The following is a 64,584-nucleotide window of genomic DNA, read 5'->3' as shown; positions in this document are numbered from 1 at the left end:
TTATAGTATTTATTGTCTGTTGTGAGCGATCTGTGGCGCTGAATTTTCTCCAGGGATCAATAAAGTACTTTCTATTCTATTCTATGTTAGTGTCGAGATTTTGTTCCCTGATTTATTGAGGATCCCTAATGTGCAGATACGTTTCCTATCTGCTTTGTAAAAAAAAAAATAAAAAAAAAATCTCGACACTAACATGCTATAACATAAAACTTGTGGTCATTTAGAAATTGTTTTTCTAAATGACCACAATTTTTATTTATATCAGGGAACAAAATCTCGACACTAACATGCTATAAAACAAAATGTGTGGTCATTTAGAAATTGTTTTTCTAAATGACCACAATTTTTTATTTTATAGCATTTTAGTGTCAAGATTTTGTTCCCCGATTTATGAATGTGCAGATACGTTTCCTGCCTGCTTAGTAAAACAAAAAAAACCTCGACACTAACATGCTATAAAACAAAATTTGTGGTCATTTAGAAATTGTTTTTCTAAATGACCACGATTTGTATTTATATCAGGGAACAAAATCTTGACACTAACATGCTTTAAAATAAAATTAGTGGTAATTTACCTACTCAGTGGTCTAGTGCAGTGGTTCTCAAATGGGGGTACGCGTACCCCTGGGGGTACTTGAAGGTATGCCAAGGGGTACGTGAGATTTTTTTTAAATGTCTGTCAAAAAGAACTGTGAAAAGAAATGCAACAATGCAATATTCAGTGTTGACAGCTAGATTTTTTGTGTACATGTTCCATAAATATTGATGTTAAAGATTTTTTTTTTGTGAAGAAATGTTTAGAATTAATTTCATGAATCCAGATGGATCTCTACTACAATCCCCAAAGAGGGCACTTTAAGTTGATGATTACTTCTATGTGTAGAAATCTTTATTAATAATTGAATCACTTGTTTATTTTTCAACAAGTTTTTAGTTATTTTTATATCTTTTTTTCCAAATAGTTCAAGAAAGACCACAACAAATGAGCAATATTTTGCACTGTTATACAATTTAATAAATCAGAAACTGATGACATAGTGCTGTATTTTACTTCTTTATCTATTTTTTTCAACCAAAAATGCTTTGCTCTGATTAGGGGGTACTTGAATTAAAAAAATGTTCACAGGGGGTACATCACTGAAAAAAGGTTGAGAACCACTTGTCTAGTGGTTAGAGTGTCCGCCCTGAGATCGGTAGGTTGTGAGTTCAAACCCCGACCGAGTCATACCAAAGACTATAAAAATGGGACCCATTACCTCCCTGCTTGGCACTCAGCATCGAGGGTTGGAATTGGGGGTTAGATCACCAAACATGATTCCCAGGCGTGGCACCGTTGCTGCCCACTGCTCACCACACTTCCCAGGGGGTGAACAAGGGGATGGGTCAAATGCAGAGGACAAATTTCACCACATCGAGTGTGTGTGTGTGACAATCATCGGTACTTTAACTTTAATTTAGAAATTGTTTTTCTAAATGACCACAACTTTTATTTATATCAGGGAACAAAATCTTGACACTAACATGCTATTAAATAAAATGTGTGGTCATTTAGAAATAGTTTTTCTAAATGACCACGATTTTTATTTTATAGCATGTTAGTGCCGAGATTTTGTTCCCTTATTTATTGAGGATTCCTAATGTGCAGATAGGTTTCCTGTCTGCTTTGTTTAAAAAATAATAATAAAACAACTTAATTGCTGTTTTCAGCCAGATAATAAAATCAATATGCATGTAACTGCCGTCCGTACGTCGTTATCGGATATCCTCCCAAGCAAGGACCGTGCAAATTGCTGTAGCTGCTGGCGAGCGGGAAATAAGAAAACGAAGGTCTGAAATGGAGCTGGCTAACACAAACAGAGATATTTAGGGGCCCCTCCAACATAACACTAGTCGATGTATATCTCGCGTTTAAACCGATTACAACCAACCACCGAAACCCCAATGTTGCCAAGGTTGAAGGGTCTGGAAATGAGCAGCGAATCACGGCTACCTGACAAAACTACAGCGAGCAACACGTTAAACTAGCGGAAGGTGCAGAAACATTATATTACAGTAATCGCAATGTTTTAAGAATATGAATCAAGCTAACATATACCCAATACTGCTGTGAGCAAGCCAATGCGGCATCAGCAGTTCGATGAAATAACGCTGCTTTAGGAGCATTCAGTCCTATCTTTCACTTACAGCCCGTTTATTGACTCCTTTCACTCGTCTGTCATCTCGTCTTATTTATAATTTGACTGATGTGCGGTATAAATCTACAGATACGATAAAGTGTGCCTGTGTTTTTTTTTTTACACACAGTGCTGGTGATTGATGTACTTACAGAACACAACTGAAACTATGAATGGTAAATATGCCTGTTAGCTGGCTAACGTCAATCAGCAAAGTTCAGTCGTGGAATGCATCGAGTCCTTCCCCACACATGAACCAAAAAATATGTAACTGCTTTTTTTTTTTTTTTTTTTTTTAACGGCAACACCCGGACTTATAAATGTTTAAAAATGCGCTGTCATTGTTCGAGAAAGACGTGCGCCGTTGCGAGCCAAAACTGTGTTAATAGCGGTATCCTATGAAGGCCGCAGTTAGCTTAGCATAATTAGCCCAGCTAGCTTACTTGAAAACAACTACTCAGAGCTAACAGATGTGCACAGGCGGGGAGGGAAACATGTAGCTTGTTGTTAGCTAACATTACGTGAAACCAGATTGACCGTTGCGACTTACTTCACCGCGGTCCTCGGAGGGGTGGAAATGTTGACTCAAGACCCGAGCGCCATCACGGAAGAAGCAGTGATTGTTTTTCGTCTTCTGCGGCTACTTTTTCCCCCCTTATCTACTCAATGGCCGTCTCCGTAATGACACACCGTTGTTACCAGGCGCCATTTCCCGCCTCTGCTCGGGCTCTGCAAGGTAAATACCCGTATGGGCACGGACACGCCCCCTTACCGCTCTTTCATCTTCAAAATCCAATTTAACGGTTTTACTTTTTAAACAAACGCACACGTTTAATTTTTTTAATTATAGAAGTGTTAAATAACGAATTATCTTTTTTTACTGTTACCTCACACATTTTCACATTCAGGCTTTAAGTATCATACCAGTTAACAGCATGAAGCAATGTATTTTAATAAAAATCAAATTACAAAGTGGCATGGCTTAATATTCTTATAAACCACAGGGTGTCCAAAGTGCGGCCCGGGGGCCATTTGTGGCTCACATGTCAGGGCTAAAAAAAAAACACAAAAAAACATAAATGTCATCCAAAAAAAGCTGATAACTTGATACACATTTTTGAAAATTCTTATTTTTATTGGCATGACTAAGGTTCTTATAACCCAGGGTGTCCAAAGTGCGGCCATTTGTGGCCCACATGTCAGGGCAAAAATAAAAAATAACGCACACAAAAAAAAACAGCTGATAATTTCAGTTAAAGTACCAATGATTGTCACACACACACTAGGGGTGTTGAAATGTGTCCTCTACATTTGACCTATCCCCTTGTTCCACCCCCTGGGAAGTGAGGGGAGCAGTGGGCAGCAACGGTAGCCACGCCCGGGATGCACAAGTCTACGTATGCAGATTTTTTATTTATTTTTAAATGCTACATATATCAAACGTTAGTGCGGTTTTGTTTTAAGTGACTGATTGTATCATTTTTTACTGTAACATTGCTTTTCTTACATTTGTACTGTTTTTTTTTTTTTTGACAATGTTGAGGGTCAACAAAACTCGAGTTGCAAATGGCCCAGAGGCTACACTTTGGACATCCAAGAAATAACTAATAAGAGTACAATTTTGCATCACTAAGTTTTGTCTTTAAACGTGTTTCCAGCACCTTTTTTTACAAAATAAAAAAATATCAAAATGGCCACCGCATACTTTGAATTTATGTTATGCAGCCCTTGGCGAAAAAAGTGTGGACACCCGTGATATAAAGTAAACAATTTAATGTGTTTAATACAGTACTGCTAGGAGGTCAACTAGATGTACCTCACTAATGGAGAGGTGCCCTTTGTATTTGGTAAGTTTTCTCTTTGATCAAAAACAAACAGCATGACTCCCAAGTATTGATCAGTAATGATTTGTTTAATTAGCAGGAGTCACGTGCATGATCAGTATCATTTAGAAAAGACATAAGGGGCACCTTCTAGTGTTCACAAAAAAAATCATTTAATTGGCTATAAGCAAAGTCCTTGGCATTCCAAATGCTTTTCCAACCCCTGTAAACACAACACTATTATGTCCCCAAAAAATGTGGTAAAAAAAAAAAGTCAAAGTGCCTCCTTAATAAACAAAAGAGTTGTTTCATTTCCAAATGAAGAAAAAAAAACCATGTCAACTACTGTAGACTCTTTTAGACTACTCAGCTATGAAGAGGCACTCACTCGCAAAGCAGAATAGTCAATGCACAGAACTCATATTGTCCTAGCCTAACTTCAATACCGAATCAAACATCAGTCTAGTATGTTATGAGTTCTTTTCTTGTATAATTATGTATCAATATTCAATTACATCCATAATGGTCCATGATATTAAGGATGCAAGCAGTAAACTTCGATTCACACTGAAGTCCGTGGAAGGCGTTTGAATGAGATTGAGCTGTACAAAATTCCCATTTAGAGAACGTCGATGGCTTGATGTCGCTTTCCGTAATCCACAGCCCGATCTCCCTGCATGTCTCGATCTTCATCATCTGGGATGGGGAAAAAAGGGCACAGGAAATTAATAATTACATGCAAAACCAAAATAGCAATTCAAAAGCAATTATGTTGCACACAACAACAAAAAATAAACAGAAATAGAACCAAATACGGATTAAACAAATAAAAATGATAACGGGTGTGAATTTCAATGTTTCAAGGAGAACACAGACATTTTTTATCTACATGTGGGTTAGCTGTTTGGTGGGTACAGACAGGTGCTACAGCTAAAAAGCAGCACAAGCAGGAGATGGCATGTGACTCTCATCCACAGTACCGTGAGTTCCTTGGTCTGGAATAGTCCGTGGGAGGCAAAATAAGTGTCCTTTTTTTAGGGAAAACAGTGCCGCATTCGGGACTGCATGCATTGCAGTTCTGCTTTGAGCCCAAAACTATGACATCATGCATATTGTATGTCTGTTTATGTTTGATGATGGATTCAAGGACCAAACTCATGGCAATGTGAGCTACTCTAACCGCACAAACTGCTGGGGAAAATGCTGGAGGGTGGGGTGGCAGCAGGACAGGGGTGGAGGAATGGTGAATACACATTTGGACAGGTGGTCCAGTCCCTCGGCCTGGCTCACCTTGAACGTCTTCCTCCCCACCATCACCATCCTCTTCCTCATTGTAGGCCAGCTCGGCCTGCTTGTCGGCTTCATACTCACCCACATTGCCATCGTCCCCATTGTAGTCCGCTAGCTTAGAGCCATGTTGCGGATCTACGGGGGACTCGATCTCATCAAAGAACCGGCCTGCAGGAGGCAGAGAAGGGCCTCATCAGGAAGGGAGAGAAGGGAAGGCAATTGAAGGGACAGTAGGAATGGCTGAAATACTGCATAGGTAATGCATGAAGGAATTGAAGAGGACAGGGGAGGTGAATGATACTATTGTCTGATGGAAGAAGTGTTACTGAGGAGCAAATTTGTATTGTATGCAACAAAATACTGTATTGCCTAGAAAATGTGCAAATCTTCATGGGCCTGAATGCAGACTGTTCTATAAGAGGTTCAGTTCTTTTATGTACTGTGTACACACACACACACACACATATATAAATATATATATATGTATATATATATATCCATCCATCCATCCATTTTCTACCGCTTATTCCCTTTGGGGTCGCGGGGGGCGCTGGAGCCTATCTCAGCTACAATCAGGCGGAAGGCGGGGTACACCCTGGACAAGTCGCCACCTCATCGCAGGGCCAACACAGATAGACAGACAACATTCACACTCACATCCACACACTATATACATGCATATATATATTTGTGTATATATATATATATATAATATATACATGCATATATATATTTGTATATATATATATATATATATATATATAATATATACATGCATATATATATTTGTATATATACATATATATATATATATATATATATATATTATACATACATATATTATATATACACATATATAAACACAAATACATATTTATTATACATACATATATAACATACACATTATATATACATACATATAGATATATACATATATCCACATATGTATACATACATATGTATGCATGCATACATATACAGTATGTATGCATGTATACATATACAGTGTATGTATATATGTATGCATACATACGTATATATATATGTATGTATACATACGTATGTATATATGTATATATGCATACATACATATGTACAGTCATGGTCAAAAGTTTACATACACTTGTAAAGAACATAATGTCATGGCTGTCTTGAGTTTCCAATAATTTCTACAACTCTTATGTTTTTGTGATAGTGATTGAAGCACATACTTGTTGGTCACAAAAAAACATTCATGAAGTTTGGTTCTTTTATGAATTTATTATGAGTCTACTGAAAATGTGACCAAATCTGCTGGGTCAAAAGTATACATACAGCAATGTTAATGTTTGGTTGCATGTCCCTTGGCAAGTTTCACTGCAATAAGGCGCTTTTGGTAGCCATCCACAAGCTTCTGGCTGAATTTTTGACCACTCAAGACAAAATTGTTGCAGTTCAGCTGAATTTGTTGGTTTTCTGACATGGACTTGTTTCTTCAGCATTGTCCACATGTTCTCAATAGGGTTTAAGTCAGGACTTTGGGGAGGCCATTCTAAAACCTTAATTCTAGCGTGATTTAGCCATTCTTTTACCACTTTTGACGTGTGTTTGGGGTCACTGTCCTGTTGAAACACCCAACTGAAAGACCCAACCTCCGGGCTGATGATTTTAGGTTGTCTTGAAGAATTTGGAGGTACCGTAATCCTTCTTTTTCATTGTCCCATTTACTCTCTGTAAAACACCAGATCCATTGGCAGCAAAACAGGCCCAGAGCATAAAACTACCACCACCATGCTTGACAGTAGGCACCAGTGGTGTTCCTGGGAATAAAGGCCTCACGTTTTCTCCGCCAAACATATTGCTGGGTATTGTGGCCAAACAGCTCAATTTTTGTTTCATCTGACCGCAGAACTTTCCTCCAGAAGGTCTTATCTTTATTCGTGTGATCAGCAGCAAACTTTAGACAAGCTTTAAGGTGTCGCTTCTGGAGCAAGGGCTTCCTTCTTGAAGCCTCTCAGTCCATGGCGATGCAAAGCACGCTTGACTGTGGACACGGACACCTGTGTTCCAGCAGCTTCCAATTTATTGCAGACCTGCTTTTTGGTGGTTCTCGGTTGACTCTTGATCATCCTGACCATTTTTCTCTCTGCAGCAGGTGATAGCTTGCGTTTTCTTCCTGATTGTGGCAGTGACAAAACTGTGCCATGCACTGTATACTTACGAACAATTGCAGTTGCTCTTGGGACTTTAAGCTGCTTTGAAATGGCTACAAGTGACTTTGCTGACTTGTTCAAGTCAATGATTCGTTTTTTCAGATCTGTGCTGAGTTCCTTTGACATTCCCATTGTCGCGTTTGTAACCTAGTCTAACTACTGCATCACATGAGCCCTATTTAAACGGGCTCAGAGAAGTCAACAGGTGTCGTCAATCATTATCACTCACATGAAGTTATGAGGCCATGCCATGAAGCTAGTTTGATTTGATTGTAACTGTTCTACATCACCAAAATTGATAGTGTATGTTGCTGTATGTATACTTTTGACCCAGCAGATTTGGTCACATTTTCAGTACACCCATAATAAATTCATAAAAGAACCAAACTTCATGAATGTTTTTTGTGACAAACAACTGTGCTCCAATCACTATCACACTTTGTTTATTGTCAGCCTATAGTGGAAGCTCATGGCACTTCCTGTTATTTCTCTTTATATTAGCTATTTGTACATGCCAGGGGCGGGTGAGACTGAAGAAGTAGCGAGACAGGTATACCTTTGAGCTGCTGGTGCCTAGAAGACTCTAAAAAATAGACATCTTGTGGATGTTGGGTATTTATTTATCCTAATTGGATGCAAATATAAAAAGATCAGACATAGAAGAATGTAGGGGAAAATGAAGATAAATAAATACAAATATGAAGTCAACACATTCAAGGTTTTAAGCAAAGTTGGAAAAGAAGAAAACAGGAACAGGAAAGAAGTGAGCATAAGCTGAAGAGCACAAGCCAAGCAGCAGGAAATATCTTGTGCAAAGGGTCTTCTCAGATCTTTTACTAACTCAAAGTACTGACTCTTGCAGCAGGTCACCTTATGTCATGACTAAATTAATGACCCTAATAGTTACAGCCTGTGGCAATTTTGTTGACTAAAAGTTTTGTCTTCGTTTTCGTCAACGACTTATTTTCCCATGACTAAATTAGGACAATAACGAATAAAAACAAAAGTACGTTGACTAAAACAATAAAGAGATTGACAATTTAGTCAACAAACTAAAAAGAGACGAAAATGTTCACAGAGATCCATCCATCCATCAATTTTCTACCACTTTCGGGGTTGCTGGAGTCTATTCCAGCTGCACTTAGGCAGAACCCTGGACAAGTCGCCACCTCATCGCAGGGCCAACACAGATAGATAGACAACATTCACACTCACATTCACACACTAGGAGGGCCAATTTAGTGTTGCCAATCAACCAAGACTATAAAAATGGGATCCATTACCTCCCTGCTTGGCACTCAGCATCAAGGGTTGAAATTGGGGGTTAAATCACCAAAATGATTCCCGAGCGAGGCCTACGCTGCTGTTGCTCACTGCTCCCCTCACCTCCCAGGGGATGGTACAAAGGGATGGGTCGAATGCAGAGAGTAATTTCACCACACCTAGTGTGTGTGTGACTATCTGTGGTACTTTAACTTTAACCAATCCCCAGGTGCATGTCTTTGGAGGCGGAAGGAAGCCGGAGTACCTGGAGGGAACCCACGCAGTCACAGGGAGAACATGCGAACGCCACCCAAAAAGACCCCGGGCCTAGGGATCGAACCCAGGACCTTCTTATTGTGATGCACACGCACCAACCCCTGTTCCACCGTGCTGCCCAGACGAAATCCTATTGTATTAAATTGTGTCTTTACGCTTGTGGGACAAAATATCAAATCACAGTTGCATGTGGGAGAGGGGCTATTGGAAAAGCACAAAGGATATCCAATCAGAACTAGCGTCTTTGTAAGGCACAGTGTTTTGATGTTTCACCTAGAAAAGCAGGAATCATTGCAAGACATCAATACAATAGGTTTTCTACACAGGGAAGAAAGAGTACAAAAGACATGGTTGTAATTCACTTTTGCCACGGTAGACAACAAAACTTGTAATTGTCTAAATAAATAGTACACCTACATGACAAAATATACACATTACATTAATGATGAAACAGAAATTAGTTACATTTTTATTTTAACAGTTAAAATCTGATTTCTCCAAATTATGCACAACAAATTGCCAACATGTATACAACTTTGTGTATGTATATAAGGCAACACTTTATTAGAGAAGATCTCAATACATTCTCACTGTTAAGATTTAAGCGTCAAACACATGTTTATGTTCCATTATTTCCTGTTAAATAAATTATTTTAATACAAGTGTACGCACTGCGCATAATTTCATTTTAAACTCTGCTCAAAGCAAGTGATCGTTGCACCCCGCCATGCATCTAGCTCTACCCACCCAGCTCGTTTGCCTAATAAAATGGCGGACAGTCTGCTCTGTAGAATGCTACACTTTATATAATGCATCTTCGGAAATTAACAAAAAAAAATTCTGAGGCTTTAATTAGTCTCTTATTCTGAATTGATTCTGAAATGAAATAATGTGAAGCACCATATCAGATTTATTGAAATGCATCTGTATATGCCAAGTTATGCAGTGTTAATGTATTACATTGTACAGTAATTGTAATAACCTTAATAAAAGTGGTATCAAGACAACTTCAAAGATGTGTTATCCTTTATACTTTATATTTTAGTGGACAAAACTTACTGTAATTTTTGTCAACTTAAATGTTGAGTATTTTGGTCGACTAAAAGTAAATCAATTTAGATTAGCAAAATATGACTAAAACTAAAATACATTTTTGTCAAAAGCCTATGACTACAACTAATTTAAAATCTGCTGTCAAAATTAACACAGAGCTATCAGATTATATTAGCGTAAGAACGATATATTGGATTATATTGTTTTACTCTGTCGATGTCATTTGATAAGGTATTGCCTTGATTTCAGCGCACGGGTGATGACATCATCAAACTGCACTGTGCTCTACAGAGCCACAAGCTTGCTAGTTTACATCTGGAATTAATTTTCCAAATTTGTCCTTGGAATTGTAAACATGCAATCTACAATGACTGTAAAGCTCTGATTATGCAAGGGGGGAGTAATGAGTTTTCCTTCAATACAATATATAATATAATATCGTACATTATGGAGTAATGACTCTTGAGTCACACACAACGTTTATGCAACAAAATATGATTAGAAGCGGCCAGCTGTACTAATAATTTCACTAAACGTACACTATTAGTCCAGAGTTTCATACTTTGTTTTAGTTGACTAGTGTTCATGAATCTTTTAAATGACTATTTTCACACACAATGTTAAAAATAAATTTCACCTTTTCTATACAGTCATTTACTTCATTGTAAATGAGTGTCTTATTTTGCAGTTTTTTTTAAATGCATGATTTGTTTATTCTTAATGAGACAAAATATCAGTTTGAGGGGAGACCTACTGCATTCATCGTATCGGTTAATATTGGTGTCGTGAATCAAGTGCTGGACATTGGTAAAAAGTCCAATATTGAGCATCTCCAGTTACAACAGAAATGTAATAATGTTGCAGGAATGTATTCACATCCTGATTTTCAGATTGCCACATCCACTCATCCATTTTCTACCGCTTGTCCCTTTCCGGGTCGCGGGGGGTGCTGGAGCCTATCTCAGCTGCATTCGGGCGGAAGGCGGGGTACACCCTGGACAAGTCGCCACCTTATCGAAGGGCCAACACAGATAGACAGACAACATTCACACTCATATTCACACACGAGGGCCAATTTAGTGTTGCCAATCAACCTATCCCCAGGTGCATGTTTTTGGAGGTGGGAGGAAGCCGGAGTACCCGGGGGGAACCCACACAGTCATGGGGAGAACATACAAACTCCACACAGAAAGATCCAGAGCCCGGGATTGAACTCAGGACCTTCGTATTGTGAGGCACATATATATATGCTGCCACATATCACCAGAAAACCATTCAATCCCAGGATTGAGGATCAAAAACATTACGAGACAATTTTGTTGAAAAAAGTCATAAACAATACCAACAGAAGTAGGGTATTGTAATTTAGATAAGTGATAGCGATGGGTACTTCATGATATACTGACACACGGGTCATAGACAGAGCACAGGGGGAAAGGCGAACAATAAAAGCTCTGATTCCATCAAATAAGTATGTTGTATCTGCAGGGTCATCAAAAATTCAACCCTTCAAAACAAAAGCATTTATTTAAAAAACATGGCTCCAGGCCTCCAGCCATACATACTACCCGTAACAATGTCATGTATGGTTGAAGCAAACTCACTTTGGTGATGACGTGCCCCTGCTGGGACTTGGTCTTTGGCACGGTGCGGCTGGATGGGGTTAGGTAACTGGGCAGGATTGCCTGGCAATGGAATACTTTTCAGACGCTCCACCTCACCTTTGACATCTGGGGCTGCCATGAGCAAAAACATGACGGGTTGTTTAAACTAAATATTGTGGTATAAGTACCAAACTACACCTGCAAATGTGTTGAATGCAGGTTAAGCAAAAGGCAAATAAACTTTGCAGTAGCATAGATGAGATGGCATATTTTTTATGATTGTTAGGGAACAGGCCTCGAGAAATAAAGTAAATACAATTTTAATAGAAAAATGTGCACAGCAAACAAATACTCAAGAAGCGCTATATAAATCTAATCTATTATTATTATTATTATTATTCAAGAATAATTTAATTGGAAAGAAAGGTTGTACTCAACTGTTATTTTATTGTCTGCATACATTTGTGTCATGGTCAATGTTATGGATTAAAAAAATACCAATGACTTCTGTATCTGTAATAGTTGGGGTATGTTTGTCCGTAAGTTAGCAACATACAGTAACTCAAAAAGTTATGGGCAGATTTTCATTAAACATTAAGGAAATTAGATAAAGAACTGATTAGATTTTGATAGAATGATCCATATCATTCCTACCGCATTACCTTACGATTACTGTGTGAGGCAGACGTGTGTGTGATTTTTTTCATCATACTTTTTAGGCAATTTCTGAAATGTGATAAGGAACGAGTCATTACAATTGGGGGCTGATCCGGATTATATCTACGACGTTACCTTACGTTTACTTTACGAGACTCAACTTCTGTGTGTTCATGCTAGCGACCCTGTCTCTACCCACAGAGTCAAAGAGAGTGGATGACTGACAAGGGTTCTCTCTGCTTCTTTCTTTCCGCTATAAAAAGCTAAAAAAGTTCCAGTCCAAATTACCATCTGGATTCAGGACTTTTTTACTATTGGGGTGTACAGTCGGGCCGAGTGGAGGTCTGTCCTCTGCAAGGGGTTTGCTAGCTTTAAGCTGTGAGCGCCATGTGAGGCACTGACTGTGCACCCTACCATTTTTACGATAACACTGAGATGCATCGTGCTAGCATGCAACCATTGTGGCAAGATGACACACAGAAATCCATATTCAATTTGCATGTAATCTCTGAGACTTTACCTCGAATTTGTCTTTGCTGTTCACCCAATTCATCTGCTTTGATATCTGCTTTGTTGTCTTCTTCAAATACTATTGTTTTGTCAGCCATTTTGATGACACCTGGAGGGGCAATCACAGCTGCCTGGACTTCTACTCTGTCGTGCTGCAGTTGGGGCTGGTCAAGAGATAAGCCCTGTCCCCCGGGACCATCAGCTGCCCCCATACCAGGTCCAGCACCAGCACCCACAAGCACATCCGGGGCTTCATCGCGCTGCTGAGTGATAGCTGGCTTCTTCAATTCTGTGTAAAAAAAAACAGTGACAAATTAAGCAGTGTACGCTAGTACTGCACGATTTTGTGAAAAAAACCTAATCGCGATTCAACTTGCGATTTTTATTTTTCATAAATAAAAGTGCATAAAACTTGACAATTAAGGAGTGAAGGATGACATGTTACCTTTAGGCTGTCAATCAACATATTCTTGTCTCAAGGTGCCACACACAAGAAAAATATGCAATAATTTATTTAAAAAATATTTGCCTTTATGCAGACAGACTAATAAATAAGAGCTTTTATCTAAATTGTTCTTCTAAACTCAAGAAATAACCAATAACAACTATACAGTGTTTATAAAATAGTTCCATCATAATATGTTATTAATGCAAGTATTCATTTAAAATGATATCAACTTTTATATCTCATCACTGTAAAATTGTTTACCATTGTACTGTAATTGGAAGGTAAATAACTTTGTTATCCTACATAAATAAACAAACAAAAATAAAATGTAATAATTTCTGTTGACAGAAATTTTACCTAAATAGATATTGAACATCTTAGTGTGTTTTTTTCCCAGTTGGAAAAATTAGGTCAGACACTGTCTTTTTGTTATTGCTATCACGTGATCGTGGCATTTTCGCTTGTTCCTCCGTGTTGGTGGGCTCATATTGCCCATCCGATTTGAGCTGAGTTAAGTTTGTGTTTATTTCGAACATGCATGCATACAACATGATACATCACCATTTCCAGTTTCTCTATTCAACATGTTCGAAAAGGAGGAAGAAGCAGAGCTTATTTAATCCTACCCCTTTTCCTTTACATAGCAGTTGCTAAAACTTTTGTTCACTTCTTGTTCTCAATTAAAACTGAAATATTTCCACAACGGGATATATGGCTATGTAATTACATTGATTTCCTCCTAATTTGTGTTACTTTGCGGCACTTATCAATGGCAAGTCGTAAAGCTCTCTGTACTGCGAGTGTGAGGCGCTCTGCTCTAGTCTCCGCGAAGAGACACAAAAACTGTGAATGACTGAAAAGAGGCTTTCCATTGTTAAACGCGCTGAGGTGCTGAGAGCGATGCACAAAGTGAGATGTCTTTTTCCCTGTTTGAAGCGAGAAACAAATATACGCGAGGCTCAACAATTTTGATTGGCCAACATCTGCCACTCAGATTCCGGTGACGGCGGGAAAAAAAACAAACCTCTGCCTCTTGCGGTTATTTACCGCACTAATTAAAACCTTGATGTCGATTTGATTAATCGTGCAGCCCTGGTGCACGACGTTGACCACATCAATGTACATAGGTAAGATTATCTTCTAAGCGAATGTTGTGTTAGAGCATACTCATCCTGTCATTACTTACCAAATTGCACTTCATCAAGTTTTCCCACCTCACTGTCTTCAATACCGGGCATGCCGGCATCACTGCCAGGCTTTCCCATTATGTCTGCCACAGTACATGGAAAATGCAGCAAATAGCTGTTGTCAATATGTTGCTTTCTTTTTAAAGCTAAAGTAACATTCATCATGCAGTTCAAATAAGTAGCATAACATTTTTCCCTCTTTGATTGGCATTGTACACATGATTGATGGTTTGGAAGCTTCATTATCAGTGGCTTGTGGTAAGTGCATAATGTCTGAGTATGTACTTTAAGCACAATGCTTCTAACTTAATGGGGAACTGCACTTTTGGAATTGTGCCTATTGTTCATAATCATGACGACGGATGGATTTTTTTAAAATGCATTCTAAATATTAAATAAATTCAATCAGAAGTACGCTTACAATGGAGCCTATGGGAATTGTTCAATTCTGTCTATAGAGCCCCTAAAAACATCAAAATACCTCCATTAGGGTTTTATATACATTATAAAAGTATATATGTAATGTAGAAATGGGCATATTTAAAATAACATCTAATATTTACGTATTTTGATAATTGTAAGCATTAATTTAAAAAACGCATCACGTTTGCTTTTTTTCCTTCATCACTAATTTCTGATCACTGCAGACTTTGAGAGCCAACAAACATAATAAGACATCACTCACTATACAATGTCTGCTGTCATTAGGATGCCGACTGCTAGGATGTTCATATATTTTCATTTAGATGAAAAACGTCTCATAATCCTCGCGAAGAAACGGGATGAGGGCGAACAAGTGCTTTTCGTGTCGTTCTCGCCAGAATCAGATCCTAAATGGCTGTCAAAGTGTCTCAATTTGTCAGATATTATACTGTATCTTCAACCATCTACTTTTCAGGTGAGAGGCATGATTTATGATCTACAATAAACTTACAGGGAGCGGGGAAGCGAGAAAGCAGTCGATGATGTAAACATCGGCACACAGGAAGTGATCACAGCGCCGCTATAAATAGTTTGTCTGCGTTAGCGCTTATAATATTAATATCACTAGTACCGGTACTTGGTTAATATTGAAGTCACAAAATGTAAATGGGAGTATTGTTGGCTCTTTTTGCATGGTTATTCATTGGCTTTTATGGGCGGAACAGTGGAGCTCTCAATGGCTCCGCTGAAAGTGGACTTTTATTTACGTTTATTTAATATTTAGAATGCCTTTAAAAAAATCCATCCGTCGTCATGTCTTTCATAATGATTGTGAACGATAGGCAAAATTCCAAAAAAGTGCAGTTCTCATTTTAGGCGGTTAAATTTCCAATACAGGTATTTTAAATCGCAGGTCTATTTAAGTAGAATTTTCAGGCGACCATTTTTTCAGAAAGCAAAGGGCTGGACTTCTCCATTTATTAGTATTGTAATTGTTTAAATACAATTTTCTTGTACAAATAAAAACTTACTTCACCAAATGCTTGACATAGCCATACATACATTATGTTACAGTTAAACAGCTTATGCAGTTATCCTTATTAAGAACATCACTGCTGGTAATTCAGTGCTTCTCTTTAAGAAAATAAACCTAAACCTTAGCGGACTAACAAAGGAAAATGTAGGCATTTTTTCAAACAACTTTTGTCTGCTTTATCGTCATTGCTTTATTTAATATTTTAAGTGAACAAATATTTTTGTCTTGCACCACACGCACTTATTTTATTTTTTAACTTCACAACTGAGGATTCCTCGTTGACACACTAACACATTAGTAATTGTGCAACATCCATTTGAAAAAAAAACTGCTGCAGAGAAGGGTAATTCATAATAGCAATGGCAATTAACACATGGAAATACTAGATTATTCATATTTTTGTTACAGCTTAAAATAAGCAGCTATTAACAGGAGGTTATCAAGTAGACAAAATAAGTGTCTCAAGAGAGCATGATATATATATATGCTGTTGGTGTGTAGCGTCCTAGGCGTACACGTAAGGGGAGAGGGGATTGATCCTTAAATCAATAGTATCGATACCAAGAGTAGTATCAGACAGTGAATGATCGATACCAGAGTGATTAGATTGTGAGATATTTTTCTCACAAAATAATTCTTTGGTCGTTTCTGTTAATGTGTACAAACACAGGAGGACTTTGAAGGTCAAAATTCAAAGGATTTACATGAGAAGTAAATGGTAGTTTTTGCTTTTGTTTAGTTGGTGTACTATTGACTTTGTTTTGTTCAAACACATGTATGTAATGCAAAGTGAATATGTGTTGATATTTTTACACTGTTGGTAGCACTTGCCATAAATTAATTATTTTTTTTACAGTTAATACATGGAATAGCTACAAATCAGTATGGACTAATGTTACCCATGGTCGGTAATGGAATTGGCCACAAAGAACCCTGATTGAAGCAGCCCTACTAAAACATTTCACAATGTCAGCTGGTCAGCATATCTCCATCACACTTAAAAGTGCAGAATTCTTATTAATAGCCATTGACAAAAAATGTCATGTGTATCCTGTTAATGGGTAATGGATATGATAGAGAAATACAGTAGTTTGTTGAATGTCCTTACCAAATGTATGCTTTTATGGATGTGCGTCACGTCATGTACACTACCTTTTAAATCTAGACTGTCACGGCTGTGAGTGGCCACTGTGCGGCGCTCTTCAGCTAACTGCCCACCCAGGACTCCATCAGTATGTCTTCCAGCCACTATGCCCTTTTGGCTATCAATTGCATTCTAAAAAGTCAAACAGAAAAGAGAAATGAATAACTTTAGTTCAACAAAAAAGAAACCAAAAAAAAAAAAAACATGTTGTAGTAAAACTATGCTGAAGCTAGAATTATATCTTAAATTAGTATAGCATATGAACATACTAACCCATCTTAGCTTGACAACTTCTTCTTCCAGAGTCTTCTTTGATTCGTCATACTCGGTTTTCAACTGTGCAATCTGACGTCCACACTGTAAGCTAGAACATAAATATTACACGTAAATGACAATGGAAAAACTAGATATGGTCATGAATATCAAAAATAAACTGGACTTAAACATATTTAAGTGAAATTTAAATTTTACAATTTTACTTTTTAAGCTCAGGAATTGCAAGATTGAATCACTTAAACAGCAAAGAGACATACCAACTAGGGCTGCAACGATTAATAAAATGTATTAATTCTATTGGAAAGCTGTTCTTTTGCTTTGATACTCGTTTGAGTGTAACTAATTAAAAAAAAAAAATCTGAACTGCATGAAAGAATTTAAAATAAGTTAAATAAACAAGGTAAAAAAGAATGTGGAAATAAGAAAAATAGAAGGCCAAAAAAGGCAACTGTAGGTTAAAAGAACGTTAAAAAAAAAGTAAAGGAAAGTAAAAGAAGGTACCGTAAATTCCAGACTATAAACCGCTACCTTTTCCCTAAACTTTGAACCCTGCGTGGATTTTTCTTTTACAGTAATTGCCATGTTTTGTGTTCAATAATTTTCATTAAACCCAAGCAGATCACTAAAATGGTGTTATTGTTTGTACTACGGCCCCATCTTTTGGACGAGTGCGGTCACTGCAGGTGTTGCGAGTTAAAATGTACTTTCTGTTTTAATGCTTTGAACCAAAGTATGTCTTTTGCCTTTCTGCTCAAAAGGATCCTTCATTACTCCAAGCAAAATTTGTAATTTTTACAATTTAACTAACATCATTTCAACTTACTAAACCTTCCAATGTGTGATGTCTGAATGAGTGTTTTCACACATTTTTATTTGTGCTATCATAATGAGACTAGCTTAGTTAGCATTAGCTAATATACTTAACAAGTCTATGACTGTTTGTTAGTATTATGGATTTTACAATGGCGTTCTTTTTGTATTGTTTCAGTTTCACAAATTCCTCAGTAAATTAACCAAAATGTCACCGTGGAGTTTTAGCTTCTGCAGCTAGTGGGTCCATGAAAATGACTTCTGTTGTGTTTGATCAGCCGTTTTACTGCCGTGTTACAAACACCGTCTGGAAGCAAAGTACGTAAATAAACATTTACAAAATATTTCTGTGTATATATAATTAATTTCACAACGTATATATCATGGCTTATTGTCCAGTGTGGCTGATATATAGAAAAATGTTGTTTTCTCCGAAAATTTAGTGGCAGCGGCCTATATCCCGGTGCGCTTTATAGTTCGGAAAAACTGTAAAGAGAAGGTAAAGGTAAAATAAGATAAAATAAAAAAAAAAAGAAGGTAAATAGAGGGTAAAAGGGGTAAAATAAGAAGGTAAATGGAAGGTAGTTTGCGTCGCCATAGCTTGAGGTTAGGTAATGCTACGCCACATGAAATTGGCGAAATGTGACAAAATGCCCGAAGCGAGGCGTACAAGACGGCGTGGCGAAGTTGGGAGAGTGGCCGTGCCAGCAATCTGAGGGTTACTGGTTCAATCCACACTTTCTACCATCCTAGTCACGTCTGTTGTGTCCTTGAGCAAGACACTTCACCCTTGCTCCTGATGGGCCTGTTTAGCGCCATGCATGGCAGCTCCCGCCGTGAATGTGTGAATGGGTGAATGTGGAAAATAGTGTAAAAGCGCTTTGAGTTCCTTAAAAAGGTAGAAAAGCGCTATACAAGTACGACCCATTTACCATTTTACAAGCATATTCAAGGGTCAAAATGCATACATATTGGTAGGTCTGTGCATATCATGGAAACAATGGTATGTCTTTTGGGACATCGGAGTAATATGATTGCACTTAGTAAAATGCTTTAGGATCTTGTCAACACAGCTCTAATGTCCACAAGCTAACCCTTCCATTTCAATTTAATTATTTTTTTCCATTTCAATTTAATTCTTTCTATATGGCTCTACGAAGGCGGGTGCTTCCCTTTCTCTTATCTTTCTTGCTTTTGCGTCTTTGTCTTGTCTCAACTTTCTTGGAGCCTCTTTTTGCACTGCTCTCCAAAATCTTAACAATTAATCAACCGGTTCTCTCTACAAAATTGACAAGATTTTGTGGACGACAATATAAGGTTCAGGGGAACCTGCTCGTTGCTGCTGGAATCACGATGGACGTGTGGGAGAAGTGGAGAGTGGTGTGCCTGGCGATTGTTGAGGACATTGAAGCTTATCTATCCGGAACTGTGATAACAGAGCATCTGCTGGTTGGTTTGAGCATCGCCTTGGTGTGTCGACAAACTCAGAAGACTATGGGCAGCCATTCAAGATGCCCAGAAGCTCCCAGTCATGATTGATGGGATGGGTATGGGTGTAGGCACTCAGACTGTGGCAATTTCTAAACTGGCTAACATCTCAGAGAAGCTTGCTGTTCTTCAAAGCGAAATTATGATCAATTTGGGGACCAGAAGAGTACAATTAGAGTAGACAAATCTATTGGAATTAATCTACTCACCCTAACCTAATCTACACTTTGGCCCTCCATCCACTTTGCGCTGCAGTGAGACGCTCTGAAATCCCTTTTCTCCCTTCCCTTACAAACACCTGCTGATTGTTTGATTTCATTGGGATTCTATCACGGACGTCTCCACAGAAACCAGCTTTGTTATTAGTATGTTACGCTATGGAATAAGACCGTGGTGCCAGACGACGCAACGTCCCAAGTTTATGGACACACACACATCCATGCATCCCATGCCCCTTCACCCCCAATTGAGATACGCTGACCACAGAGCTGCGCCACTTTCTGGCTGCCTGCAGGTTGTATGTCATAAAATGTGCTTATGTTTGCTGAGGTTTTTTTCCTAGTCTCACACTGCGTCTCCTACAGGAGCATAGTTTGGGAGTGGCTTTTTTTCTCCCTACTTTTGTTTGTCCCTTTTCCCATCTTTAACGGGGCGTCGCTTATGAGGCGACCCATCAGCCCTGCTCTCCTGTCTACCCTCTGTCCTACTGAATATCTGTTTCTTTGACGGATTGACTGTAAACAAATTTTGTGGTACGTTTTAAGTGCAATGACAAATAAAGCATCTTGTATCTTTATTAATTAATTCGTTTTCCTGCTTATCCTGTTCAGGAGTGTGGGTGATCTGGAGTCTATCACAGCTGACAAGAGCCGGTACACCCAGGACTGGTCACTAGTCAAGTACAGGGCACATGTAGACATTAAACCATTCACCCCAATGGGCTGTTTAGAGTCCAATGAACTATTGATGCTTTTGGACTCGTAAGGAACCGACACAAAAACTGGGAAAACATGCAAAGTTCTGAAGGGGGATTTGAATCCAGGACCACATGGACATGATTTTCTGAAATGTGTTTAATGTAAAAGCACAGAAAGTTGCAAGACGGTTCATAAATTGTCACTGAGCATACCTTTCATATTCCAGCTTTCTCTCCAAGGTGGTTCTATTCCTTTTCACCTCTTTTAGCTGCTCTTCTTGTTTCATAAACTCCTGCTTCAAGTCAGTCAGCTGCTCTATTGGCCCACACACAAACAAGCACCATTAGAAAAAAAAATGATGATCATAAGTAGTGAGTTTGGGTATTGTTCTGGTCAGGCATATCTTACCTTTAAGCCTTTGGATTTCTGTCATTTGGGCTGTGACGTCATCCTGCACCTTAGTCTAAACACACAGAGAAAAAAGTTCAAGAATTCTAAAAGATCCAGAGAGTATTGGTTAGTTAAGGAACAAACTTTCTTATACTAGCTAGAGATGGGCTTTTGACCACATTTCCTTGACTGTAATAACTATTTAATCATTTATTTAAAAAAATAATTCCTTATATTTCAGATTTAGAATGTTGGAGATCAGTGAAAGAAGCGTCTGCATGAATATAGATTAACTTTGCGAATCTGACGTCATTATTAAGAAACAAATTCCCCATATATTAGCTTTAAAATATTGGAGATCAGTAAAAAAAAAGTGTCTTCATTCATGTAGATTAAAAGGTGCTGTTTGCAACTTCCTCACAGTAACATTTTTCAAAGCAAAATATATAACAAAAACACCTCTGGCTAGCTTGCTTATGTTACCATTAGTTTAACAGAACACAGTTGTTTGACAATTGATTATATTTTTTACAATTGCAAATCCATCTATTTCGCGGTAGAAAATGGATGGCAGGACAATTGCAAATTTCATGTGATACATTTTTTTACCGGCCCGAATAAAATGATTGGCGTTTACGGCTGTCACTCTCATGGTCTTGTCAACTTGTACGCGCATTCACACAGACAAAAGCAGTCCAACAGAAGCAACGAACAATTTGCAGTCATGTTGTTGTTATGATAAAACATACATTCAATGACAGATAACGCTAGCTATCAATTGATATTGATAGCCAAACACCTAAAGCTAATAAGCTAATATGCGTGCATGTGCTACATATGTACATAATTACGTCATTACGTCCAAGAAGCCACAATAGGGCGGGATATACTGTGGATAAAATACATTGAAAAGTTGGCGCCCTCTAGTCATCTGTGTAAATGTTGCAAACATCCCCTTTAACTTTGCATATCTGATGTCATGTTCTTTTGTGGCACAAACTACTGTATTTTCTGAACTATAAGCCGCTAATTTTTTCCCCATGTGAACTAAGTATTGTTACGAAATGGAAGCTAATGCAATATTGTAGGTGTCAACAATTATACAACTATAAGAGCAACACATGGATAAGGGGTAAGATCAAACTCTTCTTCTTCCTACTACCTTCAAGAAAATTGAACAAATGTAACCCTAAGATGATATAAATGGGTTATACTTGTATAAGTATAACTTATATATATACTTACACAAGTATACAAAATTTACAAGTATAGCGCTTTTCTACCTTCAAGGTACTATTACCACATTCACACACTGATGGTGGGAGCTGCCATGCAAGGTGCTAACCACGACCCATCAGGAGCAAGGGTGAAGTGTCTTGCTCAAGGACACCATGGACGTGACTAGGTTGGTAGAAGCTGGGGTTTGAACCAGGAACCCTCAGGTTGCTGGCACGGCCACTCCCCCAACCGCTACACGTCGTCTACTCTAATTGATCATTATTGTTACTTATTACAAGCATGTCTGAAACAAATAAGCGGCCAAAGTCATTACCAACCATTTTGAATCTGTGGACACATGCACTTTCCTGATTTACTTTAAAAAAGTAGAACACAAAAAAAAAAAAGAGTGTCGATGATAGTTTAATGATAGTTATACTAATACATAGATAATATTTAAATAAAACGTATATCTTACTGGATGCAGAAACCACTGCGGGACTGCAATTTTAAATAGACACGTTTTTGGATTACTTGTATTAAATTATTTACATGTAGTTACGCAAATACAACAGTATGTAGGATGAAAGATGGATCAATCAATGTTGTCCATATGTTATATTATTTTATGTTATTATAAGTATTATTTTATGCCAAATAACAATGTGATATAGGTAAGAGATGATATAGATTTGCCCATCCCTATTACACAGGTTTGAAAATTGTATCAAATATTGAATCGAATTAAGTCCTGGCAGCGTTAGTTTAGTGTGTGTACAGCATATGGACGTGAAACAACTGAGCTCATGACTCAGCGAAAGGTACCCAGCCTTTCCCAAACACACTTATCTTTAGTACCTCCACAAGGAAGTTATCTTTGTTTGTCCATCCGTCTGTACGCAGTGTTTAAGCAGGTAAACAATGGAAGAATGAATTAAGTATATGCTGGCCTGAATTTTTTTTTATTTACCTGCAGTTCCGGACAGTTTACTACATACAATGAACATGGGAAGGAATGCCATGTCAACTTCGGGCTATTTATGATTTATCTGAAACATTATTTTTCTCAGCTTTATAAAGCGCTTTTCATACATTAAAGAATGCAACGAAAAGTGCTTTACAGAGTTGAAAACAACGCCCTAATGACCTATCTCCACGCACACGCACACGCACGCACACGCACGCACACACACACACACACACACACACACACACACACACACACACACACACACACACACACACACACACACACACAAGGAAGTGAACAGGAGTCAAGTGAGATCACAGGATTAACATAAGCCATCTAAACAAGGAGCTCAGTTCTACAGTGGAATAATTACACCAATTATATCAAATGATTTCTAAAACAAAAACTGGGTGAACCAGTTTGAATTCATAAAAAAAAGCCTAACTCACACACAGTCACACGGATTAAAATATATACAGCATAGCAGTTTTTTTTAACCATGGTGATTGTATGGATGGGCGATATGGCCTTATATTTATATTGCGATATACAGTATATTGCAGCTTCTTCCTATGCCAATATATATATCAAAATATATTATTTGGAATATAAATTATTATAGAACCATTTCAAAACAGACTCCTTATTTAGCTGCTGACATTTGAGTGTTATAATGTGTCATTTTTAGTTGTATTATCATGTTAAAACTACTATTATTCTACTTGTTAATTTACTGTTAATAGGTGGTTACTTTCTGTTGTAACATGGTTCTATCTACACTTTGGTCAAAAGGTAATAAGCACTTATTCATCTGTTGCCTACTTCACATTAGTTTTGAAGAGATTACAACTTTGGGTATTAATCCGATACCAAGTAGTGCAGTGGCAGTATTGGCCATAAAAAAAGCTGAAACTGACATTTAAAATGTTCAACAACATTGAATGATTCAACTTTTACTAATTATAATCAGACTAGGGTTGTACGCTACAACAGTAGGGGACGGCGTGGCGCAGTTGGGAGAGTGGCTGTGCCAGCAACAGGGTTCCTTGTTTGTTCCCCACCTACTACCAACCTCGTTACGTCCGTTGTGTCCTTGAGCAAGACACTTCACCCTTGCTCCTGATGGGTCGTGGTTAGGGCCTTGTATGGCAGCTCTCGCATCAGTGTGTGAATGTGTGTGTGAATGGGTGAATGTGGAAAATGTCAAAGCACTTTGACACTTTGAGTAGTAGTATAACCCATTTACCATTTATCAGTACTTATAAAGTAAAGCGGCACTAATAAATAAAAAAATATACTATACTGCCTTTTAAAAATACTGGTACTTTTTTTCACAACCGCATGCTGCCGTACGGCAGTGACGAACAGAGCCGAGGCGCATGTGAGAGTCTCAAAATGCACACACAAAGTGCATACAAGCAGAAACAGAGTGGAGATTGAGGAAGAATGGCAAAAAAAGCCAATTCTACTGGTTAATAAAGAGGGTGCAGTGCATGAAGCACAATATGGAGTTAATTTTGCTTTAAAACTCAGAATAAAGGTGACGCTTTAAACACAGGTGCGCCGCGCTGCAAACGCTCCTTTAAGAGTGGCAACCATAAGATATGAAGCATTTATTACAATGTCAATAAAGCTTTCTATTCTAATTAGGGCTGCAACAACTAATCGATTAAATTGATTAAAATCGATTATAAAAATAGTTGGCGATTAATTTAGTCATTGATTCGTTGGATCTATGCTATACGCATGCGCTGAGGCTACTTTAAAAAAAAAAAAGTAAACCTTTATTTATAAACTGCAACATTTACAAACAGCTGAGAAACAATAATCAAAATAATAGGAGTGTAACGGTACGTGTATTTGTATCGAACCGTTTCGGTACGGGGGTTTCGTTTCGGTGCGGAAGTGTACCGAACGAGTTTCCACACGGACATATTAAGTAGCGTACTGCATGTTGTGTAAACAATACTCAATATGCCGGACATTTGAGGCATTTAAGAAACTCCACCCTGACAGCTCCGCAAAAGAGGACATGTCCGGTGAAAAGAGGACGTATTGTCAGTCTATCGTAGCCCGTTAGCTGCTAGCAAAAGAGGACTAGCAGCGATCGGTTTCACCGGACGTGAAACCGATCGCTGCTAGCATGCGAGCAGCGACCGGGCTAGGTCCTGACCATACGTCCTCTTTTCACCGGACATGTCCTCTTTTGCGGGGCTGTCGGGCGGTGTTTCTTAAATGCCTCAAATGTCTGGCATTTTGAGTTAGGGTTTCGTGTATCTTCAATGTGCGCTCAAAGTTAAGAAGGTTAAAACCACAACAAATTGTGCGTGCAGCAGCATTCGTGAGGGAGGGGCAGAGACAGAGAGAGCGAGAGAGTTGTGATTAACGCGCATGCGTCGTCAGGCTCTGCTTTTTATCCATAGATTTATCAGATTTAATTTTTTATTATCTATAGCAGGGGTGTCAAAAGTGTGCATGTTTGTAACATTTTCCTTGTTTTATTTGGCAAGGTGAAAGAACATGGCGCCAGTATGCTGTTTTTTTCCAATAAAACACTGGAAAGGATAGAAATGTATTTTGTCTCTTTTATCCGATTAGTAATCGATTAATCGTAGTAATAATCGACAGATTAATCGATCATCAAATTAATCGTTAGTTGCAGCACTAATTCTAATGTAACCTAATTCTGGATTATGGCAGGCTATATGTAGTATGTAAAATTAAGTATATTTAAGTTAACTTTGAGTTATTTTAAAGCGGAACTGCACTTTTTTTTGTTCAGTTATTATGAAAGACATGACGGATGGATTTTTTTAATGCAGTCTAAATATTAAATAAACGTAAATAAAAGTCAATTTACAACGGAGCCAATGGGAGGTCCTCTATTTCGCCCATAATATCCAATACAAACAAATTCAAAAAGCGCAATCAATACTTTATTTACATTTTGTGACTTGAATATTAACCAAGTATTTGTGATATTGTTATTAGGGCTGCACGATTATGGCCAAAATAATAATCACGATTATTAATTACGATTATTTACTGGTAATTTAAACATACTTTTTGCACTATTTTAAACAAACTGTATGTAAACTTGGCTTTCATTTAAAAATTAAACTATAAAAATAACGAATTACTGATCAAATAAAATGTTCAAAAGACAAAGGGCTAACTAAAATAAATATGCCATTGCAGAGTGTGATCATGCAGTGTAAACTAGTGAAAAAATAAGATTATGCAAAGGAATACATGCATTGTACTGCTCACAGTATACAGTATATAGGACATATGCCAATTAAAACGTTATTACATCTGTTATTTTGGCGAGTCTTTGAGAGGTGGATGGATACGGGGTACCTCGGTGCACAGTTGATGTTACGGTCGTCTGTATTTTGGGCACCCCCGCTTTTGTGGCTGTTCAGTGGGGTTTTCCCCCGGTGGTGGGCCACGTGCTCTGTTAGCATTCACTTTTACAGTGCGGGCATACGATGGCAGTTCAGAAAAGAAGGGAAGTGTTTTTAATGCTTACCGTGTCTTCGCAACTGGCTAATTTGTTTGGATGTGCACACCAACGTAGCTTTGCCGTGCAATTCGTTGTGGCCTTTGTTGGTTCATCCGCGCGGGAGCATTTCTGGGTTTCGGTAAACAAGCAGGAGTGCCTGGAGAACGGCGAGGCGTGTGGTCGTGTTCTGGGTTAAAATGCCTACCTCTTGGTACCCCTGTGGGTACCTCTGCAGGAGGGGAGGGCACTGATGTAATGTATTAATTTTTCCTAATATTTTCAGGAGCTACTGACTATCTATCTTCAACCTCAATTGTCACTCACTCATATATGCTCTCACGTGAGTCCACAGTCTATCGGTCACTCCCTAGTGGTTGGTTGACTGTTGGTTGTGAACGTGCTTGGTTTGAAAAGCAGGGTAGCCTGTATTTTTTAAATGTTAATAATGCGACGATCACCCTCATTTAATCATAGCTGCCAAAATCGTGATCACGATTAAAATGTGCAGCCCTAAATGTTATTATAAGCGCTAACGCAGGTTAATTGTACAGCCCTAATTGTTATTATAAGCGCTAATGTAGGTTAATTATTTAAAGCAGCGACGCGATCACTACCGTGAGTCCCTATGTTTACATCATCCAGTGGTCTGCTGCTTCCTTGCTTCCCTGCTTCTTGGAAGTTTATTGTAGATCATAAATCATGCCTCTCACCTTGAATGTAGACGGCTGAGGATGTAATCTGACAAGTTGGTACACTTTGACAGCCATTTAGGAGCCGGAACTGGCAAGAACGACACGAAGAAAGGCTCGGTCCCGTCTGCCCCTCCACCCCGTTTCTTTGCGAGGATTATGAGACATTGATGTTTTACTATGTTTGTTGGCTCTCATGAAGTCTGCAGTAAGGAATCAGTGACGAAAAAAAGCAAACGTGATACGTTTTTACCTTAATGTGCTGCGTATGCTTAAAATGATAAAAAATAAGTAAATATTAAATGTTATTACTTTACTTTAACACCGATAATTTTTTGGACGTGTGATTAATCCGCATGGGTCATGACTACTCCTTTTTGACCCTCGGCCCGTTCCGTGGCGAAACGTAATACATTGGAGCGAACGCCTGCTGGCGCCTTTCCCGCTAATCGAGAGGGGGAGCTTCATTAATACCATTAAATGTAGATTATTACTCAAACTGATTTGGTCAAATCGAATAAAAGCTCAGCGGTGACAAATATAATTGTTGTGATGTGTCTTTAAATTAATGTGCCGCGTATGCTTAGAATGATAAAAAAGAGTCAATCATACATGTTATTACTTTACTTTAACACCGATCATTTTTTTGACGTGTGATTAATCCGCATGCGTCCTGACTACTTCTTTTTGACCCTCGGTCCGTTCCGTGACGAAACGTAATGCATTGGAGCGAACGCCTGCTGGCTAATCGAGAAGAGGCGCTTCACGTCCGTGTTTACATTACAGTTGAGTCCATTAATACCATTACAATGTACCGTATTTTCCGCACTATTAGCCGCACCTAAAAACCACAAATTTTCTCAAAAGCTGACAGTGCGCCTTTTAACCCGGTGCGCTTTATATATGGATAAATATTAAGATTCATTTTCATAAAGTTTCGATCTCGCAACTTCGGTAAACAGCCGCCATCTTTTTTCCCGGTAGAACAGGAAGCGCTTCTTCTTCTACGCAAGCAACCGCCAAGGTAAGCACCCGCCCCCATATAACAGGAAGCGCTTCTTCTTCTACTGTAAGCAACCACCCGCTCGCGTAGAAGAAGAAAAAGCGCGCGGATATCACCGTACGTTTCATTTCCTTTGTGTGTTTACATCTGTAAAGACCACAAAATGGCTCCTACTAAGCGTCAGGGATCCGGTTCATGAAAAGACGCAATCTCTCCATCCACACACGGATTACTATTTCACAGCAACTGATATTCCTGTGAAACGCACCGTGGATACAATGGGAGCACGTACGGTGAATATTCGCACCACAGGGAATGAGAAGTCATCCTTCACTGTGGTTCTAGCTTGCCATGCTAATGAAACTTCCACCCATGGTGATATTCAAAAGGAAGACCTTGCCAAAAGAGACCTTTCCAGCCGGCGTCATCATAAAAAGCTAACTCGAAGGGATGGATGAAGAAAAGATGAGCGAGTGGTTAAGGTAAGTTTAAGTTTACGCGAAGAGGCCGGGTGGCTTTTTTCACGCAGCTCTGTCCATGTTGATATACGTATGTTTGTGATTGCACATTTGCGTACATTTTGGGAGTGAACAGAGTTGTTAGAACGCTGGTTTTTAATATATTATTAAAGTTTGACTGACCTATCTGACTGTTTTTTTGACATTCCTTTAGCGCAGTTAGATGCGGCTTACAACACCGGGCGGCTTATAGGTGGACAAAGTTTTGAAATATGCCGTTCATTGAAGGCGCGGCTTTTAACCCAGGGCGCCTTATGGTGCGGAAAATACGGTAGATTGCTGTATCGATCAGTTGTGGTGAAGAAGGAGCTGAGCCGGAAGGCAAAGCTCTCAATTTACCGGTCGATCTACGTTCCCACCCTCACCTATGGTCATGAGCTTTGGGTTATGACCGAAAGGAAAAGATCACGGGTACAAGTGGCCGAAATGAGTTTCCTCCGCCGGGTGGCGGGGCTCTCCCTTAGAGATAGGATGAGAAGCTCTGCCATCCGGGGGGAGATCAAAGTAAAGCCGCTGCTCCTCCACATCGAGAGGAGCCAGATGAGGTGGTTCGGGCATCTGGTTAGGATGCCACCCGAACGCCTCCCTAGGAAGGTGTTTAGGGCACGTCCGTCCGACCGATAGGAGGCCACGGGGAAGACCCAGGACACGTTGGGAAGACTATGTCTCCCGGCTGGCCTGGGAACGCCTCGGGATCCCCCGGGAAGAGCTGGACGAAGTGGCTGGGGAGAGGAAAGTCTGGGCTTTCCTGCTTAGGCTGCTGCCCCCGCGACCTGACCTCGGATAAGCGGAAGAAGATGGATGGATGGATGTAGATTGTTACTCGAACTGATTTGGTCAAATCGAATAAAAACTCAGCAGTGACAAATATGGTAGAGAGGAAGTCCAGAGTAACTTTCAACACATGTCAATACACGAAAGTGCTACATTGTGATTAATGCATCAAATAAGTGTTGTTCAAAGAGTACCTTTTCGTCAGTGCACTTTTTGAAGACCGCGTCTCGGGCCTGCAGCCTGCCCTTCAAGGCGACGTACTCTCCATCCTTCTGCTCCAGCTGCTTCCTGTGCGCGTCCACCTGCACCATCAGCTCCGAGTTGCGCTTCTCCAGCCGGCTCCTCGCCGCGTCCGTGCGCTTCACCCGCGACTGCACTTCCAGCAGCTCGTCCAGCGAGCGGCCGTGCTTGCTGGACACGGTCCAGTAGTTGAACGCCAGGATGGCGACGATCGCCATGAGGAATACGAGGACGAAGGACGGGAGGCGGCCTCCGCGTCGGTTCGCGCCGAAGCCGATCATTTCCGAAACAGGACTCGTTGGAAAAGTGTCACTACGGCTTGGTCACCTTGTGGCTCAGTGAGAGGATTTCCACGGCGTCAGACGCATGCGTGTGCATGTCGTGTGTATGCGGCAACCGCGCATCAAAACGTCATAAATGTGATGATCAATTGTCGCGAAGTCGTCTCGCATCTCTCTCTCGGTCTTCACACCCAGTTGTCGACTTCCTTCCGCATACTGGGCATGTGCCCCGCGGTCCGCCCAATGAACGCCGGGCCCAAGTCGGACGTGGCCCGAGACCAGCTGGCAGCGTGCACGAGACGTGGAAGTTAGCAGCGCGGCAAGCGAGTACGCGCACAACACCGAGCTAACTCCAGCTAGCTGGCTAGCATTAGCTCATAGCGACTTCCTTTCCGCACTCAAACGCGTGTCCGCCACGCATTTGGTATAAAGGTTCAACGTCGCCATTTTTAACGTATTTAAAAAAAATAGCAAGGTTAACGTTCGCTGACGTTTAACATTTGACGAGAGAACTCTCCTACCCCCATCAATAGCTCGCAACAATACGAGACTGCAGTCGGCGGCTATGACGCCGCCTCTTCATGCGAAAAGGGAATCTTTTTCAACCTGGGCTAATAAAAAAATAACAAACGTCAGGCGAACCTCCGAAAAACGTGCTTTGTTTCACACTGCCCTCTTCTCTAGGGTCTGGTTTCTAGCAGGGGGGGGCTAGGCGGGTTGACTCAATTATCGACCGTGTCGATACCAAGAGTGATATCAGTGTTTGGTCGCTGCTTTTATTTCTATTTAGGTCAGTGGTTCTTAACCTTGTTGGAGGTAAAGAAAGGGCATCTCTATCCTCCTTCAAAACCGCACTAAAAGCAACTTCAACCCTAAACTAACACCCTCCCTTCCTCATCATACCTCATCGGATTGTAAATAATCAAATGTAAACAATCAAATGTAGTCACTTTTTCTTATAATTTCTGATCTCTCTCTCGGTGTCCAATACTTGCTGTACATATGTACCAAGTCAGACCTACACTGTTCCAATGTCAATTTCTCTGATGATGCAATTGTTGATGACTGAAGTATACTTAACCCCCCCCCATATCCCAATAATGTAAATAATTCAATTTATATACTGTGATGATTATCTTGTGTGATGACTATTATGAAAATAGTATATATCTGTATCATGAATCAATTTAAGTGGACCCCGACTTAAACAAGTTGAAAAACTTATTCGGGTGTTACCATTTAGTGGTCAATTGTACGGAACATGTACTTCACTGTGCAATCTACTAATAAAAGTTTCAATCAATCAAAAAAAAAACAGTTTCATATGCGCATTCACCGAACCCTTCTTTAGTGAAAAATAAAATGTTTTTTTTTTTTCTTTCAAATTCAAGACAAAGTTATATGTTTTTGGTAACACTTTAGTATGAGGAACATATTCTAAGTAACAAAGACTTAATTTAGAGTTTTTTGGACACTAAGGGAACATTCTAAGTAACAAAGAGTTATTTGGTTAGGGTTACAGGGTTAGGGTTATAATAAGGCCATGCCGAATAAGGCATTAATAAGTACTTAATAATGACTAGTTAAGAGCCAACATGTTACTAATTTGCATGTTAATAAGCAACTAATTAATGGTGAATATGTTCCCCATACTAAAGTGTTACCATGTTTTATTACTGGTGCACAAAATGAACAGTGCATGAACATCACCTTGTTCAAAGAACAAAACCAACACAGTGCATAAACTCACAACAAATTACACACCAGCAAATCAGTCTGACTTCTGCTGTTGCCGTATCCGTAATACGCCGATAGGGAGAAGTTTGTATTTACACGATGAGTCGGGTGTGTCTTGACCTCCGCCGAACCCCTGAGCCCGACTCACCGAACCCCTAGGGTTTGATCGAACCCAGGTTAAGAACCACTGATTTAGGTTCATGTTTACAAATCACTGTTTTTGTTGTATTGTTGCACTGTTAAAAATGGTACATTTATACTTTATTTCAAAACAAAAATTAATAGAAAAGCTAAAAGTAAAATGATTCGAGCATTTAAGTCCCATCTTAAAACTCATTTGTATACTCTAGCCTTTAAATAGCCCCCCTGTTAGACCAGTTGATCTGCCGTTTCTTTTCTTTTCTCCTCTGCTCCCCTTTTCCTTGAGGGGGGGGGCACAGGTCCGGTGGCCACGGATGAAGTGCTGGCTGTCCAGAGTCGGGACCCGGGGTGGACCGCTCGCCTGTGCATCGGCTGGGAACATCTCTACGCTGCTGACCCGTCTCCGCTCGGGATGGTGTCCTGCTGGCCCCACTATGGACTGGACTCTTACTATTATGTTGGATCCACTATGGACTGGACTCTCACAATATTATGTCAGACCCACTCGACATCCATTGCTTTCGGTCTCCCCTAGAGGGGGGGGGGGGGTTACCCACATATGCGGTCCTCTCCAAGGTTTCTCATAGTCATTCACATCGACGTCCCACTGGGGTGAGTTTTTCCTTGCCCGTATGTGGGCTTTGTACCGAGGATGTCGTTGTGGCTTGTGCAGCCCTTTGAGACACTTGTGATTTAGGGCTATATAAATAAAGATTGATTGATTGATAAAGATTGAGTAAAGGCAACAATAAGACTAGTTCTTGCTTTTGTTTTGTTTAAAAAATATATATATGTTATAAAATAATGCAATTATTTTGTTAATATTTTTACATTGTTGTATTAATGCAGCTGAGATAGGCTCTTTCAAATTTGAACCTTACACTAAAGACAAGAACGAAATATTGTTGCATTCCAGGAATTGATTAACGTGGACCCCGACTTAAACAAGTTGAAAAACTTATTTGGGTGTTACCATTTAGTGGTCAGTTGTACGGAATATGTACTGTACTGTGCAATCTACTAATAAAAGTTTCAATCAATCATTCAATCCAGCACCCCCGCGACCCCAAACGGGAAAAGCGGTAGACAATGGATGGATGGATGTATTCATTTAATATAAAAAAAAAAAAATACTTTCATCATTTTTATTTTGAATACAAAATCATTTATATGATTTCCAATACAGTGTTTTTCAACTTTTTTTGAGCCAAGGCGCATTTTTTTAATTGAAAAAATCCGGAGGCACACCACCAGGCCCGGCCCTAACCAATCTGGCGCCCTAGGCAAGATTTTAGGTGGCGCCCCCCCACATCGGCAGTAAAGTGTATATACTCACAAGAAACCGAATAGCTTTGTCTTTGACCTTTTGTTTACTTAAAGAAAGCAAATTAACAATCAGAATAGTTAACAAGATTAAAAAAAATATGAATAAATAAATGAATGCAAAAAATAAAAAATGAATATATGAAATACAATATTTTTTACATACATATTGCTTAATTTACATTAATGATGTGCACTTTAACAACTAGGCTTACAACTATACCTAATATATAAAGGGATGGAAAAGTGGCTATTACCTGCAGGGCAAACATTAGCTAACCAGAAGGCAATAACAATGTAAACAAAAAACACCTGCTTAAAAGATCTAATACAAATGTCCCTGAGGAATGTAAGGTGGGAGTACTGTAATTACCTAACGTTACATTATTATTTTCCATAACAATTTAGCCCCCTCCACAATATTAACCCGACGTTAAAACAGATCTATTGATTAGCAATTGCCGAATCATGTAACATTAGCTTAATGCTAAAAAGCCAGGTTACTATCACATTCTGTAACAGACAAATAATTTCATGTAGGCTAACGTTACCTACCTGCTACCTCTTGTCTTTTTCTCGTTTCTCCTCTTCTTTTCTCTTATTTCTTCCCTGGGCACCTGACAGTTTTGGCCGTTTTGACATCTTGTGTTGATTTTTTGATGTGGTGACGTCCAAAAAGAGTCATGATACGGGAAGGGAGGGGGCGCACCGTAACAAATAATATTTCTATTATATAGGCTTTACTTTGCATTTTAATTAACGTGGGATTATTTTTTGTATTTAGAAATAATAGTACCAACTTTTTTTTTTTTTTTCTCCAACATTTGTGGCACTGGCGTGGCGCCCCCTGATGGACGGCGCCCTTAGCATTTGCCTATACGGCCTATGCCACAGGCCGGCCCTGCACACCACCAGCAGAAATCATTAAGAAATGAAACTCAGTAGACAATAAAAAGTCGTTGTCGCAATTGTTGGATATGAATTTAAACCATAACCAACTATGCATCATTGTAGCTCTTGTCTCAAAGACCTGACACATCACGCCGTGACTTATTTTGAGTTTTTTGGTTAAAGTTAAAAGTTAAAGTACCAATGATTGTCACACACACACTAGGTGTGGCGAAATTATTCTCTGCATTTGACCCATCACCCTTGATCACCCCTTGGGAGGTGAGGGGAGCAGTGGGCAGCAGCGGTGGCCGAGCCCGGGAATCATTTTTGGGGATTTAACTCCCAATTCCAACCCTTAATGCTGAGTGCCAAGTAGGGAGGTAATGGGTCCCATTTTTATAGTCTTTGGTATGACTCGGCCGGGGTTTGAACTCACAACCTACCGATCTCAGGGCGGACACTCTAACCACTATACTACCGTGCATAGTGTTTTAGTTCTTGTCTTGCACTCCTATTTTGGTGGCTTTTCCAGTTATTTGCAGTTTCATGTCTTCCTTTGAGCGCTATTCCCCGCACCTGCTTTGTTTTAGCAATCAAGAATATTTAAGTTGTCGCTATCTTTTTTTTTGTGTGGACATTGTTGATTGTCATGTCATGTACGGGATATACTTCGTGGACGCCGTCTCTGCTCCACATGCTGTAAGTCTTTGCTGTCGTCCAGCATTCTGTTTTTGTTTACTTTGTCGCCAGTTCAGTTTTAGTTTCGCTCTGCATAGCCATCCCTAAGCTTTAATGCCTTTTCTTAGGGGCACTCGCCTTTTGTTTATTTTTGGTTTAAGCATTAGATACCTTTTTACCTGCACACTGCCTCCCACTGTCGTCTGCGTATTGTGATCACGACAAACCATCGTCATCTCACACGACGTGTTCCCGACATCTATGAAGCAATTAGCTACCAGCTGCCACCTACTGATATTGAGGAGAATAACAAGGTTACTCTGCCAAACTCTAGACAGCACCAACACTCAACAACAGCACATTATTTGCATATTATAATTACTGGTTTGCAAAATATATTTTTAACCCAAACAGGTGAAACTAGATAATCACCCACGGCACACACCAGACTGTATCTCACGGCACACTAGTTGAAAAACACTGTTCCAATACAATATCGTCATCTGAAAAAAACAATATAAAGAACAAAAAAGAAATATGGTGTGTGTCCGAAAAGGAGCTGCCCCATCACTCAGATATAATATTATTATAAATATTTATAATAATTTGGTTCTTTATCAAGAATACAACACATAATGACCTTATATTATTTGGTATATAATTACGGGACACATTTCATATATAATTACATCCATGTATACTCACAATAATAAACCCACTTATCATTTCTTCAAATGTAGTTTATAAATAAATACATTACACCCTTAAAATATTTTATGTTTCCTCCCCTTTTCCTATTAAACATGTTTATACATTTATTTTTTAAATTTAATTAGGATTTTGTTTTGTTTGAGTTTCTCCTCCAATTGATTCTAGAGTCACCCCACAAACTGATGCCCATACTTTTAAGGATATTTATAGAATTGTTCACAAATACATTTTACATAAAAATACATATGTTTTTTTCCCTAAAATATTTGTCCTATATCTTATTTAGTTTATAATCATGATCAACAAAAAAGAAGACACAGCAATATTCAAAGAAACATTTCAGGTAAAAAGGACTCGGTATCAGCATTGATATCGGCAATACTGGCCTTTTATTTACTTAGTGTCGTATCGGTTGCCCATCCTGAGTTCTGCACTGCATCAAGTTACCCATAGTGACAATGTACGTCACCAAAGGTGTAGAGTTTTCAAAATAAAAGTCAACATTTCGGTTGTGTTTCCTGGTACAAGAAAATCATTTGTTTGATCTGAATACTTGATCAACCAAAACACTTTAAAGCATTTCTACAAGGAGTGATTATAGGACGCAGGCATTTTGAGGCGTATTCACACTAGGTTTTTTTTTGTTTTGTTTTGTTTTGACTTTTTATTGGTCCAGGGCACATTCTAAAAATGCAATTAAACAACAGCAAAAATCAGAAAACTCAAAAGAGAATAATGTGGAAAAAAATGTTTTGATGTTGAAACTTTTAACTCTAATACAAATGTGCTAATTGTCACCTATATGTTTGGACACACCTGCAGGGTAATTTGACTTTGCTTGGGCGACTTCACAATTAAAAGAAACATGCAAAACTTGTGTGACCGCACTGATCCACACCTAATCACACCAAACGTGCCCTCCTTTGGCACAACTCAGGAATGCCAGGGTGTGCCCTAAATCTATGTGCAGGCAGTTGTGTTTTCAATGACTGCAATGCAATGGTTCCTCGTAAGGTCCGAATAATAAACGATACATTAAAAAAAAAATAATAACGACAATTAATCCAAAAGTCAAACCCACATGTTCACTCACTAAAATAAAGATGTGTTTTTTATTCATTGCCATCGTGCCGCTCACAATGAAATTATGACAGCCGCCACATTGCAGATAGACATAATCAGAACAACATAGATGCGACTGGAAAGAATCCACAAAGTCAGGGTAATTGCAGTGATAGAGCATATTATAAATACTGTAATGAGATAAGGCGAATGAGCCATATAGCAACATCCAATATATATAATAGAGAGAGAAAGAATACACTAATATCGTTGATGGCTGTTAATCAGTTCTGGGCCTGACTGTGGTAAATGAAATTCCACGAAGAAGAGATGTTTAATACTCAAAGAAATACTCAAGTATTTTCATATCTAGAGCATGAAAATCTTTTTGAACCTTCTAAAAACGTTTTTTTTAACATCATTATGCATTGTCACATTAACATTATTATTTAACATGCAATAACACCCATATAGTCACCTTTACAGTCTTTTAATCCAATATAGTGGTTCTCAACTGTTTTTCACCAATTACCACCTCAGAAAGCACTTAGCTTCCCAATTACCACCAGAATGAAATGCTACAGGTTGGACCATATGATGCTATGAATGTAGGCATAAGTCGGGGGTCGGCAACCCGTGGCTCTAGAGCCGCACGTGGCTCTTTCGAACCGCCCCAGTGGCTCCCTAGAGCTTTTTCAATAATGTATGAAAATGTAAAAAGATGATGGAAAAAATATATTTTGATTTGGTTTCTGTAGGAGGACAAACATGACACAAACCTTCCTGATTGTTAGAAATTCCACTGTTTATATTAAACATGCTTCATTGATGAGAGTATTTGGCAAGTGCCGTTTTGTCCTACTAATTTTGGCGGTCCTTGAACTCACCGTAGTTTGTTTACATGTACAACTTTCTCCGACGCTGCCACAGAAAGACGTGTTTTATGCCACCAAACCTGTTGCGGCCGTGCACAAATGTGAGCTTTGTTGATTTTATTGACTTGTTGGAGAGCTAATCAGGCATATTTGGTCAGTGCATGACCGCAAGCTATTCAATGCTAACATGCTATTTAGGCTAGCTGTATGTACATATTGCATCATTATGCATCGTTTGTATATATATATATATATATATATATATGAATGGCCGTGCGCGACCCGAGGGTCCCTGGTTCAATCCCCACCTAGTACCAACCTCGTCATGTCCGTTGTGTCCTGAGCAAGACACTTCACCCTTGCTCCTGATGGGTGCTGGTTAGCGCCTTGCATGGCAGCTCCCTCCATCAGTGTGTGAATGTGTGTGTGAATGGGTAAATGTGGAAGTAGTGTCAAAGCGCTTTGAGTACCTTGAAGGTAGAAAAGCGCTATACAAGTACAACCCATTTATCATTTATCATTATATAATATATATATATATATATATATATATATATATATATATATATATATATATATATATATATTTTTTTTTTTTATTATGATTTTTTTGGGGGTGGAATATTTTTGTTATTTAAGATTTATTTTGGATTTTCAATTTTTACAACACTCGCAGTAGTATACATTGAAATGTTGGCGATGCAAATGCTCACAAAACACCACAATCAACAGGGGAAGGAGACAACAAGAAGACACATTTCAATAAGACTAAATTTAACAGTCAGTGGAGGAAAAAAAGGTGTATATATGCATACATACATACACACACACCCACATACACAAACACAGTAAAGTGTTATGAAACCGAAAATATGCATATATGTATACAAACATACACACTGACACATAAATGACTCCCCCCCCCCCCCACCCCCCCCCCCCCCCAAAAAACCCTTACTAAGGTAATAATACAATTAAATTAAATTAGTGTGTGCCGCTAATATACCTTGGAACGTATATTGTTTATCAAGTAAACTGAGAATTTGAAGTTGATCAATGGGGTGCCTAAACAATAGCAGCAGCACCCAGGCTCAAGGAATCAACATGTTCCTGAAATGAATGCTGTATTTTGGGGAACTTTGCATCAGAGCCCCGAACGCAGTGCCTTATCTTTTCCAACCTCATGAAGGACAGAGCATCTCTTATCCATGTTGAGTGAGAGGGGAGGCTGGGATTCCTTCAACGCATTAGGATGGCCCTCCTTCAAGCAAGCTAAGAAAAGCCACAAGATCAGCAAAATAGATCGGCAATGAGACGTTTGGAGGTACCACTCCGAATAACGCCACTATGGGAGAGGGACTAATATGGACTGAAGTGACAGCTGAGAGTGACAGAAACACAGATTTCCAAAGCTGGCACAGAGCAAGGCAGGTCCAAAACATATGGGTAAGATCGGCTACCCCTTGATGACACTTATCGCAAGTTCAGGGAAAACGCGAGCCAGTTTGGTTTTGGACCAGTGGACTCTGTGTACCACCTTACTTTGTATGACCTTGTGACTTGCACAGATCAAGGAAGAGTGGACTCATTTCAAAACCTGATCCCAGGTGTCATTCTCTATTTCTATGTTGAGTGCCGAAGACCATGTTGCACTCAAATCACCAGTCATTGTGAGGCATGAACTGATGTATGGATTGATTGAGCTTAAATAGAGTCTGTTAGGGTTGCAGGTGGAATTTGGGGAAAAACAGGGGAGTGCTTTCGTACAAAGTCCCTAATTTGCAAATATCGGAAGAACTGGTTTCTATGGAGACTAAATTTATGGGCTAATTGGCCTTGTGGTTAGCGTGTCCGCCCTGAGATCGATAGATAGTGACTTCAAACCCCGGCCGAGTCATACCAAAGACCATAAAAATGGGACCCATTACCTCCCTGCTTGGCACTCAGCATCAAGGGTTGGAATTGGCGGTTAAATAACCAAAATGATTCCCGGGCGCCGCCACTGATGCTGCTCACTGCTGCTGCTCACTGCTCCCCTCACCTCCCAGGGGGTGAACAAGGGGATGGGTCAAATGGCTTCCTGTGCACTTAAGATGTGACTCTAAGGTTTTACTACTTATGTATAAAATACTACACGGTCTAACTCCATCCTATCTTGCTGATTGTATTGTACCATAGGTCCCGGCAAGAAATCTGCGTTCAAAGAACTTCGGCTTGTTAGTGATTCCCAGAGCCCAAAAAAAGTCTGCGGGCTATAGAACGTTCTCTATTCGGGCTCCAGTACTCTGGAATGCCCTCCCGGTAACAGTTAGAGATGCTACCTCAGTAGAAGCACTTAAGTCCCATCTTAAAACTCATTTGTATACTGTAGCCTTTAAATAGACCCCCCTTTTAGACCAGTTGATCTGCCGTTTCTTTTCTGCTCTGCCCCCCTCTCTTTCGTGGAGGGGGTGGCACAGGTTCGGTGGCCACGGATGAAGCGCTGGCTGTCTAAAGTCGGGACCCGGGGTGGACCACTCGCCTGTGCATCGGTTGGGGACGTCTCTGCGCTGCTGACCTGTCTCCGCTATTAATGTTAGATCCACTATGGACTGGACTCTCACTCTTAGGACAACCAAAACGCGCGGTTGGGAGGCGACCGGTGCAATGGACTGATGAGAGTATTTAGTGAAGATATTTTTGTTCTACTAATATCGGCGGTTCTTGAACTCACCATAGTGTGGACTGTGACACTTTTTGTCCACCAAACTTTGTATGCTGTGCGTGAATGCACAAAGGTGAGCGTTGTTGATCTTATTGACTTGTTGGAGTGCTAATCAGTCATATTTGGTCAGTGCATGACTGCAATCAATGCTAACATGCTATTTAGGCTAGCTGTATGTACATATTGCATCATTATGCCTCGTTTGTAGGTATATTTGAGCTCTTTTTTTTTGTATATAATTTAGTATTGCATGTCTCATGACGCATTGTCTGTATGTAATATTGGCTGCATTTCGTTGTTTTTGTGCCATGTTGTTCCAGACCACAGCAAACATTACCTAGCTTGCCAAAAATTGTAATAAATCCATTAGAAGAAAACAGCCTGCATCTATACCTTTGGCCATTAAAAGACAGTCATTTCCAGGAATTATCTCACCTTCTGAGTAGCCTCTAATTCACTAATGGTTTCTAATGTTGTAAAAATGTCCATCCATCCATTTTCTACCGCTTATTCCCTTTGGGGTCGCGGGGGTCGCTGGAGCCTATCTCAGCTACAATCGGGCAGAAGGCGGGGTACACCCTGGACAAGTCGCCACCTCATCGCAGTTGTAAAAATGTATAGAATAAATATAAAATTTCAACATTTCTATCAACGAAGATTTGCTTCAGCCTGCGACACATAGTCATTTTGATAGTAGGCTAATATAGCTAATATAGACACTTACGTCATGTGTTGCCTTCAGTATAACACTTACAGTCGCGATCAAAAGTTTCCATACACTAGAAAAGAACATAATGTCATGGCTGTCTTGAGTTTCCAATAATTTCTACAACTCTTATTTTTTTGTGATAGAGTGATTGGAGCACATACTTGTTGGTCACAAAAAACATTCATGAAGTTTGGTTCTTTTATGAATTTATTATGGGTCTACTGAAAATGTGACCAAATCTGCTGGGTCAAAAGTATACATACAAATGGTAAATGGGTACTTGTATAGCGCTTCTCTACCTTTTTAAGGAACCCAAAGCACTTTGACACTATTTCCACATTCACCCATTCACACACACATTCACACACTGATGGCGGGAGCTGCCATGCAAGGTCCTAACCAGGACCCATCAGGAGCAAGAGTGAAGTGTCTTGCTCAAGGACACAACGGACGTGACTAGGATGGTAGAAGGTGGGGATTGAACAAGGAACCCTCAGGTTGCTGGCACGGCCACTCTCCCAACCGCGCGTTTCGGTTGTCCTAAAGAATTTGGAGGTAATTCTCCTTTTTCATTGTCCCATTTGCTCTCTGTAAAGCACCAGTTCAATTGGCAGCAAAACAGGCCCAGAGCATAATACTACCACCATCATGCTTGACGGTATGCGTGGTGTTCCTGGGATTAAAGGCCTCACCTTTTCTCTTCCAAACATATTGCTGGGTATTGTGGCTAAACAGCTCAATTTTTGTTTCATCTGACATCACACGGACAAAGATAAGACCTTCTGGAGGAAAGTTCTGTGGTCCGATGAAACAAAAATGTTTCTGTTTGGCCACAATACCCAGCAATATGTTTGGATGAGAATAAGTGAGGCCTTTAATCCCAGGAACACCTTCCTACCGTCAAGCATGGTGGTGGTAGTATTATGCTCTGGGTCTGTTTGGTGCCAATGGAACTGGTGCTTTAAATGGGACAATGAAAAAGGAAGATTACCTCTAAATTCTTCAGGACAACCTAAAATCATCAGCCCGTAAGTTGGGTCTTGGGCGCAGTTGGGTGTGGGTGACCCCAAACACACGTCAAAAATGGTAAAGGAATGGCTAAATCAGGCTAGAATTAAGGTTTTAGAATGGCCTTCCCAAAGTCCTGACTTAAACGTGTGGACAATGCTGAAGAAACAAGTCCATGTCAGAAAACCAATACATTTAGCTAAATGCACCAATTTTGTCAAGAGGAGTGGTCACAAATTCAACCAGAAGCTTGCCAGAAGCTTGTGGATGGCTACCAAAAGTGCCTTATTGCAGTGAAACTTGCCAAGGGACATGTAACCAAATATTAACATTGCTGTATGTATACTTTTGACCCAGCAGATTTGGTCACATTTTCAGTAGACCCATAACAAATTCATAAAAGAAACAAACTTCATGAATGTTTTTTGTGACCAACAAGTATGTGCTCCAATCACTCTATCACAAAAACATAAGTTGCAGAAAGTATTGTAAACTCAAGACAGCCATGACATTATGTTCTTTACAAGTGGATGCAAAACTTTTGATCGCGACTGTATCTAAGACTTTTAAAGTTATTTTGATAGTAAGCTAATATAGCTAATATAGACACTTACGTCATGTGTTGCCTTCATTATAAGACTTATATATAAGACTTTTCATTTTTTGCGGCTCCAGACAGATTTGTTTTTTGTATTTTTGGTGCAATATGGCTCTTTCAACGTTTTGGGTTGCCGACCCCTGCTTTAGGGCCTCCTTTGCAGCTTTTTGCTGCTCGGGCCCTAATAACAAATACACAATCCAAAGATACAAACTGATGCTTTATTGAACACTGATAAGAAATGTAACACAATGAGGTAAGTTAAAACGTCTTTAAGGTTTTTCAACCGGTGGCGCCACAAAATATTCACGACCCTATCAGTAATCGTTCCACAGAATCCACGAGTAAAACACATTCTTTTCCCTTCACAGTCGAGTACAAACACATTTCTTCCTGTTTCACATCGGGACGAGAAGAGTACCATGAGTAACACAACACCTGTGATTGACAGATCCCAGCTGACTGTCTGTGTGTTTCTTTTCGAAGAAACTCAGTATAAAAAAAAAAAAGTCTCCTGAGGGAGAAACATTCTATTATATTTTCTGATGAGAACAAAGCCACTCTAGCCAGGCAGGCACAGTCTTGAGTTTGCTACCATTTCTGCTGATGACTTTGCACAGTCTCATGGTGCTCAAGGGGATATAACTTGAGACCATTTCCCCCCTCGCCGTGCCCGACCACTTATGCATTAGCGCGCAGCAAAGGGAAGTCTGCAGCTGCTTTGGAATGCCCTCACAAGCGATGACCCGGGGTCCTGGCGGCGATGGCGGTCAGAGAATAGTTTCCCTGCACTCGAGGCTTTGTTCGAAGGTGGGAGAGTCTAGGGGGTTTGGAGAAGTGCTGGTGGCTTGTTGAAGGTGTTTGGGACGGCGCATGGAAGGCGATGAACTCAAAGCACCGCAGCTTTGAAGGTGAAGATCCTCTTGGCCGCGTTTCCTGGGACTGCCGCTAATGCGCTGAGTCATCACCTGTGCACCAAAGTATAAATTACTTAGGGCCTGATCTATTAAGACAAAGACAACACGTGCTAAATAGTGTGCAAATTGATAAACTGAGTGTCAAATTCATTTTAATAAGGTTGTCACCATGGAGACACTAATTTCCCTCCACATTTCTAGCATCATATGGTCCAACCTGTAACATTTCATCATGATGTTGACATGCAGCACACAAATATAATATGTACCACCTTTTCTGGGCTGTATTGAAAAAGGTGCGATCTAGACAACATAACCTATTTTGTAGCACGCTGAAGGTGCGCTCTGTGAATGATCCAGTTGCAAATATATGCATACTGCAAAAAGCTTTTCCATACAGGAGCGATATTATATAAATACAGGTTTATTTGTAATAAGGACAGATACAGAAACATATATATCTGAAACAGTTATCCAATGTATGCATCATAGTGTGTGTAGCCAAAGCTAATTTACAACATTTGTCCCCAACAACAACAACAAAAACACAAATCCAGCATCATTAAAGGCCTACTGAAACCCACTACTACCAACCACGCAGTCTGATAGTTTATACATCAATGATGACATCTTAACATTGCAACACATGCCAATACGGCCGGGTTAGCTTACTAAAGTGCAATTTTAAATTTTGCGCGAAATATCCTGCTGAAAACGTCTCGGTATGATGACGTCAGCGCGTGACGTCACGGATTGTGGAGGACATTTTGGGACAGCATGGTGGCCAGCTATTAAGTCGTCTGTTTTCATCGCAAAATTCCACAGTATTCTGGACATCTGTGTTGGTGAATCTTTTGCAATTTGTTCAATGAACAATGGAGACAGCAAAGAAGAAAGCTGTAGGTGGGAAGCGGTGTATTGCGGCCGACTGCAGCAACACAGCCGGTGTTTCATTGTTTACATTCCCGGGAGATGACAGTCAAGCTTTACCATTGGCCTGTGGAGAACTGGGACAACAGAGACTCTTACCAGGAGGACTTTGAGTTAGATGCGGAGACACGGTATCGTGAGTACGCATGCAGCTGCGGCTTCCGAACATTTGATCGCTTGCCCGTACGTGCGTGCCGCTATGTGCATGTCACGTACGTAACTTTGGGGAAATATATGTGCTGTATGAACTTTGGGGAGGTGAACGGTACTTTGGGCTGTGGGATTGAGTGTGTTGTGCAGGTGTTTGAGTTGTATTGGCGGGTTATATGGACGGGAGGGGCGATGTGTTTGTTATGCGGGATTAATTTGTGGCATATTAAATATAAGCCTGGTTGTGTTGTGGCTAATAGAGTATATATATGTCTTGTGTTTATTTACTGTTTTAGTCATTCCCAGCTGAATATCAGGTCCCACCCGCCTCTCACAGCATCTTCCCTATCTGAATCGCTCCCACTGCCCTCTAGTCCTTCACTCTCACTTTCCTCATCCGCGAATCTTTCATCCTCGCTCAAATTAATGGGGAAATCGTCGCTTTCTCGGTCCGAATCGCTGTCGCTGCTGGTGACCATGATTGTAAACAATGTGCAGATGTGAGGAGCTCCACAACCTGTGACGTCACGTTACTCGTCTGCTACTTCCGGTACAGGCAAGGCTTTTTTATCAGCGACCAAAAGTTGCGAACTTTATCGTCGATGTTCTCTACTAAATCCTTTCAGCAAAAATATGGCAATATCGTGAAATGATCAAGTATGACACAAAATGGACCTGCTATCCCCGTTTAAATAAGAAAATCGCATTTCAGTAGGCCTTTAAAATAGGAAAATAAAAAGAATAAGGCAAAGATGAGTTGATAATAATGATAATAGTAATAATACAGACAAAGTGCAAACTAGATAAAATCCAATAATAATAACACAGACAAAGTGCAGACTAGATAAAAACCAATTAGTAAAAATGAGTAAAAACTAAACATGGGAACACGATTGTTGCTCAACTAGCCACAATTATCTTTTTTTTTTGAAAGTGACAAGTGCAGGTATACTTTTCAAAGTGTCAGGTAGAGACTTCCATAGTTGTGCTCCTTTTATTGAAAAGGCAGTCTGGGCAAAAGATGTTCTACGGAATGGAACGCAACAGTTGCCTTTTGACATTGCTCGCGTGGTAGATCTGGTACCACTTTGCAGTCTTGTAATTGCCTTGCCTTGCCTATTAGGGTAGCTCGGTTGATAGAGCGGCCGTGCCAGCAACCTGAGGGTTCTAGGTCCGATCCCCACTTCTGCCATCCTAGTCACAGCTGTTGTGTCCTTGGGCAAGACACTTCACCCACACTGGTTTAAAAATGTAACTTAGATAATGGGTTTCACTATGTAAAGCACTTTGAGTCAATAGAGAAAAAAGCTATATAAATATAATTCTCTTCACTTCACTTCACTTCACGATTATAATAATATACCTAACATATGAAAAACAACAACAACAGCATTAATAAAAAAAAATGCCAGCAGACACCAAAATGCCTCAATTGAGTTTGTTACAATCAGCCAATTACATCATCCAGCAGCTATAAAATTATGAAATGATATTGCTGAATAGATGATATGTCTTGTACCTGTATTTCTATTGATAAAAGTCTGAACATGTTGACACACCCACACAGATGGAATACTCTCTCTATCAATTGTCTGCCTTTGCAATAGGATCGCCTGCTTTCTCATTTATGCGTAACTGTGAACGTTTGCATGTACTTTTTGGTAAATATAGACCTAAAATAGCGGTTGCAGATCAGTTTTAGTCTTGATGCATTGCGAGTGCTAAATGATTGTTTGCATCTCTTCCTCCATTGTTGGCAATTCTAATATTCAGCATATATTCTGCGCACAAATTTAGTAGATTATCTTGACATGCGCTATCAAGTTTTGCAGGTGTTTTAATACATGCAAACCGTTAGTGGATCAGGCCCTTATTGTTTTGGCTTAATCCCTTCAAAGACCAGGACATTTATTTCCTTAGATATTTAATCAGTGTTGTCGACTCCTCGGTAAAAGTAGCAGCAATTGTCTGTCCTAAAAGTCGCAAAATGACGTTGTGTAATTTGTATAATTAGCCAATTCCTGTGTCTAAAAAAATAAATAGGGGACCCCCTTGTACCTTTTTTTTAATTAGACTGACATAATATTCATACTGTTTGACTTGAACCTGAATTTTAATTTGATGCATGTTTTGAAGTAATAATCAGTAATTTGTGTTTTTTGTGGGAAAAAACAAAATTAAGAGAATAAAAAAAAAAAAAAAAAAAATATATATATATATATATATATATATATATATATATATATATATATATATATATATATATATATATATATATATATATAAAAAAGACTCTTCTGACTTATCGCTTCAAAAGTCTCAAATTAATGTAAGTTGCTAAATTTGTTCCCAGTCGCTTTTTCATAATAATTTCGCCACACCTAGTGTGTGTGTGACAATCATTGGTACTTTAACATTTACTTTGAACCTTTTTTGAAAAACAATCGCTGGAGGGGTCTGAATATTCACCACGTATTAGGAGGTGTCCCGATTCAACGGTTTCACGTTCGATATTAGAGCTTTGAGTATTTGCTGATGCCGATATTAATCATAGTGCATACTTAAATTATTTGGTAGTGTGGCATGTTATAAAAAAGGCCTAATCAAAAGAAAGGACTCATAGAACAAAGACATGAAAAGCACTAACTTTATGACAGATTTAGTGGAGGAGTGTTAATTTGTTTTTGGCGACACCTATTGACCAAATAAGTTATTACGTTAAGCTCATGACGCAGTACGTAGAATGATGCTGACACATGTGTTACTGGATACTTACCCTTGAAAAAGAGATTCTTAATGTCAATGGGACCTTTCCGGGTAAATAAAGGTTAAAAAAAATAAAATAAATAAAAGCTTCTGCCTTGGAGACTTTGTTTGATTGAATTATTTGATATTTGTTTATATTGGCAAATCTCCTGCAATATTGTTCAATGAAGGTCACTTAAAACGTATGTCTAACTCGTCTGCTATTAAGTGCTTAGCTGTTGTGTAGCTGCTAGCTCCTAGTAGCCTATGAGCCTAACATGTTTACCTTTTTGTAAATGACTTCACTAAAATACAAGAAAAGATCAACCTTGTGTGCTAATTGGACAACATTTAGATCAGGGGTGTCAAACTCATTTTAGATCGGGGGCCACATGGAGAAAAATCTACTCCCAAGTGGGCCGGACTGGTAAAATCACGGCACGATAACTTAAAAATAAAGACAACTTCAGATTGTTTTTTTTGTTTAAAAATAGAACAAGCACATACTGAAAATGTACAAATCATAATGTTTTTTTTACACGCACATGTTACGGTTAATAGTATTCTATATGTGTTAATGTTCATCAGTCAACTCATTGGTGTTGATTATCAATCTATCAAGATAAAAAAAATAATATAAAAATCAAATTACAGGATGTTATTTATGTAGTTTGCTCATTTTCCTCAACTGGTGCACTAACACCATGTGGGGTTTTTTTTTCTTTTTTTTTTTACATATGTAGCATCATCTACAAAGATACAAAACATTGCTATTGTGACATCTAGTGGGCACATTTAGAACAGCAGTTTTTTTCATTTAAAAATTTCAGCTCATTTTTATACTTAGCAAACTCATCCCGCGGGCCAGATAAAACCTGTTTGCAGGCCTAATCCTAGTACGTTTGACACCCCTGGTTTAGATGTTAACAAGCTGTCTAGCTTTGCACAAAATACACACCGCAGGACTGTTTGCTTGCATTGGAGCCTATTTTGAAGATTTTAGGTGCAAGCCAATATCATCCAATACTTAAAAAAAACAACTACTGAACATTGAGTCGAAGTTAAGCTGGCAACGCTGTCTTTGATGCCATGAAAACATTCCAGTGTTTTTTTCTGTTTCAAAACCTTCATGTCAGCCTTATTTGTGTTGTTGTCGTCAACTTTTCACGCTCAAGCCCCCTAACAATATCGGTTTTAAAAATGTCATTTCAAGTCAAGAATGCTTTGATACTTGTATGATTCAACCCTGCGCTCGACAGTCTTACCAGATACAGTATATCCAAAATAAACAACATTTGTGTACATCTTCAAGGTCTACATAGATTATTTGGGTTATCAGAGTAAAGAAAAGGCTTAGACCAGGGGTCGGGAACCTTTTTGGCTGAGAGAGCCACGAAAGTCAAATATTTTAAAATGTATTTCCGTGAGAGCCATATAATATTTTTTTAACACTGAACACAACTAAATGCGTGCATTTTTAAGTAAGACCAACATTTTTAGAGTATAATAAGTCTCTTATTCTTTTTAATAACATTGTTATTCTGAAGCTAACCAATAATAAATAAAATACTTCATACCATAATGCGACTTCTTGAACAGATGTGGTAGAAAACGGATGGGTGGATTAAAATGCACGAGAATGTTTTATATTTTGAACGTTATTTTTAACACTGTGATTACCAGTGGAATTATTCATTACTTATCATGTTAAGCAATGTCAGCTAAGATTTATCTGAGAGCCAGATGCTGTCATTAAAAGAGCCACATCTGGCTCTAGAGCCATAGGTTCCCTACCCCTGGCTTAGACGGTTACGGTACATGTAACACATGGCTTTACTAATGAATAAGAGCAAATGTAGCTGCTTGTTCAGTGACTATTTGCTGCTAATTAAAGAAATGTCTTTTTAACCGGGTAGCCTCCCTTTTTTTTTTTTGTCTCTTCAGGCAAAACGTTTTTTGTTATTGTTGTTTTGCAGCTTCGGCCATGATAGCAATCATTACACGTAGGATTCACACCGACCTCCGTTGTAACGAATGGGGAAAGGGGGAAGTGACTATGCCGCAGGGCAGTCTACACATTGGTAGTTTTTTGTGTGGCAGGGTTTCTGCCATCCTCCAAAAAATTGGTTTGTGAAAGTGAAAGGGATACAGACCCACTCAGACCATGGCGAAGGTGTCATTAAACTAGTTTTAAAGTCGGTTTATCATCCTTATAGTTATGAAAATATTTTGTCCGTGGTGTACACCGCCTTACGCCCGAATGCAGCTAAGATAGGCTTCAGCACCCCCGCGACCCCATAAGCCGTAAGGGAATAGCGGTAGAAAATGGATGGATGGATCATGAAACTAAAGTGTGAGCTTTCATTAATTACTTATGCATGTATTTTTTGTAACAGGAGGCTCGTGGCTGTAGTTAGCGTCTTTCTGTTGGCATTTCTTCAAGGGTGATTTTAGAAATGTTGTAGAACCCGTTAGGCAGAGGTGGGCCGTCAGAGCCAGCAAGGCCTTCTCTGCTGGCCTAACATAACCAGAAATCATGATAAAGATAAAAGTACGTTTTAACTTACTTTCCCTAAATATCTAAAAGTATTCCTATTCCCTTCATGTCATACTAAGCCCGTTTCTATATGAGTTGGGAAATTGTGTTAGATGTAAATATAAACGGAATTCAATGATTTGCAAATCACTTTCAACCCATATTCAGTTGAATATGCTACAAAGACAACATATTTGATGTTCAAACTGATAAACATTTTTTTTTTTTTTTTGCAAATAATCATTAACTTTAGAATTTGATGACAGCAACACGTGACAAAGAAGTTGGAAAGGTGGCAATAAATACTGATAAAGTTGAGGAATGCTCATCAAACACTTATTTGGAACATCCCACAGGTGTGCAGGCTAATTGGGAACAGGTGGGTGCCATGATTGGGTATAAAAACAGCTTCCCAAAAAATGCTCAGTCTTTCAGAAGAAAGGATGGAGCGAGGTACACCCCTTTGTCCACAACTGCATGAGCAAATAGTCAAACAGTTTAAGAACAACGTTTCTCAAAGTGCAATTGCAAGAAATTTAGATATTTCAACATCTACGGTCCATAATATCATCAAAAGGTTCAGAGAATCTGGAGAAATCACTCCACGTAAGCGGCACGGCCGGAAACCAACATTGAATGACCGTGACCTTCGATCTCTCAGAAGGCACTGTATCAAAAACCGACATCAATCTCTAAAGGATATCACCACATGGGCTCAGGAACACTTCAGAAAACCACTGTCACTAAATACAGTTTGTCGCTACATCTGTAAGTGCAAGTTAAAGCTCTACTATGCAAAGCGAAAGCAATTTATCAACAACATCCAGAAACTTCTCTGGGCCCGAGAGCATCTAAGATGGACTCATGCAAAGTGGAAAAGTGTTCTGTGGTCTGACGAGTCCACATTTCAAATTGTTTTTGGAAATATTCGACATCGTGTCACCCGGACCACAGGGGAAGCGAACCATCCAGACTGTTATCGACGCAAAGTTCAAAAGCCAGCATCTGTGATGGTATGGGGGTGCATTAGTGCCCAAGGCATGGGTAACTTACACATCTGTGAAGGCACCATTAATGCTGAAAGGTACATACAGAATTTGGAACAACATATGCTGCCATCTAAGCGCCGTCTTTTTCATGGACGCCCCTGCTTATTTCAGCAAGACAATGCCAAGCCACATTCAGTACGTGTTACAACAGTGTGGCTTCGTAAAGAAAGAGTGCGGGTACTTTTCTGGCCCGGCTGCAGTCCAGACCTGTCTCCCATCGAAAAGGTGTGGCGCATTATGAAGCGTAAAATGCGACAGCGGAGACCCCGGACTGTTGAACGACTGAAGCTCTACATTAAACAAGAATGGGAAAGAATTCCACTTTTAAAGCTTCAACAATTCGTTTCCTCAGTTCCCAATCGTTTATTGAGTGTTGTTAAAAGAAAAGGTGACGTAACACAGTGGGGAACATGCCCTTTCCCAACTACTTTGGCACGTGTTGCAGCCATGAAATTCTAAGTTAATTATTATTTGCAAAAAAAAATAAAGTTTATGAGTTTGAACATCAAATATCTTGTCTTTGTAGTGCATTCAATTGAATATGGGTTGAAAAGGATTTGCAAATCATTGTATTCCGTTTATATTTACATCTAACACAATTTCCCAACTCATATGGAAACAGGGTTTGTATTATGCTCTTTCCAATGCTGTTGTATTTAGGTTAGAGTTTTTAACCAATCAGAATTCAGCTAGCTTATGTTGCCATGCTGTACCAAATCTGCCCGGGGCCTTCAGAATCAACAATGCGGGCGTCCGTGCACTGTAAGTGAACGGGAACATACAGTTGATAGACAGTTGCAACGGCAAATCAGGTCAGTAAGGCCTTCTATCTGGCCTAACGCTGTGATTGGATACTCACTTGGGGGTCCCAAGTGAGTATCCAATCACAAGTTGAGAAAAACAGGAAGTGGCACCGGAGCCATACGAGCCATAGAAAGCCACAGAAAACTCAGCGGTACAATAACCACGAAGATAAAGTGTTTGTCTTACACCTAGTAATCCGCTGTGGACAGACGAAGCCAAGCAATGCAGGTTTAGCGAGCGGTGCACGCTCCCGCGAAGGAAATACATTTTTGGCAGGTAATCACATTTTTGCAACAACACGACTACGACGGCACCACTGGCTTATACGGCGTCGGATGGGTTCTACAAATTGTGAGTTCAAATATTTTATTTCTTTATTTTTTCATGTTTCATTTGTTTTATACAATTATTTGAGTTATGACAGTACCACGTAAGATATGTTTAATTGCTGATGCAGTTTTATTGAACGTTAAATGCGCCGAAAAATAGAGTGTTTTGTACACTGTTGAGGGGATTCAACGCGAGTAGTGTGCAAGTGAGTTTCTGTATAGTATCTCCAGCCGTGTCCATGTGGTGACATAAATTACGCTATTTTCAGAGGTGAAGTCGGACTAAGTAGGGTATCACTGAAGGCCATGAAGAAAGAACATGGAAGCTATATGCAGCACTTTTCCTTTTGATTTGAAAACGTTAATGCATTTCTTTGACCACAGTGCATAATACCGTATTTCCTTGAATTGCCGCCGGGTATATATTATCCGCATGCCTCGTATTACCGCCGGGTCAAATTCGTTTCGCAAAATAATTAGCACATGCTTAGAATTACTGCCGGGTCAAACTTGTTTAGCAAAATAATTAGCGCATGCTTCGTTTTACCGCCGGGTCAAACTCGTCACGTCACGAGTGACACTTCACCTTTCAAGGCATCATTTTCCAAAATGGAGGAGGCTAATTTCAATTATTTAAAATGACATAAAGGGAAGAAGATAAAGAGCTATTCAGTAGGATTTAAGGTCCAAGCTATTGAATATGCTAAAAAGAACAGTAAGCAGCTATGTTTTATTAATATACCGGTAGCTGCGTGTGTCAAATATGAGTCATTAAATGACTCCCGCCTCATGGTGGGAGAGGGCGCTAGTAATCCCAGGGAGCATTTTTGCGACTACTCGGCTGCAGAAGAAGTGACAACAAGCAGCAACAGTTAGCAGCGATCGTTTATTTTTTCCTCTCGCCTGGACTTTTAGCATGGAGGATTACATATCTAAAATAAAACAGTTTTCTAAACTGGACTTTCAATCGAAGCAGGAGGTAATAATTAAAGGAAGATCTCCATCGAGACAGAGAGACTTTTAAAACTGAAGAAAGATAAGGAAGACTTCTATAAACAAGTTATCGATGCTTTTGGTCAGAAGGAGCGGCGCATGGACTTCATTTATAAGTAAAGGTAAGACCATAATAACGTTTTTTTTATTAAATGTGCTTTTCATGATGGTATCCTTACATCACACTCAAATTTATAAGCGCATGCAAAAATTTACCGCATGCCTTTGGTAAGCGCCGGAGTGAGAAGAGGTTTTAAATTAATTACCGCCCCGGCGCTAATTCAAGGAAATACGGTATGCGCAAAAAACTGAAATAAAATAAACATAACAGAAAAATGTGATCTCTATTTACGTAAGCTTGCAATTTAAATGTATTTCTTCACATCTGCATCACAGACACTCACTGCTAATTTACTCATGGACATGTTGATGGCATGATGGCCTCTGCAGCCAGGGTGAGTTGATGCCTCCGCCCTGGCCTGTTGATGATCCTTCATCAGCTCATGGGACGAGCATTAGCATGAATTATTTGACATTTCTCTTTTACATGCATGAACGTACTGTCGAGTGAGCAAGCGTGTCTTTTTTTTTTGACCTGATGGATTACATTAAGTCCTTACAGGACTTCCCACCAGTCGAGTGAGCAAGTGTGTCTTTTACAAGGTTAATATACTGTAGGTTGCTTCTCTTTCTTCCCCTCCATTTTTCTGCATTCTTTTGTATCTCTAGTTATCATTACGTATATGTATTGTTGCATTTGAACAACTGTATTGTTGATAATAGAGGTAAATTATTGGTATTGTTCATTATCAATAGCACTATTTCTATTGGTATTTGTATTGCTCCATTTGTAGTGTAATAATGCTCATTGTCATTTCTGTATTATTATTTTTTTCGCTAACTGCTTATTTGCTAGCACTTTTACCATCATATTTGTACATATCCTAATTGCTGATGTTGCTCTATTGTTGTTGTTGTTGTTGTTGTTGTTTTTGTCTTTCTGTCTAATCCCCATCTTGTCCCCACAATTTCCCCCTCTGTCTTCCTTTTTTTCTCTTTCTATCTCCTCCTGCTCCGGCCTGGCTGCATCAAATGATAATATAAATCCATTTAATAAAGTCAAATACAAATACGGCAACAAGAGAAGTATCCTACACTTTTTTTGTAAAGTAAATCTGAACAGCCGATATGGGCATCTACATCAACTATATGATTTGCCTGAGAAGCTGGACAGGACACAAAAATAAAATAAAAAAATAAAAAAGTATGTCTTTTTTTTGACTTGATGGATTACATTAAGTAATTCCCACCAACAATGACAGAGGAACCCACTGGATGTTTCTTTAAAGTGAAACATGACAATATGATAGTAATGACAATGTAATTAAAAAAAGCAGTGTGGTTACCTGATCTATGACATTGGCACTAAATATCGCCTCCTCCATGTGCTTCTCATCGGACTTGATGACACACTTGATGTTATTGACGACTTGCTGGACCTCAGGTGATAAATTGCAGCTGGAATGCTCCAGGAACTTGGCCACTAATATTTTAGTGTCTTTAAACATTTTAAGGTCAGCCAGTGATTGGGGCTGTTCACGGGGGGAGCGCGCTTGCAGACCTCTACTTTTAGGGTGGAAGTCTGCTTTTTTGCCCTCCTTTTGCTGCTTCTTGGCACAGCTGGGTTTGGCTCCGACGCCATCCGATGAAACGCCTGATGGCTCTGAAGACAAAACAGAGGATGCACGGTCACGTAAAAAAACATACCTACTTTATCTGTGATGTTGTAGTAAAACATAGCCCACATTTACCGTACTTCAGTAAAGTTTTACAAAAACACACAAAAAGTTGCAGCATTTCTATTTTTTTGTTGTTGTTGTCCGTTAATCCAGGAAGTCAGAGTTCACCGGATTTGGACCAGAATGAGCGCCTGATCTCTGTTCTCATCAGTGTTGGGTTAGTTACTGAAAAACAGTAACTAGTTATAGTTACTAGTTACTTCATTTCAAAAGTAACTCAGTTACTAACTCAGTTACTTACACCAAAAAGTAATGCGTTACTGTGAAAAGTAACTATTTAGTTACTTCTTTTTTTTTTAAAGCTCCAATTAATGCCCTTTTAGCCTTTATTTCAGTACTATTATTGCACTGGAGAATAATACAATCTGTTGATCAACTTGACATACATTTGTATCACTGAACTCTGCTAAGCAATGTGGTCGACATACAACACACAAAGACAAAGATATGTTACAAAGGCCAATTTGTGTCTGGCCAGAACAAATTGACAAAACTATTTTAAATAGCTGCAATATAACATACATAAGTAACAAACAGCATAATAACAGCATAGCTGTAAAGCAAGAAAGGCACACACTACATACACAAAGCCTAACCAGGCATTTTTTTCCTCAAGAAATTGTGACACAAAATCTTGTCTGAAGCCCAGAACACTCTACACATTTCCCCAGTTTTAGTTTAGAGATAAGGAAAGATTGGCCTGGCCCACTAGCATCCCTCTTTATGATTGACAGAGTGTGTGTACCTTCAGTTCTGAAAGATGAGCAGAGGCAGAGTTAATCCTTACGTGGTGAAGTGTCATTGGAGTCTCTGTCTCTCTTTACTAGCTTCGTCGAAGCATGTTGCTTATGTAGCTTGTTTCAGCAGATTTGAATTGCTGTTTTGGGCAGTAGATGGGATCTTTGATCCAAAGCACAATTTACATTTAACTAAATTGTTATTTTCTTTGTGCTCGACAAAAGAAAAGTAGTGAAAATATCTCCATGTTAGCAAACTTGACTTCTGGCTCCGCCATGATCAGACACGCCCCCCTCCCCCCTCTCCTCCCTCCACACACTCACACTCACTCACACACTGAGCGCGTGTCTCTCTCTCTTCTCCGGCTTGTGACACAAGAAGAATCAGAACGATGACACAGCAGCCCTCCGATAAAACACACTTTATACTACAAAAAAAGTAACGTAAAATAACGCAGTAACGCATCATGTAGTAACGGTAACTGAATTACTGAATATAAAAAAATAACGCGTTAGATTACTAGTTACCGCCGAATCTAACGGCGTTACAGTAACGCGTTACTTTGTAACGCGTTAGTCCCAACACTGGTTCTCATTCACCCTTAAGGTGTTTGAAAGGCTTAAGGCAGGGACGTCAAACTCATTTTAGTTTGGGGGCCACATGGAGAAAAATCTACTCCCAAGTGGGCCAAAGTGGTAAAATCATGGCATGATAACCTAAACATAAAGACAAATTCGGATTGTTTCCTTTGTTTAAAAATAAAATGTACAAATCATAATGTTGTTGTTTTTTTTACACTTACATGTTGCGGTCAATAAACAATATTCTATCTTCATTTGTCGTTATTTATACATTCTAAAAAAATTATGTGACAATGTTCATCGGTCAAACAGGTGGAATTGAGTGTGGCAGAGTTTTAAAATGCTCTAATTGATATCAATTTTTAATCTATCAAGATAAAATATTTATATCAAAATTCAATTTCGACTGAAACAGGCACTTTTTTTTTTTTTTTAGCAAAGAACATGGTAGATAACAGATACTAGATATGTATATTAAGTGCAGTTAACAAAGTGTACCTTGCTCTGGTGATGTATGAGCTGAATTGTCAGCTGAGGGATTCATTGAAGAGTTAGAAGCCCAATGCTCTCCTGTAGAAGACGACACACAGAAACCAAAAATGTCCAACTGAAAACAGTAGTACCTCTGTTTATTTCACATGTTAAAAATATAACAAAAATATATTTAATTTTCTTAAAAAATACCCAGAGTTCTAGCTATTCTCTCTCATAGTAAGATATGCTAATGCATGCATTTATTACGAGTCGTTTAGGGGTTCTTAATCTTTTTGACCTTGGGGCCAAACTTTTCCACAACAGAGGGGCCCAAGGCCCACTCAAATACTAACACTGAATTAGCAATCTTACTCTTGATTTTAATTGTGTTCGATAATTATATCTACCAGTCACTAATCCGCCTACCCCAGGGCAGCTGCAGGCCTCGAATTTTAACTTTTTATGGTTAAGACAAGTGTTGTATACTGTATATAAATACTATATATACATATAAATATATATATATATACAAGCTACACGGACTTCGCTCCGGAGATTTCCCCTCGGAGTAAACAGAGGCAAGCGCTTGGTTTAATGTAATTTTCTCTCGTTTCTCGCCGTGCGTTTATGAGTGCACTGCTGTGTTTAGATGGAGACAGGTGTGGACAATATTGGAGACACTTGTTCCCACACTAAAAGTACACAGCGAAGGAGAAAACTATTTGATGTTGCTTTAATTTTGTCAATGCAGCGTTCATCAGCTGCTGTGACTGAGAGTTAATGACGTGAGGAAACATGCAGCAGGCGATGTGTCATGAACATTGTCACAACTTGTTTCTAAAGTCTTTAGTTTGTTTACTGGGATGCTCATTCGTCCTTTATTTAACTGCAAATTGTATCAGTGTTCAAATAACATCAATACTGGCTAAAATGTTTTGTCATCTCATCAAATTGAACATGAAGATTGTGTAATTGATGTGAGAGGTGTCACGCCTGTTTATTTTTGTTGGCCAAACTGTTGCACTGAAATACAAGGAGACGTGGTTGAAGAAGAACAAAGCTTGTTTATTAGACTTCATCTTCATTAGCCAAACTGCTTTGAGTTTTGTATTAATATCAAAAAGTAAACACCGTGTTTTTTTTACATTTCTTGTGTTTTTTCATGTCACAAAGGTGTTCAAAAACCTTAATGTGACACATCATTTTGTTAATGTTTTATTGTGTATAGTTAATTCCTATACAACATATTTCTTCTCAAACTCTTAATGGATCTGTCTCGATACAGTATCTAAATCAGTGGTTCTTAACCTTGTTGGAGGTACCGAACCCCACCAGTTTCATATGCGCATTCACCGAAACCAAACCGTTATCATAAAATTATGTTATTATATTAAAGAAATACTTATAAAGGTATATTTTACAAACAGAAAGTTGCAGGAATGTACACATGATCTCATGTTTACATCTCATTGTGCAACATGTGAATGTTTTAGTGGGAACTAAATGTGATATCTGAAAGGGGTACACATTATTTCCAAAGTAGGACCCCCCCACCCAGACATTTAATGCTAGTACACAGCTCATGAAAAACAATATGTTATAGTCATTGTAAGTGGGCCAAAACACTTATATTAGAAAATAATCTCATGGAAATGACAGCTGTCATTTGATTACAATAATAAAACATTGAACTTGTTATTTAGTCAGGTTTGGGAAAGGTGTGCTGCAGGTCTGACGTCGCTCACATGTGCTCCACTGAATACTCAAGGAGTTTGTTTGGGGTTGTCCATAATACGCCGACAGGGAGAAGTTTTTATTTACACGATGAGTCGGGCGTGTCTTGACCTCCGCGGCGGAGGCTCTGCCAAACCCCTGAGGCCGACTCACCGAACCCCTAGGGTTCGATCGAACCCAGGTTAAGAACCACTGATCTAAATGTACCTATAAATGTACATAACTTAAAAACCTAAATAAATATTTTTTACAGCATGCGCTTGACTTCGTGTTGCCTAAAATGCATTAATTAATGACGGGTTTTTGGTAATTAAAAAATTAGACGGTATTAGTCACCATTTTATCGCAAATTATCATTATACCGTTTATTGTTACATCCCTCGTCCATTAACAAGTAAAAAGTCGAGGGCGGTCACAGCATATTCTTTCTGTCGATGCTGGTACATTTTTTAGTGCATTACAGCAAATGACGAGTGCGGCCGCGGCAACATTTGCCGTGGTTAAATTTGAGCCTTGCAGGCTACAAATGTAGTTTACCACCACCAATGTGTGAATGTGGAGTGAATGAATGATGGGTTCTCACTTCTCTGTGCGCGCTTTGAGTGTCTAGTGTATAGAAACTTAATTTTTTTAGCGGCCCAACAATGGGCCTTATGGTTAAAGGTCTTTATCGGACCTTTTGGAACGGGTTATACCGTATTTTTCGGAGTATAAGTCGCACCGGAGTATAAATCGCACCTGCCGAAAATGCATAATAAAGAAGGAAAAAAACATATATAAGTCGCACTGGAGCCTGGCCAAACTATGAAAAAAACTGCGACTTACAGTCCGAAAAATACGGTAATCAAACACAGAAGTACCGTATTTTTTGGAGTATAAGTCGCACCGGAGTATAAGTCGCACCTGCCGAAAATACATAATAAAAAAGGAAAAAAAACATATCTAAGTCGCACTGGAGCCTGGCCAAACTATGAAAAAACTGCGACTTATAGTCCGAAAAATACGGTAACCAAACACAGAAGTACCGTATTTTTTGGAGTATAAGTCGCACCGGAGTATAAGTCGCACCTGCCGAAAATACATAATAAAAAAGGAAAAAAACATATCTAAGTCGCACTGGAGCCCGGCCAAACTATGAAAAATACTGCGACTTATAGTACGAAAAATACGGTACCCTTGTATACGCACTATTTGGTCGGAGAGCCAAGATGATTGGCATGCTTGTTGTGAGATGGATAAAAAAACACATTCTAACTTACTTCTGGTATTAGAGGAGCAAGAGATAGGGTCACTGGTGGAGCGGACAATACGTGCCAGCTTGCGGCACCTCCTGGCTGCACGGAGCACCCGAGGTCTCTCTGAGGGTGAACATCCGCTTTGAGATGAGGTAGACGGTGGCTGTGGAGCAGAGGACGGGGACCATACACTGAAACACAGCCGGGGGCCTCGTAGCCTGCTAGGAGGGGAGGGAGAAGGAGAGGGAGCCAAGGGACTGATGGCTGAAGTTCCACCAGAAGAGGCCACGGAAGTCGGGGAGCAAGGCTGGGGAGGCGGAGGTGTGGCGACAGCAAGCGGGAGCTTCCGGCTCATCATTCGCGCTTTGATAAGAGAATGTGGTGACACTTTCGGTGGCTCCTCCGGAAAATGTTTGGCGGATGCAAGCTCGTCGCAAAGGTGCATGGCAGGCCTGAGTTCCTCACAAGCGCGAGAGTGATCCGCGGAATCCTCCTGGTCCAGATTGCTGTAATTTTCCGAGGACCAGTCCGGAGAGCGTTCAAGAGACTCCTGGGTGTGTGAGGACTCACTGAACCCGGTGTCACTGGGGCGGGCATCCGTGTTTGATAAGCCATAGTGGCATCGTGTGCGCGTGCAAAGCTCCAGGCTGGTGCAGCTTCCATCGGTGAGCGCATTGTGGGGTGTGCTATAGGGAGAGGAGTCTGAGCCTTGCACCTCCAGGGAGCACAAGTCCTCCGAGGAGCCGGTGTGGTCCTGATCAGCAACTTCTGACACCATCAGGGATGCACTGTCCACTGAGGCTGGAGATGTGAAATCAAGACATTACTGGTATGCACACAAAAAAAAATGCAACGTTCACTGGGTGCAGACAAAAGGTTTACCCTGAGTACTAAGTCCTGCCGTTGTGTTTCTGTCACATGGACTGGATTCCGTGGCCTGTTGTTCGATGCTGGTGGTGACCTGTTAGGAGAAACCCATTAGTCAACACCAGAAAGTGCAATTGCATCATTAGTTTCATTTTTTTCATGCTGTGCTTTTTTGTAATAGCATCCGTGGCCTTCAGTGCCACTACTGGCCAATGGGGGGCGCTGTAAGACCAGATCATGTCAATCATTTTGTGTCATTCAAAGGACTTGGGAGCACTGCTCATGCATTTGGTTTGAAAATGACGCAACTCCTTTAGCAAGCAAACATGCTTCAAATAATTACACGGGAGGCTAACAGATGTGTGTTATTCTGTCAAATTATTAATCATTGCAGTTTGGAGTGATCATTCAACAAGTATCCACAAAAACTAATTGCTGGCAAATGAAATGATGAATTGTGGGATGATAAGGGAAATCAGTTGTCGACAATATTATAAAAACAAATGTGATTATTTTTGGGGTTTTTACATGTGGCTGTGGACAATGAATTGTGTCTGTATAGACGAGGGGTCTCCAACCTTTTTCCTATGAGAGCTATTTTTACAAATTGAAAATGTCCGAGAGATACTCATATAGGTAACATTTATACAACATGTTGCTATCCACAACTAATATTTTGTGTTAAATTGAAAAAAAAAAAAAAAAGTTGGTAAAATTATATTCTAGAATTTAGTTCATAAATCAAGGCTTTTATTTGTATAGGACAGGGGTCGGCAACCCAAAATGTTGAAAGAGCCATAGGGAACAAAAATACAAAAACATTTGTATCAGGAGCCGCAAAAAATTAAAAGCCATATTACATACAGATAGTGTGTCATGAGATATACATTGAATTAAGAGGACTTAAAGGAAACTAAATGGCCTCAAATGTAGCTACAAATGAGGAATAATGATGCAATATGTACATATAGCTAGCCTAAATAGCATGTTAGCATCGATTAGCTTGCAGTCATGCAGTGACCAAATATGTCTGATTATCACTCTACACATGTCAATAACATTGACAAAACTCACCTTTGTGCATTCATGCACAAAGTTAAAAGTTTGGTGGACAAAATGAGACAGAAAAAGGATAAAACACGTCCTAGGAAGTCGGAGAAAGTTATATATGTAAACAAACTAAGGCGAGTTCATGGACCGCCAAAATTAGTAGGACAAAACGGCGCTCGCCAAATACTCGAATCAGTGAAGCATGTTTAATATAAACAGTGTGATTTATAACAATTAGTGAGGTTTGTGTCATGTTTGTCCTCCTACAGAAAACATACTAAAACAAAAAATATTTTTTTCCCCCTCATCTTTTTCCATTTTTCATACATTTTTGAAAAAGCTCCAGAGAGCCACTAGGGCGGCGCTAAAGAGCCGCATGCGGCTCGAGAGCCGCGGGTTGCCGACCCCCGGTATAGGAGATGGTTGTAGCCGCAAACAAGGGGTGTCAAACGTACTGCCCAAGGGCCGGATCAGGCCCGAGGACAGGTTTTATCCGGCCCGCGGGATGAGTTTGCTAAGTATAAAAATGTACCTGAAATTTTTGAATGAAAGAAACTGCTGTTCTAAATGTGTCCACTGGATGTCACAATAGCACTTATTTGTATCTTTATAGATTATGCTACATATGTACAAAATAAACCACATTATATTAATACATCAGTCAAAGTAAAATGATCAAACTACATAAATAACATACTATAATTTGATTTTGGTATAATTTTTTAATCTTGATAGATTGAAAATTAACACCAATGAGTTGACCGATGAACATTATGACATACGGTTATTTATTTAGAAAATATAAGTAACGACAAATAAAGTATATATACTATTAACCGCAACAGTTAATTGTAAAAAAACCAAAACAACAACACTATGATTTGTACATTTCAGAATGTGCTTGCTCTTTTTTTTAAACAAAGAAAACAATCTGAAGTTGTCTTTATTTTTAAGTTATCGTGCAGTGATTTTAACAGTCCGGCCCACTTGGGAGTAGATTTTTCTCCATGTGGCCCCCGATATGAAATGAGTTTGACACCCCTGCCGTAAACCAAGAAGTTGGTCAACTTTGACATTCAATTTAAACCCGAAGATTGCAAGAAAAACATGAAAAAAAACCCGCCCATTTGCGGCCACCATTTTTTTTTTAATATTTTTTTAACCTAAGTGAGGATTATGATGAATTCTTCATCTAAATGCGAACATCCCATCAGTCAGCATCAGAGTGAGAGCAGACATTGTACAGTAAGTGATTATTCTGTATTATTATGCTCTAAGTTTGTATTTCATGCTCAGCACTTTGCAATACTGCAATGCTTAGTGTTTCACTAAAGCTGGATATGTTTATCACTTCTACAACTTGTAGATTATGCTCCTTATATTCATGCTAAAAAATATAAGGTTGTTGAAAGAAAAAGCGAACAATGTCATGCGTCTGTGAAATTAATATGCCGCCGTATGCCTAAAATGATCAAAATACGTAACTATTACATGCTATTATTATCATGGCTGTTACTACTTTCCATATATACTTACAGCGGGTATATAAAAAGTTGATGGACGTTTTTGGATGATGTTTGCTTCATAGGAGGAATAGAGCGACTTCCATTAGCTCCGTTGTTAGCTGACTTTTGTTGGCATTGATTTACGTGTTAGAATGCATAAAAAAAGAAAAACATGTGTGCTGGTCTCACATAAGGATTATGAATGTTAGGCAACATTCCCCAAAAAGTTCAGTTCCCCTTTAATGTACCTGACAGCTTGGATTGGTCTAATCCACCTGAATGTGTAGTAAGCAGCAGGATATAATATAATACAATGTCTTTAAAAAAATATGTATCTCAGAAAGCATTAATATTTGGTGCTTTAGCAAAAAACAAACATTAAAGTTAAGCCCCCTTATCTAAAATCTGTCCTCACCTGGCTTGCAGGGGTCTGCCCTACCACAGACTCATACGGTGGGGGCAGGTCAGTCGGGTACAGCGTCCCAGGGCTGTTAATTGGCACCCCATAAATAGCACTGAAGGGAGAATGAGGAAAGTCCAGGTGGAGGCCTCTGTAAAGGATATGATATCAATATTTTTAAACAAACAATTAACAATCATTATATATGAGTCCATGTACATCATCATATCTTTTTAATGACTTAATTCCCCTCTACAATGGCAGAACATGAAACACGTGGCTCATTCTTGGTTCTGCACATGTACAGTACAGTGCATCCGGAAAGTATTCCCAGTGATTCACATTTTGTTATTTTACAGCCTTATTTCAAAATGGAATACATTCATTTGTCCATCCATCCATCCATCCATCTTCTTCCGCTTATCCAAGGTCGGGTCCCGGAGGCAGCAGGCTAAGCAGGGAAGCCCAGACTTCCCTCTCCCCAGTTACTTCGTCCAGCTCCTCCCGGGGGTTCCTGAGGCGTTCCCAGGCCAGCCGGGAAATAGCCTCCTTAACGTGTCCTGGGTCTTTCCCGTGGCCTCCTACCGGTCGGACGTGCCCTAAACGCCTCCCCAGGGAGACGTCCGTGAGGCATCCTGACCAGATGCCAGAACCACCTCATCTGGCTCCTCTCAAAGGGCAGGTGCAACGGCTTTACTTTGAGCTCCTTTTGAATGACAGAGCTTCTCCCCCTACATTTTAGAGAGAGACCCGCCACCCGACAAAGGAAACTAATTTTGGCTGCTTGTACCCGTGATCTTGTCCTTTCGGGCATAACCCAAAGCTCATGACCATAGGTGAGAATGTAAATGTAAATCGACCGGTAAATTGAGAGCTTTGCCTTCCGGCAAAACCATAACGGATCGATACAGTGTCCGCATTACTAAAGACGCTGCACCGATCCAAGATTTCCTCCCCGACCTGAAGATGGAACTCCACCCTTTTACGGGCAAGAACCATGGACTCGGACTTGGAGGTGCTGATTCTCATCCCAGTCGCTTCACACCGGGCTGTGAACCGATCCAGTGAGAGCTGAAGATCCTGGCCAGATGAAGCCATCGGAACCACATCATCTGCAAAAAGCAGAGACCAAATCTTGCAGCCACCAAACCG

At 39.5% G+C, this 64,584-nt stretch overlaps 3 protein-coding genes across 4 annotated transcripts in view; all 3 read right to left on the bottom strand.

Moving 5' to 3' along the window:
- LOC133616125 (CTD small phosphatase-like protein 2-B) overlaps positions 1-2,902 on the bottom strand; it is a 20,900-nt gene extending 17,998 nt beyond the window's left edge. The window contains exon 1 of the mRNA XM_061975240.1: positions 2,725-2,902. The gene's annotated coding sequence lies outside the window, so the exon portion shown is untranslated. The remainder of the gene's footprint in view (positions 1-2,724) is intronic.
- A 1,163-nt stretch (positions 2,903-4,065) lies between these two features.
- Positions 4,066-30,860, bottom strand: LOC133616124 (protein GOLM2-like). 2 transcript variants are annotated; one of them, XM_061975239.1, is made up of 10 exons: positions 29,833-30,860; positions 20,980-21,034; positions 20,784-20,886; positions 17,354-17,444; positions 17,089-17,212; positions 14,477-14,560; positions 12,853-13,131; positions 11,676-11,807; positions 5,288-5,455; positions 4,066-4,693 (listed from the first exon to the last, which is right to left on the bottom strand). In XM_061975239.1, the coding sequence occupies exons 1-10, from the start codon at positions 30,157-30,159 to the stop codon at positions 4,617-4,619; spliced, it is 1,440 nt and encodes a 479-aa protein (XP_061831223.1). In that variant the 5' UTR covers positions 30,160-30,860; the 3' UTR covers positions 4,066-4,616. The 2 variants fall into 2 exon arrangements, with proteins under 2 accessions (XP_061831223.1, XP_072770955.1); XM_072914854.1 differs by lacking the exon at positions 5,288-5,455.
- Positions 30,861-42,809: 11,949 nt separating this feature from the next.
- Positions 42,810-64,584, bottom strand: part of LOC133616118 (endosomal transmembrane epsin interactor 1-like) — a 321,751-nt gene continuing 299,976 nt past the window's right edge. Inside the window, exons 7-12 of the mRNA XM_061975233.1 lie at positions 63,448-63,583; positions 60,493-60,571; positions 59,635-60,411; positions 56,666-56,737; positions 54,456-54,772; positions 42,810-43,564 (exon numbers count right to left, since the gene is read on the bottom strand). Of these exons, the coding sequence (XP_061831217.1) occupies positions 43,367-43,564; positions 54,456-54,772; positions 56,666-56,737; positions 59,635-60,411; positions 60,493-60,571; positions 63,448-63,583 (1,579 nt within the window). The 3' untranslated portion in view covers positions 42,810-43,366. The remainder of the gene's footprint in view (positions 43,565-54,455; positions 54,773-56,665; positions 56,738-59,634; positions 60,412-60,492; positions 60,572-63,447; positions 63,584-64,584) is intronic.

This window comes from Nerophis lumbriciformis, linkage group LG15 (assembly GCF_033978685.3).
Source record: "Nerophis lumbriciformis linkage group LG15, RoL_Nlum_v2.1, whole genome shotgun sequence".
In the NCBI taxonomy this organism is placed as follows: domain Eukaryota; kingdom Metazoa; phylum Chordata; class Actinopteri; order Syngnathiformes; family Syngnathidae; genus Nerophis; species Nerophis lumbriciformis.
This window is presented reverse-complemented; position numbering and strand designations above follow the sequence as displayed.

What these genes read in the sequence shown, in the direction of transcription:
- LOC133616124 (XM_061975239.1), bottom strand. Translation starts at nt 30,159, where the DNA reads ATGATCGGCTTCGGCGCGAACCGACGCGGAGGCCGCCTCCCGTCCTTC. An exon ending in AAAAGTGCACTGACGAAAAG is followed by an intron (nt 21,035 to 29,832) that starts GTACTCTTTGAA and finishes CTGTGTGTTTAG; the next exon opens with ACTAAGGTGCAGGATGACGT. An exon ending in AGAAAGCTGGAATATGAAAG is followed by an intron (nt 17,445 to 20,783) that starts GTATGCTCAGTG and finishes TTTATGTTCTAG; the next exon opens with CTTACAGTGTGGACGTCAGA.